Source organism: Macaca thibetana, chromosome X (genome assembly GCF_024542745.1).
Source record: "Macaca thibetana thibetana isolate TM-01 chromosome X, ASM2454274v1, whole genome shotgun sequence".
NCBI lineage: Eukaryota > Metazoa > Chordata > Mammalia > Primates > Cercopithecidae > Macaca > Macaca thibetana.
The window spans coordinates 62545134-62617222 of NC_065598.1; the positions used below are offsets into that span (position 1 = coordinate 62545134).

A 72089-nucleotide genomic window follows, 5' to 3' on the forward strand; every position below is an offset into this window, starting at 1 on the left:
TAGGAACCAGAAAATGTCAAGAGTCAGGAACAATGGGTTGTGGACCCTAACATTCCTGAGAAGTTAGACAGCACCCGTGTGTAGTTATTCAAGATATCTTAAGCCATGTCATTTCTGCATCATGCCAGGTGGTTCCAAGTATCAAGGCAGTAAGACAAGAAAGAAGCATAATTAGTAATCTTGGTCCCTTTGAATGTTTAAAGACATGTAACTCTCTCCTATTCTGAATTACCACCAGTTGAAATACACTAGATGCTTTATTGGAGGCCAGAGAGTTCAATTCCTCACTTTAAAAGGGGAAGGGGGTCTTTTACAATATAATGTAATTCAGAAACAGAGGTGTCACTAGCTCAGTTTAGGCATCAAATCCTTCATGAAGCAACCCCAGATTATCAGTGCCCCCTCTAACTGTGGATATGCCTTTATTATACCCCACTGCAATAATCTGTAAGCATTTCTGTCACATCATTGGACAGGGGATTCCTCAAAATCAAAGATTTTGTCTTAGTTATCTCTGCACTCTAAGGTTAAAGACGGGGCCTTGTATAGGTTAGATACTCAGTAAATTCTTTTGGATTCAAGAAATGTGTAAATAAATGAAGAAAACTCAAGACTCTTGATTCTCTAGTACAAAGTTATTCCATTGTAGGGTTGCCCTTTATTCGAATTTCTAAAACAAAACCCCTTGAGGGTAATCTGCCTTTATGAAAAAGCTCTAAATTATTTACCAGATTTACACATATTTAATGTCTGCTTTGTACTTAGTAGCCTTGTGATTTTAGGCATTACATTAACCTCTGTGTCTCAGTTTCTGAGATTGTAAAATGGGAGCAATAAATTCTACTTTGCCTTCTTTGCAGGATTGTAAGGCCTTGAAACAGTGGTCTTTAAAAGTCCTTCTGTTAGGACTTCGGATTAGAATTTTGGTGGCCACACAACTACATGGAGATCGAGCAACCTGTTCCTGAATGACTCTTGGTTAAATAACGAAATTAAGTCAGAAATCAAGACATGCTTTGAAACTAAAGAGAACAAAGATACAGTGCAACTGGAATCTCTAGAATGCAACTAAAGCAGTGTTAAGAGGGAAATTTAGAGCACTAAATACCCACATAAAAAAGCTAGAAAGGTCTCAAGTTAACAATCTAACCTCAAAACTAAAAGATTTAGAGAACCAAGAGCAAACTCCAAAGCTAGCAGAAGAGAAGAAATAGCTAAGATCAGAGCTAAACTGAAAAAGATAGAGACACAAAAACCCTTCAAAAATCAACTAATTCAGGATCAGTTTTTCTGAAAATAATAATAATAATAAAATAGACTGCTAGCTAGACTAATAAAGAAGAAAAGAGAGAAGAACAAAATAAATATTATCAGAAATGACAAGGAGGATATCACCATCTACTCCACATAAATACAAACAACCACCAGAGAATACTGTAAACACATGTATGCACATAAGCCAGAAAATCTAGAAGAAATAGATAAATTCCTGGACGCATACACCCGTCCAAGACTGAACCAGGAAGAAATTGAATCCCCCAATAGGTCAATAACAAGTTCTGAAATTAAGACAGTAATAAATAGCCTACCAACCAATAAAAGCCCAGGACCAGATGGATTCATGGCCGAATTCTACCAGAGATACAAAGAAGAGATGACAACATTCCTACTGAAACTATTCTAATAAATTGAAAAGAAAAGACTCTTCCCTAACTCATTCTATGAGGCCAGCATTATCGTGATACAAAATTTTACACGTGATACAAAATTTAAAGACTTAAATGTAAACCCCAAGACTACAAAAATCCTAGAAAAAAAAAATCTAGGCAATACCATTTAAGACATAGGCACAGGCAAAGATTTCATGACAAAAACACGAAAAACAATTGCAACAAAAGCAAAAATTTACAAATGGGATTTAATTAAACTAAAAAGTTCTGTGCAGCAAAAGAAATTATCGTCAGAGTGCACAGACAACCTACAGAATTGGATAAATTTTTTGCAGTCTTTTCTTCTGACAAAGGTGCACTATCAAGAGTCTACAAGGAACTTAAATGTACAAGAAGAAACAAACAACCCCACTGAAAAGTGGGCAAAGGACATGAGATTCTTTGCAAAAATTGAGAAGTTTTGCAAAGAACTTCTCATTAGTAGACATACATGCAGCCAACAAACATATGAAAAAAAGCACAACATCACCGAAAATCAGAGAAATGCAAGTCAAAACCACAATGTGATACCATCTCACATCAGTCAGAATGGATATTATTAAAAAGTCAAGAAACAACAGATACTGGCGAGGTTGAAGAGAAAAAGGAACACGTTTACACTATTGGTGGGAATGTAAATTAGTTCAACCACTGTGAAAGACAGTATGGTGATTCCTTAAAAATCCGGAAGCAGAAATACCATTCAACCCTGCAATCCCATTACTGGGTATATACCCAAATGAATATAAATCATTTTATTATAAAGACACATGGATGTGTTTGTTCACTGTAGTACTATTCACAATAGAAAAGAGATGAAATCAACCCAAATGCCCATTAATGATAACCTGGATAAAGAAAATGTGGTATATATACACCACGGAATACTATGCCACCACAAAAATGAATGAAATCATGTCAGTTTCCGGGACATGGATGAAGCTGGAACCCATTATTGTCAGCAAACTAACACAGGATAAGAAAACCAACACACTGCATGTTCTTACTTATAAGTGGAAGCTGAATGATGAGAACATATGGACAAATGGAGGAGAGTAACACACACTGGGGCCCGTTGCGGGGGGTAAGGGAGGAAAATCATCAATAAGAATAGCTGATGGATGCTGGGCTTAATACCTTGATGGTAGAATGATCTATGCAGCAAACCACCCTGGCACTTGTTTACCTATGTAACAAACATGCACACCCTGCACATGTACCCTTGAACTTAAACTAACACTTTGATATGATTTGACTGTGTCCCCACCCAAACCTTAACTTGAATTGTATCACCCAGAATTCCCACTTGTTGTTGGAGGGACCAAAGAGAAGGTAATAGAATCATGGGGGCTGGTGTTTCCTGTGCTATTCTTGTGACAGTGAATAAGTCTCATGAGATCTGATGGATTTATTAAGGATTTCTGCTTTTCCTTCTTCCTCACTTTCTCTTGCCACCAACATGTGAGAAGTGCCTTTTGCCTCCCGTCGTGATTCTGAGGCCTCTCTAGTTATGTGGAAACGTGAGTCCAATTAAACCTCTTTTTCTTCCCATTCCTGGTTACATCTTTATCAGCAGTGTGAAAACGGACTAATACACAGTTGAAGGACAAAAAGCAAAAGCCACCCCACAAAAAAAGAAAGAATTGTGGTTGCACCTGGTTCCCTCTTGCCTCCTATACACCCAGCCCTCAAGACCAAGGAAAGACTTTCTGACTTCCATTCACCAGCACAACTGGAGTATTCAGTACACAAAGAGCCCAATCACTGACATAAAAGAAAAATATAAAGCCACACTTCCAACTCTGGGGAAACTCTTAACCTGGTGAGGCACTGTAATCAGTGCCCCAAAATTTGGGGCTGAGGCAAGAGGACATGGGCACTACCTCCATGACTCATGAGGCACCTAGTAGAGCTGCTGCTGTAAGCAGTCTTTTAGTGGCCCCAATAGGAGGTTAAAAACCCCCAAGTATGTTGGCATAATAAAGCAGGTACCAGTAAAATTCATGAAAGTGCAATATTTTATGTTGTTACAAGCCAACAGATAAACTAATTTTCATTCAATTAGTCGATGTTAAATACTGGACTGCCTGTGAGTCCCCCCAACACTCATCACAATGAAATCACAGAGTGATTGAAGGACAAGTGTGGGTTTTATTATTCTAATGAATAATAAATGAATAATAAATGTTAATGAAGCCACCTTCATTAACAAGTCTTCATAAAAGGCAATAATTAGTGAATACTTACGGAGCAGTAGTGGACAAAACTTTAGATCTAAACCTTTTAACTGCTTACGTGACTTTGATCAAGTCCCTTCTGTGTTTTGGGTCTCAGCTCTTTCACCCTGTGATCCCTGAGGCATCTTCAGGTTTGGGAAATCAATGCTTCCTTCCACTTTGGAAACCGTTAAGGCTCTTTATGAGGCATGATCATGGACAGAGTGATTGGCAGACCTGACTAAATATAGTAAATCCAAGGACTTTTTGCCAGGGAACTTTCATTATTTCAGTGTTTAGTTAGTTTTGGCTTCCAGTTATTATTTTTTTTTTTTTCACCTCATTTGTAGAATTTTTTTTCTCTTTCTTTCTTTTTTTTTTTTTTTTTTTTTTTTTTTTTTTTTTTTTTTTTTTTTTTGCAGTTTGTTGCCTTGTAATAAGCCAGGGCAGGTCCTGCTAGCTTCCAAGGTGCAACTGAGACTAGCAAGCCACATAGAAAGGGGACAGAACCAATAGGCTGTTCTGCAGGGTGGCAAAGAACAGACATTGCTAGCCTGCATTCCTCTCAAATAGTCTGTGAAAACTAAGTCAACACTGAATTCTGACAAAATACAGAATGGTGCTTTGTATTTCTTTACTATTTCAATTGAATGCATTTTGAAAAACATGAGCATCTGCCTTGTACAAGGCATGTGCCAAGGATTCAGGAAATATAGAGAAGGATCAGTACAAGGACATGAGCAAGATCCAGGCCCTGTCTTCCAATAAATAAGACTCTTTTAGTAGCGATATCATGGGGAAAAAAAAACTAAAAAACTAAAAAAGAAAAAAAAAAACTAAAATAAGGCAAGCAAGAAGTGAACGTAGCATGCTGCTAACTGAACTCTCACTGAGGCCTATTTGATTCAGCATGGCTATTCAGGACTGGTTGTAGAAAGTTCATTAGGCATCAGAGAAGAGGAGCCTCCATGTACCTGTTTAACTCGAGGTGTAGAATTATGGTTATTAAAATGAAAACAAATGGTACGTTAAGGTAAGGTAAGTTAAGGTAAGTTAAGGACAGGCCCCTTCTGCCCTGAATATGTTATTATTTTGCATTTAACAAGTCCCCTCTCTGGCACCTTTTTTTTTTTTTTTTGGAATCCAGAATTTTCTCCATGTGTTGTCTACTCTTAATGGTTCTTAATTCCTCTTTATTCTAAAAAGCACAATCTAAGTATTCTAATTAAAGCAAGCATCTTTTATGCTCATACGTGCTACTTTTACACAGTATTTCACATGCATTGCAATGGTTGTCAAACTTTGATGCATATTAGAATTACTTAAGGAGCTTTTAAAAATTCCCAATAGCCAAACTCCTAAAAGACCAACATATATAGATCTTTGGAGGTTGGACTCAGGCATCAGCGTTATTTAAAGCTACCTGTGTGATTTTAATCTGTGGCCGAGTTTGAAAAAACTATTGGCAAGTTGTTATTTACAAGGCTAATTAGCTTCCCATTTATTCCATTTAAAACAAGCATCCTTTATAAACCATGGGTGCCCCATTTGAACTTGTGGGATAAGGCAAGGTTTCTCAAGGATGTTGTCAAAATGCAGATTCTAACTCAGCAAGTCTTGTAGTGGGGCCAGAGGTTGTGCATTTTTAATGAGCTTCCAGGTAACTTGGATGCTGCTGTTCCAGGGACCCACTTAGAATTATAAGGGGCTAGTGGTTATCTGCAATGCTGGTTTCTGGAGGTGGGAGAAAAGAATTATTCAAAACAGTTGTCTGTCAGTGTCAGTTGTCTTTATCTTATTCTCTTCTTTTTGGATCTCAGGTAAAAAAAAAAAAAAAAAAGAAAATTGTTAAATCTCATTCTTCAGTTCATGGCAGAGCAGTCTCCATGATCAACACGTATCTTACACCTCCCTCAGAGATTAGAAAATAATTTCTGAATTCAAAAGTTGAAATGATCAAGGCAGGGAAATGAGTAGCTGACACAGAGGCATGCAAGAATTAGAGAGATGCCAAACAATCGAGTAAATGTACAATGATAGCAGTCTTATATTGTTAAACAGTGCTTCCCTATATATAAAGATATTTGAGCCTCAGAGCCATCTTATGAGGAAAGCAGGGCAGAGATGATTATGCTCATTTTACTGCTGAGCAAATCAAGAATTAGAGATACTTGGTGACTTAGCTTATATAAGGAGAAAGGAACCAAGAGGAAGTCAAAACCCCTGGTCTCCTTGGCAGCAAAGACTAATGCTCTTTTTTTTTTTTTTTTTTTTATTAATGTTAACCCCAATTCGTTTACATGAAACCTTATAAATGATTCCATCTAATCTTAATCAATTTGACCATGAGGTGAAATCTTTACAAACCTTTTATAACCTCGTTTACTAAAGGGAAGATTAGTGTTTTAAGACAACCTCGTTGAGTTTGTGTTTCAATGCTTAATGTATGAAAAGATCATGTAATACCTTTTTGAATTTAATGTCTACACATTTTTGCAAGATTAATTTTTACTATCTTTTCACAACTTACTTAAACTTTTAGTTTTATCTTATTAAATTTAAGATAATCACTTATCCCTGGGAAAAAGTTACATTTCCATACTTTCTTATAATCTTTTACTAAAAAAAAAAAACACATTTTACTGTTTTTATATGCCTTGCATGTAAAACTGTCTAATGATATCAAATACATGTTACATTGTTAACTCTTAGCAACTTTTACTTCTGGTGAAAAACCTGGTTAGTAAGCAATATTAATTATGTACAAGCTTGAAGATTAAAGTCACATGAACTAAAACACATTTGATCTATTTTGGGTGGCTGGCAAGGTAGTGGAATAGGAACAGCTCCAATCTGCATCTCCCAGCGAGATCAACGCAGAAGGCAGGTGGTTTCTGCATTTCCAACTGAGGTACCCAGCTCATCTCATTGGGACTCGTTAGACAGTGGGTGCAGCCCATGGAGGGCAAGACAAAGCAGGGTGGGTCATCACCTTACCCGGGAAGTGCAAGGAGTCCAGGAACTCCCTCCCCTACCCAAGCGAAGCCTTGAGGGATTGCATTGTGAGGGATGTTACATTCCAGCCAAGATACTATGCTTTTCCTACAGTCTTCGCAACCCACGCACCAGGAGATTCCCTCAGGTGCCTACACCATCAAGACCCTGGGTTTCAAGCATAAAAGCTGTTTGAGCAGACACCGAGCTAGCTGCAGGAGTTATTTTCATACCCCAGTGGTATGAACTTCTTGAAGCATATGCAAGTATCAAAAGCCGAATCAATCAAGCAGAAGAAACGATATCAGAGATTGAAGATCAACTTAGTGAAATAAAGCATGAAGTCAAGATTAAAGAAAAAAGAATTAAAAGAAATGAACAAAGTCTCCAAGAAATATGGGACTATGTGAAAAGACCAAACCTATGTTTGACTGGTGTACCTGAAAGTGTTGGGGAGAATGGAACCAAGTTGGAAAACACTCTTCAGGATGTTACCCAGGAAAATTTCATCAATCTAGTGAGACAGACCATCATTCAACTTCAGGAAATACAGAGAACACCACAAAAATACTCCTCAAGAAGGGCAGTCCCAAGACAAATAATCATCAGATTCACCAAGGTTGAAATGAAGGAAAAATTGTTAAAATTGAAAAAACTAGAGAAGCAAGAGCAAACAAATTCAATAGCTAGCAGAAGACAAGAAATAACTAAGATCAGAGCAGAACTGAAGGAGATACAGATATGAAAAACCCTTCAAAAAATCAATGAATCCAGGAGCTGATGTTTTGAAAAGATTAATGAAACAAATAGTCCACTAGCCAGACTAATAAAGAAAAAAATAGAGAAGAATCAAATAGACAAAATAAAAAACAATAAAGGGGATATCACCATTGATCCCACAGAAATACAAACTACCATCAGAGAATACTATAAACACCTCTATGCAAATAAACTAGAAAATCTAGAAGAAATGGATAAATTCCTGGACACATAAACCCTCCCAAGACTAAACCAGGACGAAGTTGAATCCTCGAATAGACTAATAACAAGTTCTGAAATTGAGGCAGTAATTAATAGCCTGCCAACCAAAAAACAAACAAACAAAAAAAAGCCCAGGACCAGATGTATTCACAGCCGAATTCTATCAGAGGTATAAAGAGGAGCTGGTATCATTCCTTCTGAAACTATACCAAACAATACAAAAAGAGGGACTCCTCCCTAGCTAATTTTATGAGGCCAGTATCATCCTGATACCAAAACCCGGCAGAGACATAACAAAAAAAGAATATTTTAGGCCAATAACCCTGATGAAAATATATGTGAAAATCCTCAATAAAATGCTGCAAACCAAATCCAGCAGTACATCAAAAAGCATGTTTACAACGATCAAGTTGGCTTCATTACTGGAATCCAAGGCTGCATCAACATACACAAATCAATAAATGCAACCCATCACATAAACAGAACCAATGACAAAAACCACATAATTATCTCAATAGATGCAGAAAAGGGCTTTGAGAAAATTCAGCACCCCTTCGTGCTAAAAACTCTCAATAAACCAGGTATTGATGAAAGGTACAGCCAATATTATACTGAATGGGCAAAAGGTGGAAGCATTCCCTTTGAAAACTAACACAAGACAAGGATGCCTTCTCTCACCAATCCTGTTCCACATAGGATTGGAAGTTCTGGTCAGGGCAATCAGGCAAGAGAAAAAAGTAAAAAGTGTTCAAATAGGAAGAGAGGAAGTCAAATTGTCTCTGTTTGCAGATGACATGATTATCTGAAAACCCCATAGTCTCAGCCCAAAATCTACTTAAGCTGATAAGTAATGTTGCTGCAAAGTCTCAGGAAAAAAAATCAATGTGCATAAATCCCAAGCATTCCTATACACAAATAATAGACAAAGAGAGAGTCAAATAATGAGTGAACTCCCATTCACAATTGTTAAAAAGAGAATAAAATACCTAGAAATACAACTTACAAGGGATGTGAAGGTCCTTGATCACTGCTCAAGGATATAAGAAAGGACACAAACAAATGGAAAATTATTCCATGCTTATGGATAGAAAGAATCAATATTGTGAAAATGGCCATACTACCGAAATTAAGTTATAAATTCAATGCCATCCCCATCAAGCTACAATTTACTTCTTCACAGAATTAGAAAAAACTACTTTAAATTTCATATGGACCCACAAAAGAGCCTGTATAGTCAAGACAGTCCTGAGCAAAAAGAACAAAGCTGGAGGCATCACGCTACCTGACTTCAAACTATACTACAAGGCTACAGTAACCAAAACAGGATGGTACTGCTACCAAAACAAATATATAGACCAATGGAACAGAACAGAGGCCTCATAAATAATGCCACACATCTACAGCCATCTGATCTTTGATGTACCTGACAAAAGCAAGCAATGGAGAAAAGATTCCCTATTTTCTAAGTGGTGTTGGGAAAACTGGCTAGCCATATGCAGAAAACTGAAACTGGACCCCTTCCTTACATCTCATACAAAAATCAACTCAAGAAGAATTAAAGACTTAAATGTAAGACCTAAAACCATAAAAATTTTAGAAAAAAACCTAGGCAATATCATTCAGGACATAGGCATGGACAAAGACTTTATCACTAAAACACCAAAAGCAATGGCAACAGAGGCCAAAATTGACAAATGGGATCTAATTAAACTAAAGAGATTCTGCACACCAAAAGAAACTATCATCAGAGTGAATAGACAACCTACAGAATGAGAGAAAATTTTTGCAATCTATCCATCTGACAAAGGGCTAATATCCAGAATCTACAAGGAACTTAAACAAATTTACAAGAAAAAAACAAACAACCCCATCAGAAAGTAGGCAAAGGATATGAATAGACACTTCTCAAAAGAAGACATTTATGTGGTCAACAAACATAGCTCATCATCACTGGTCATTAGAGAAATGCAAATCAGCACCACGATGAGATACCATCTCATGTCAGTTAGAATGGTGATCATTAAAAAGTCAGGAAACAGCAGGTGCTGGAGAGGATGTGGAGAAATAAGAATGCTTTTACACTGTTAGTGGGAGTGTGAATTAGTTCAACCATTGTGGAAGACAGTGACACAGTGTGGCAATTCCTCAAGGTTCTAGAAGTAGAAATATTTGACCCGGCAATCCCATTACCGGGTATGTACCAAAAGGATTATAAATCATTCTGCTATAATGGCACACACACACATATGTTTTTTGCAGCACTGTTCACAATAGCAAAGACTTGTAAATGACCCAGATGTTCATGAATGATAGACTGGATAAAGAAAATTGTGCTCATGTATACCATGGAATACTATGCAGCCATAAGAAATGATCAGTTCGTGTCCTTTGCAGGGACATGGATGTAGCTGGAAATGATCATTCTCAGCAAACACAAGAAAAAAAAATTGAACATTGAATGTTCTCACTCATAAGTGAGAGTTGAACAATAAGAAAACATGGACACAGGGAAGGGAACATTACACACTGGGGCATGTCAGAGGGTTGGGGGCTAGGGCATGAATAGCATTAGGAAAAATACCTAATGGAAATGATGGGTTGATGTGTGCGCCAAGTCACCATGGTATGTTTATATCTATGTAACACACCTGCACATTCTGCACATGTGTCCCAGAACTTAAGTATAATAATAAAAAAATGGATTTAAGTGCTAATTTTTCTCGAACCCAGTTAATTTCAGCTCTTTTTATAGACATTACAAATAACACAAACAGACAGAAGATTCAGCACTTGTAAGATTTTTTATTTGCCACTTTCTGAATTGGATTACTGGCTTTAGGGTGGAGCTTTTGCAGAAACAGGGCCAGGACACTATGCATTTTTAGGGCCTAATAAGCAAGCACAGCTGAAGGCAAAGACAGATTCCCAAAATTAAAGATACCATTTTATACTGGATTTTGGATCCCCAACAGGAGGGAAAGCCATTTCTTAAAGTGTATTTCCTACCTAATTATTACACACCAAAGCTCTCTGCTAATGTGAAGTAATTTGATACCCCAAAACTCAAAACGATCAGATAACACAATGGAAAACAGAACAGAGCCTTTGATTTTGAGAGGGAACTATCTGCTTTTAATTTCCTGGGGTTTCATAAGGAAAACAGAGTTTTTTGTTTGTTTGTTTTTGTTTTTCCCAAAACATAGAGTCTGTGGCATCTCCTCTGTCTTGCCATGGAGTCCCATGTTACCAGAGGTTATCTTAGAGCCTCTCATGCATGCATTAATAGAGACAGAACAGAAAACAAGAAAAATAATTCAGTTGACTGAGAAGAAAGAAAAAAAGAAAAAACCTTTTCCAGAAAAACAAGATCAAGAAGAGAAAAACACAAAGACATTTTAAATATGCCTATAAGTTGAATATCCACTTTTAACTAAGCTGAACACTCTTTAAGAAAATTCTGTTAAATCTCTTGTTACTCTATTTTAGCCATGCCAAGCAGTTAAGATTTTCGGCTTTTGAACTTTACAAAAAGTAACCTTACAGTGGAAACCAACAAGCCTTAATTAGGTTATGACTTAACCATGAGTGTATGAGATAGTTTCAAAGGAGGTTAGCGGCAGCTTTTGAAACCGTCATTGCAAAATTGTGACTGAGATAGTGAAGGATATCCAACCCAACCAACTCCATTTTGTTTTCAGACTCCAAGCTATCCTTGCCTATCTCTGGGTATAGGCTGAATCAACTTTGGGAAGATCTTTGTTTACAGTGTATAGTCTAAAACAAAGATGATAATAACCCCATATTAAAATATGCTTCCCTCTTGCCTGGAAACCAGATTGAAAAACTAGCCATAAGTTTAAAAACGATGGCTTGGGAATCATGGAACTGGCGGCTACAAGATTCTGATGCTCCCTTAACCGGTCTCAAGATCAGTGCTTAAGATATTTTGTAAACCCTGCCCTTGATGGATCAAATGACACCACCCAGGTTGACAAACTGGCTTATCTGGTCTTGTAGTCCTTACCCAGGAACTGACTTAGCACAAGAAGAAAGTCACCACTATAAAATGGCAAAGGCTAAAGCAAGATATTGCCACATGGTTACAGGTCATGTTCCCAAGGACATGAAACAAGAAAGAGACCTGTAGCCAAGTTCGTTACTGACCATTTTGTTGTGCTGGCTTGAACTCCATAAGCAGGCTTATGGAGTTCTGGACTTGTATAGGATACCGCTTCTTTTGACAGAACCATACAGAAAGACACACAAAGCACACCAGATTGGCTGCAGCTCATGACCAACCTCACAAATTCTTTTTCATTAATTAAAAGTTTACAGGGAATAAAGAATGATTCTTATTATCCCTTTTACTGTTTTGCACAGGGAGAGAGAAGCCAAAAGCCTGACTGGTAAGAAATTTTGACCCTTTTGCTGGGATGTCAGGCTTCTGGGTTCCCTTCCTCCCAGCTCAACTCCAAGCCAAGCACTTCAAGGTTTGGAAAATTGTCTTTTTCTACATTGGAAGAACATTACAAAAAAGCCATTTTAAATTGTGGAAAAAGGACAAACACCATAGACCTGAGTTAAATTGAGGAAAGCTTCTATATACCTATTAGGGTTGTCAGAAAATTAGCCTAAGTCTCCTTTTATCTTCCTAAGGTTCTGTAATGAGACAGGAACTTGAACCCTCATGGCATCATTGCAATCAGGGATGTCCTGCAGAGGTAAGATGAAGTGGGAAGAGTTGGTAATACAGGAAATGGTGGAACTGGAGGAGGTAGTGGCTGTTGGTATGATTGGAGGGAGACTGGAAGGGTTGGGACATTCAATAGCTGTCTCAGATTGCTCCCCTGGAATTTGCTTTAGCTCTGTGGGCTTGCCTGCCACGGCTGCTAAAAGAACTGAGTTGATAATACAGAACTTGTAGAGGTCTGGGTTTTCTCGCTGTGCAAAGAAAGTCTGCACATAGGGGACCTCAGTCCATTTGCCCTTCCATCTGCAGAAAAGATTGAACTGTTGAATAATATTAAACTCAAGGCTCCACCAGCAGGCCAGGTTTGTCTGTCCCCAAGATGGTAAGAATGTCATACCCTTGTGCAATAGAATATGAGGTGGTTTTTTTTTTCAAAGTCTCAGGGTCAAAGGATTCCCAGTGCTTTAAAATACACTCCAGGTGAGTGCATGCTGAAGATAATCTCTTACTCATCTAGAAAGAGATGTGAGAGAAGGCATCCATTTAGTCTTCTTTCTTTCCATATGTGACCCAGGGTGGAGAGAAAAAAAAAAGGTGATGGTGTCCCGCCGCCCCCCGCCCCCCGCCGAGTATTTTTCCTCCCTGGTTCCTGGGTCCTAGCACCCTGTTAAATGTGCCACCCATGGCTGCAGACATGACCCTTCAAGCCATGGCACCAGAGGAACTACACTTTTGAGGCCTAGTCATGCTTGCCCAAGAAGCCCTAATCTTCTGCCTATTATTTCCTTTTGATCTCCCAAACTTGTGTGACCTGTGTGCCTCCCTACCAAAAAAAAAAAAAAAAAAAAAAAAAAAAAAAAAAGAAAAGAAAAAAAGGATCTTGGGAAATACTATAAAAAGGCAAAGCTCTTTTAATGGAGGAAATGTGCTAAATTGAACACTATTATGGTCCATACTAAATAAAGCATTCGCCCTTAGAAAAACAGTTCTGATTAACTTTCAAACATAAAATCCCCTTTATGTACTGTCTTAATCGGAGACAGAATATGTGCCTTAAAGGGATGTGGGAACCTAGTGGTGATTTTCCTGCCTATGGGACAATATCAAGACTAAAATTTGTCTATGGAAACATTTAGCTCCTAACTGTTGAAGGCAGAGTTCTCTCATTCACAAAGGTAGCATAAAGCCTAGTTTCCAGTAGAAAAGCACAAAAAGGAGAAGTTGTGAAGTTGCAATGTACCACAGAAAACCAGCAATGTGTCTTGTGAAGAGGATTTCTCTTTCCACTAGGTGGCTCTGTTGGCCTAGAAATACCATGTGCTCACCAAAAAAACGGTGGAGAGGGAGAGATGCTTATGGAGTTACCGCCTGTGGCATTTGCCTGCTTTTACTGACACACCTGTTTCCTTGGGCTGTAAAAATTCCTGCACATTACATACATAGACAGAATAGACACAGCCACTGTGGATAAAAAAGAAAGGGAAATTTGGTGACAGGGTAGTTGGAAGAGAGCCTTGAAATTAAAGGACAGATCTGAGGTGGAGATTCACTCCATTCTCACCACTTCAGTGAATGTTGTACCTTGGTTTCCCAGCCAACACACCAAAATGTTATTGCTCTGATGAATAGAAAAACATCAGGATCCTTTGTCTCATGCCAATTAAATGACACGAACATACGTGGACTGGTTTTAAGGAGCAGAGAGTTTAATAAGCAAGAAAAAAGGAAAAAGCTCCCCCATACAGATACAGAGGGAGGGGGGCTCTGAACAGAGAGAAAAAGCCCTCTGCGTGGCAGGAAAGTAGTAGGTTATATTGGGAGGCTGGAGAAGGCAGTGTCTGATTTGCATACGGCTCAGGGGATTAGTTTGACCAAGTGTGTCATTCACATAGCGCATGAAGAAACTGGCCCTCCCATCCTAGCTTTTTAATATGCAAATACAGGTTTCTTTCTTTCTTTCTTTCTTTCTTTCTTTCTTTCTTTCTTTCTTTCTTTTTCTTTCTTTCTTTCTTTCTTTCTTTCTTTCTTTTTTTTCTTTTTTTTTTTTTTTTTTTTTTCTTTCTTTCTTTTCTTTCTTTCTTTCTTTCTTTCTTTCTTTCTTTCTTTCTTTTTCTTTCCTTCCTTCCTTCCTTCCTTCCTTCCTTCCTTCCTTCCTTCCTTCCTTTCTTCCTTCCTTCTTTCCTTTCTTTTTTTTTTGTTATTCTTTAAGTTCTAGGGTACATGTGCACAACGTGCAGGTTTGATACATAGGTATACATGTGCCATGTTGGTTTACTGCACCCATCAACTCATCATTTACATTACATTACAACTCATCCCTCCCCCGCCTCCCACCCTGTGACAGGCCCAGGTGTGTGATGTTCCCCACCCCGTGTCCAAGTGATCTCATTGTTCAGTTCCCACCTATGAATAAAAACATGCGGTGTTTGGTTTTCTGTCCTTGTGATAGTTTGCTGAGAATGATGGTTTCTAGCTTCATCTATGTCCCTGCAAAGGACAGAAACTCATCCTTCATTATGGCTGCATAGTATTCCATGGTGTATATATGCCACATTTTCTTAATCCAGTCTATCATTGATGGACATTTGGGTTGGTACCAAGTCTTTGCTATTGTGAATAGTGCCACAATAAGCATATGTGTGCATGTGTCTTTATAGTAGCATGATTTATAATCCTTTGGGTATATACCCAGTAACAGGATGGCTGGGTCAAATGGCAATTCTCATTCTAGATTCTTGAGGAATTGCCAGACTGTCTTCCACAATGGTTGAACTATTTTACACTCCCACCAACAATGTAAAAGTGTTCCTATTTCTCCACATCCTCTCCATTACCTGTTGTTTCCTGACTTTTTAATGATTGCCGTTCTAACTGGTGTGAGATGGTATCTCATTGTAGTTTTGATTTGCATTTCTCTGATGATCAGTGATGATGAGCATTTTTTCATATGCCTGTTGGCTTCATAAATGTCTTCTTTTGAGAAGTGTCTGTTCATATCCTTTGCCCACTTTTTGATGAGGTTGTTTGTCATTTTCTTGTAAATTTGTTTGAGCTCTTTGTAGGTTCTGGATATTAGCCCTTTGTCAGATGGGTAGATTGCAAACATTTTCTCCCATTCTGTAGGTTTCCTGTTCACTCTGATGGTAGTTTGTTTTGCCATGTAGAACCAACATTTATTAACTCCTTCAAATGTTTTTAATGATCTCTGCTCTGTGGACTAAAGGCACAGCTTGTTTTTCCTATTCTTTCGTCCCTTTTTCTTTTTTTTTTTCAAAAAACTTATCTGGTAGCCATATAATTTCTCCAAACCTAATTCTACCTCAATTCAGAAGGCTTAACTCCCACTCAGAATACCAGGATTCAATTAAATTTTCTGACTAGCCATTTAGTGGTAACCTATCAGCCACCATCTTCCCACAAGTTGGGTCACTCCAAAAAGGCTCCAAGACACTCAGATTTTTTCTTTAATCATTCCTTAACCCATAAGCAAGAAGTTGTAACCAGGGTTCCTGCATGTACACACACACACACACACACACACACACACAAGTGTGTATGGCTGAAGTTTGCTTGCCTCTTTTATGGCTGCTTAGTGACTTCTCATGCCTGGATAATGATGATGACAATAATAATGGTGATAACAAATTTCTGCTTATGCCTTAATAAGTAGTTACTGACATTATTGACATTGAGTGGCTCCTCTCCCGGATCCTCTAGGAGAAGATAGATGCAGCTGCTGACCTCTTCCACAGCCCCTGTGTGATAGGGTTGACTAGGAAGTCAAGCCCTGGAGAAAAGGTTGAATCCTTCTAACAATTATTGAAGTCATCTTTTCTGAAATTAAATGTCTGATTCTCGAGGCAAGAATGAACACAGAGGGAGAGATGAAGAGAGAGAGAGAGAGAGAGAGAAAGAAAGAGAGACAGAGAGAGAGAGAGAGGAACTCGCATTCAGAGAGACCAAAGAGAGCAAGGACCACAGTTAATAGGCCAAGACTACATCTTCACACTTTGGCCTGCCTCTGCCTGTCTGATCCTCCTACATTAACCCCTTTCTACCAGTCCTCTGTACTTCTCCAGACAGAGTTCTGAAGTCTTGTCTTCGGCTACTTGTCAACACATCTGTCATTCCCTAAACAAACCTTAAGCTGTTTTGGGCCCTTAGGAAACCAGTTTAAGGTTAGATACAGAGAACGTGCTCCTTGGATTTCCAGTTGATGTATCTTAGCAGTCTTTCTGTGGAAACTGCTGCAGAGGGATCAAAGAAGATCAGTGATTCCCAGCCCCCATTCAATATCTCTTCTAGGGTATAGGGCTCCAGCATGGCCCCTCGATTTTCTGTAGAGGAGAGCTGCAGAAGGCACATGCACTGGCACTGGCTCCCAATGCTAGTAGCAATGTCTGACTCTGCCCTGCCCAGAGCACCTGCAGGCCTTGGATGGACAGACTCATAGACTGATTGAAGGCAATGGCAATTGAACGATCTTGGGCTGCACAGAGGAGGAGTGGTACTAGGGTAATGCTTGACACTGTCCCCAGGTTCGGAATGGATGCTGCCTGAGCTCTCCAGGCTGAAGAGCATTTGGAGCCAGCCACATTCTCCTACCCAGCACTCTATTGCCCAGCTCAGCATTGCGCACTTGCCCACTCCAAGCCAGTCCAGTTCTTGCTGGTTATCAGCGCTTCTTCCCTCTCCCTAACTCATACACCTTAGAATACTCCCTTTCTGCTAGCCCAGAGCTTCACGGGTGCTCCACTCCTCCTTTGCCCTTCCCCAGGTGTTCCCTGACCCATTAGATTAAGGACCTCACTGTTCTCCAAAGGAGTCAAGCTGGACACTCCAACCACAGAATCGCCCCATGGCACTTTCCTGAATCCCGGCACCACGAGTCATGAAGCTCTGAGTGTGCCCAGTGGCTTTAATGGTCTAATCACCTCCACCACCTCCCAGGTGCAGTTGGCAGCGCTGGCTAGGATAGCCTGCTATCCATGATTGACAAGCTGCCTGACCACACGTGGAACACTGGCGACCTGGCCAACACATCGGGTCGCATAGCTTCGGAGATGGTGTCTCAGTACGAACAGGTGCAATTGTGGTTAATAATAGGGTACACCGTGGTGGTTGTTGCCATTTTAGGCAACTGTGTCTTAAACCATGTGATTATGAAGTACAAAAGGGTGCACACCACCACTGGCCTCTTCATTTGCAGTATCTCTGTGACCAACATGATGCTGGCTTTTCTTAGCTCATGTTTTCTTAGCTCATGGTAAGTAGGCTTACCATGGTGAAGGGGGAGCTAAGAAAAGCTGTATATTAATTGAGGAGGGCGACCTTGGGTGCAGGGTGAGAGCAAAGGTACAACTTTGCATTTGCAAAGGAGAAATCTCTTTGGCTGGAGGGAGCCCCGGAATGGGTTGGGCTGATTTGGAAAGTGTTTGCATAGAGAGGGGAATGGCTGAGAGACAGCACAAAGGGTTTGCAAATTGGGGAAAACAAACTACAGCAGACAAGACTGTGGTTGCTTGCTGAGTTAATCTCCTACCTTGGCAGTTGTTGAGAGAGACTTAGGTTGCCTGCAGCAGGGACATGTTGCAGGTGAGCTTTGGGTGACATGTGTTTCAGAGCTATGTCACAAAGACCCAGCCTCAGTTTCCTCACCTTTCAAATGCATTGCTTGGACTCCGAGATGGCTAATAGCTTTTGTGATTTGATGACCCTTTCTTCAAGCCTGAATGTTTGCATGTGAGAAGATGGAGAGGGCATGAGAGCTGCAGTGTGGAAATGTTTTATTTTTGTTTGTTTGTTTCCACTTCCTGAGACAATAATGCCAGTGGTTTGCCATTATTATAACAAAGAGGGCTTTATTTGTGTTTGGGGCTTGTAAGAGGACTCAGAGGTGATTTCCTGTGCCTCACATTGCCCTTTCTCCCATAGGTGCATTATCTGTGTAATTCCTTGGTGTTTGGGAAAATGACATGTCACTTCAGTCATTTTGTCCAATACTCTTGTGCCTATGTAACTGTGATTACCATGGCTTCTGTTTCCCTAGACAAACATCAGGTATGTGTTTCTCATGGGCCTTCGGGTCTTGTAAAGGGACAAGTTCTTCTCCTAGATACAGATAAGATCAAAAATAACCTAGAGAGTTCTTTGAATTGTTTAAGATATATAAATGTATATGTATAGTTTGAGGGATTGCAAGATAGTGAAATACAGACCTTCACCAAATCAATTTTTTGTTTTGTTTTGTTTTTCATAGAGGTGGAGTTCTTGGTATGTTGCCCAGACTAGTGTCGAACTCCTGGGCTCATGCAATTCTCCTGCTTGTGCTTCCAAAAACGTTGGGATTACAGGTATGAACCATCACACCTGGCCTCAAATAATAAAAATGCTACCATATTTGATATGGTGCTATGGGAGCAGAGATGTGGCAATGAGCAAAATGATAAAAAAGTGCTCTTCTTCTCATTTGGAAAACATTTCTTATTTGCTGCATTCCAGGACCGGCTAAGGGAAGAAAAAGGGAAGGGTTGAGTCAGAGGTGTGTTAATCACTTGAAAAGGAGGGAGCCAGAAAACGAGTGAGGTGGGAGGGACATAAAGGTAGATAAAAGAGGTTGTAACTGAAGCCAGATGGGAGGGTCCATGGAGGTATCTAGGTGATAGGTAATGGGGAGATAGGAGGGGGCATGGAAGGAGGGAGGGAGGAGGGGAGCATGGAGGTATCAAAAGGATAGGGGACGAAGCTAGAAGGAAAAGGGGTATGAAGAAAGCCAAGTGAAAGAAAGAATGAATGGCTGTGTGGAATTCTTACCCACTTATATATGATAAAGGGAAAATGAGTCACACATTTGAACATCCATTCCTCTTTTCCACAGAACTCCTTGCTCAGAGTCAAAAGGTTTAAGGTCAGTCCACTTGCATTTCTTTATTTTTTGCACTGAAATTAATTGTTAATTAATTTATTTTTAATTTCCAACTTCTATTTTAAGTTCAGGGGTACATGTTCAGGATGTGCAGGTTTGTTACATAGGTAAACATGTGCCATGGTGGTTTACTGCACAGATCATCCCCTCACCCTGGTATTAAGCCCAGCATCCATTAGCCGTTCTTCCTGATCCTCTTCTTCCTTCCATCCCCTGCCATCTGACAGGCCTAGTGTGTGTTGTTCCCATTGAGAGATTTCACTCATCATTAACTAATGTTGGTCTTTCATGAAGCAAAATGCCACCTGAATTAGTACATAAGCATACTTCTCACCTACCTACCCAGTATTTGCTGGTTTGTACCATAATGCCAGTTGATGAATGGCTAACAAGTAACCCTAATTTGAATTGTTGAATGGGGCTGGGGTCCTTTTTCTTCCAGGTGATGCTGTATGCCCTGAAATCTTGGATTACTCCAATGCAAGACAATGTTAGCATCATTATCATCTGGATTGTGAGCAACTGTGCTCCTTTGCCACATTCAATTTGCCAGAAGTTTCACCAGGTGGAGATTGGGTAAGAATAACACAGTATAACCAGTGGTGGATTCTAGCAACCTGTGACCTTGGAAGTCCCATGGAATAACTTTTGGAGTAGGGGCTGGAATAGTGCATTTCCAAACGTAGGTACAAAATTAATTTCTTTTACTTGGGATTTATCGTAACAGTTTCCAATAACTCTCATAGCATTTGGCAATCAGAAATAAGTCTTCACATTTGGGGGTCATAATTTCCTTATATATCACATGAGAGATCTGGATTAGGTGAACCCAAAGGCTCCCGGCTTTTTAACTCTAGATTTTAAGCTGAATGCTGACACAGACAGTAAATATGTATCTCCCTTAGGCCAAACTTCCATAAAATAGCTGGCTGTAGGCCTAGGGAAAAGACAAAGGTGATGTTTCTCTTTCTGTCTGTCTTATAACCTAGAAACATAACTGAAGAAACTGTCTGCCTACCCAGTTTCCCATATACTTCAAAATCTTCATGGAAATACCTTGAGCTGAGAATTTTTTTTTTTTTTTTTGCTCTTGTTCATCTTGCCATTAATGGTACTAGTGGTTGTTTATGGTCATGTGGCCAAAAAGCTATGGATCCGTAATGCTGTTGATGGCATCAGCATCCACACCTATATCTGGCAGCATGGGGAGAAGAAGAAGACCCTGAAGATGCTGATGACAATGGTGCTTGTCTACACAATCAGCTGGCTCCCTCTTAACCTCTACCTGGTGCTGCTATGCAGAGAATTCATCTCAAGCCACAATGGCCTCTACTTCTTCCTCCACTGGCTGGCAATTAGCAGCTCCTTCTATAACCCCTACATCCACTTCTGTCTCAGCAATAACTTCTGGATTGAAGTTCAGAAGGTTATCATGGAAATTCAGAAGATGCTGCTAAATAAATCAGCTGCCTGAGAGGGGAGCACTGCTGACCCAGCTCTGTCTCACCCACTCACCATCTTGACTGGGTAGATTCCAAACCCAGAATGCTCAAATTCCCACAATTCAAAGATATTGATGAGCTACCCATCACCCTCTATTCCGAGGGGTGGAAATCTTCTTTCTCTATTCACAAGTACCTAGACTTTAAGATGCCCAGACCGCAATAGATTCTCCATCCTCAAAATCCCTGAGATAGTGTGGGACAAAAATAAATAGGATTCATTCATTTCTCATGGTGTGGAGGGCAGGTGAACAGATGGGTATTTGAAGAGTTGGGGACATGTGAGCCCCCATATTTGTGTCACTCAGTCTTTCATTTCCCTCTCTTCTTTATTTATTTTTTTCCTGTGCAGTTTTCTTCCTTTATTCTCTCCCCCAGCAGTAAGGTGAAGGTATTAGATTTTCAGACTCATCAGAGATCTTTCTCTATCACTCAAAGGAAAGCTTTATTCTTACCTGTGTGGGGAGAGGTCTCCTGAACTCTATCTCTGATTCTGGTCACCATTCCCCTCTCCATCCTTATGTGCCTGTTGACCATGACACTTGACATCTGATATCACAAACATTGTCTCAGGAAGTGTAAGAGACCCTAGAAATTCTGATTTATATTTCATTTAGATGATTAAGATCTAATTTGTCTATCATATTCCCAGGGAAATGCCAGGAGGGAAAAGTATAGTTTCTGAAATTGTATTGGGTTATCTGGAAACTCAATGCTTCTTATAAGTGTAGGTAGTTAGTCATAACTATCCCCTTGTGGCAGAGTGAGAATGAAAAATCTTACACTTGCAGAGGAATTGCACCATGGTTATTTTCCCAAATTGATATACAATAATTTGCTGATAGCTCCCCTTTGAATGCAATGAAAATTGAATTGCCGAAGTTGGCACTACAAAATCCAAAATATTCTCCATGTTTCCTCACTCTACATTTAGCATCATACTTTCTCTTGTGTACATTTGTGCTGTCTAGTTTTGCCTTTCTTTTTCTGGAAAGAGAGGAGACATAATGTGCTCACTGCTGTTTTATTGTTCCCATCTCTTTAGTCTATGAGAATTTCAACTCAGTGGGAGAGAGGTAATATCTCCTCCTCCTGCGACTGCCTTTCATCTGGAGATAATGTTATTAAGGCACTTTGAAGAGTATTGCTCGTTGTGTGTCAAGATAATGCCAGGATAAGAGTAGGATTTCATCCCCTTCTTATCTTCTTCCCCTCCTCTTCTTTATTCCCTTCCTCATTACTCTGGGAATTCCCATTTTTATTTTGATCTTGCCTGTCTTCTTTCTCTCCTCCCACATTTTCTTGTTTCCCTTCCACCTTTTCCTCCTCCCCTCTGTTCCACCCTTCTACTCCTCTTCATCCTTTTCCTTCTCATCTCTTCTTCATTCAAATTCCACCTCAGGCCTCTTCCTATCTTCCATTTGCCCATCTCCTGTGTTCTCCTCCTCCCCTATTCTCTCCATTCCCTCCTACTCCTACCCATCTTCTTTCCCCCCTCCTTTTCACTTCTCTCACCACTCTCCAATTCTCTCTCCTCTCTCTAATTCTCCTCTTCCCTTCTCTCCTCACCTCTTCCTTCCTCTTCCCCCCTTCTCCCTCCTCCCCTTCTCACTTTTCCTCAATCCTCCTGAGCCCTTTCTTCTTTAGCACCAGTCCTTCTCCAATTCTTTCTTCATTCCTCTCCATTATCTATCTTTCATCCTTTATCTCTTTGAATTCTGATGTATGGTTCAAAATATTGCTTTCTTATTGCGTTTTAGCTATTGTCTGTCAATTCCCTTCCATATTTCTCTCTTGTCTTCAGAATTCAGATTTCTTTTACACTTACTGGAAGCCTGGGGATCCAGGAAGCTGAAACCTCTGAATATAAACAAGTCTTTGCACTATTCCATAGGCCTCCATGTAAAATATGTGATGGTCAAAGTGAGTGGTAGCCACTGCTTACATTTCTCTCTTCTGCATCTCTCTTTCTCATTCAACTCTAACTGTCAGAAGTTGGCTGCCCGTTATGCCCTCCTGGGGAATGAGCTGGCTCACTCCAGAAGCAGAGAGGAAACCATCTGGACTTAGTCCACAGCTTCTGTGTCTGTTGGGAAGTATCACTGTGCAGCATCTTCCAAGAATATGACCCAGTTTAATTTGAAGGAATTGTACCCAAGTCAGACATATCTTTTCTCTGGCTATGCATTTTTTTTTCAACCTCTTCTTATTCTATAGCATTTTAGATATTGATTATTTCCCTTTCTGCTTCCTTCTCCCTAATTGCTTCCCTAAAGACACAAAATCACTTCTGAAAATGTAATAGAAATAACAACGACAGACTCCTATCACTACAGGACAACCCTGGAGGTTCTTGGAAGTCCCATGTCCACCTGACTGGCTCTCAACTTTTGCTGCTGCCTTTGCTGTAATTTTTGTAGTCATCACACTACCTATTGGTTTTAGCAATTTTTAGAGTGGGTTATCATCATATTGTTAGGGTGCATGTATGTGTGCCTCAGTTTACATTTCTTTCTCTTCCACTATCTTCTCTTCCTTTTCCTCAACTTAATCATTCTCTTTTTAACAAGGATATAATTCAATGACATTTTAGGTTTCCTCTGGAATGGAATGAGCTAGTTTCCAGGAGCTTGAAGCAGGTTACAGGAAATTTAGCTTTTGGCCAGTCTGATTCTACTTGGTTATAGGGTAAGGTAGGTGTTTTGGAGTCAGAACCCCAAATATCTCTGGTAAATTTCCACACTTGTTACAATATTTAATTCTTTTTGTTGGATAAAAAAGAAATTGGGGACAAAGAGCTACTTGTAGTTTTTGCTTTGTTTCTTTCCATTTTCAATTCCATGAATTAATCCTTTATTTCATCTCCCTTTCTATCCTCAACATCCAAACTTTTTAATATATTATATCTATATATCTATCTATATATAATACTTTTGTCATGCAAGTACAATACTAGATACATGGAGAAGTCCTGAGCTGAATAGATAATCATATCTGCTGTTCTCACCTCTATAATCTTCACATCTACCTATTATTTGCTTTTGTCTTCAGCTGTCTTTGAGATTAGAGGTCTTTTTGAGTGGTGATTTCTACTGGTATATTTTTCCCCTTCTTATGTAAATCCTTCTCATTAACATAATGAAGGACAGAGACATATCTTTTCTCTTCTCCTTTTGTCAAGATGTATACATCCCAGGACAATGAGCTGACTGTATAGGGCTCTGCCTCTGCATAAGAAGAGGGCAGAGTGGAATTACCCCCGGGTACCTGGTGCTTCTTTGAGGAATTACACTTTGCTCTGATATTTTCTTTCTCCTGCTTAGATTTAGGAGAAACTTGGGTGAAAAGGGCTCTCATTGTAATTTAAATGATGATTGTGCTATTGTATTTTTACCTAATGTTCTCTCATTCCCAGGAAAAAGCCCTTCCTACTCCCACTCTTACTCTCTACAAAAGATTAGACTTTTTTTTTTTTTTTCACCCTCAGTAAGGCTGGGGATATGGAATGGTGAATGATTGACAAATGATCCAGCTTCAATGTTGGCTGCTGCCTCAGCTGTGAACTTCACACACACAGAACTTTGCCTATCAGCTTTGGTGATGTATGAGATGTTTGAAGATTTAGGGCTCTGAGTAATCTCAGTGTCATGTGGGGTTTTGTTTAGATTTTTTTTGGCAGCAACTAATCTGAACTCCAAACCCAGCCATGTCTGAGGGTGCTACTACTGTAGTTTCTGGCATGGGAGCTCATTTGGTTGGAACATGGTGCTAATGAACTCTAGGTCCTAGAGTCTAACCCATGTATGACCATTAAGCTCTGTGGATTTGAGAATGGTGCTAAATAACTATGGTCATGCGATTTCAAAACCCCACATGTGTTCATTTACACAGACCACACCACTCACCCTAGGTGGCCTTTTTCTGAATATGATTATCAGCTCCCTGGAAGACTCAGCAAAACTGTTGTGTAAATAACCCTGCAAAACCCATTTCCCTCTGTATAAAAAGCTTAAAGTGTAATTCCTACTGACTTTGTGTTAGTAGTGTCATCTTCTTCTTAGAAGAACATCACTTGTGAAATATATAATTGAACAAAAAGAGTTACAGCAATGGAAGGCAGAAGAAGTTGACAAATACATATAAATACATATACTAGTCTTTGTCCAGTGCCATAAAAAACCTGTATGTTTATCCAAGCTAGGATACTTAGAGAAATTCTTTGATAAGAGTAAGTTCAATATGAAGTTCATCCAATGTTGCACCTCGATGAGGCAGATTGGAGTGGGGGAATTCATCTTATGATATAGATATCTGAGCTGCTGGTAGTCAAACGTATGTGTTGGTTACTTGTGTGTGGCATGTAGATTCACTCATAGGTTTTCTCAGCTGAAGGCCTCTTTCACTGAGAATTCCCTTCCCTTCTGCAGTTAAGGTATCTTTCTATGTTATTACACATAATCACACACATGTATGCACACATATATACAAAAATACACACATATACCAATACACACAGCTATATGCATCACATGTGAACACACATAAACATGCACATATATAAGCATACACAAGCATGCACACACATACAGAAAAATGCACACACAGATTGTACACTATTTTAAAACAAATAAACCAGATCTTTCATAATGCCAATTTCAAATCTAAATTTTGTCTTTAATTCATTATTCTTTCACTCAATTATCTGTTTGAATTAATAAACTGAACTTTTCAATATCTTTGTAATTTCTCTGGAAGATTCAGTGGTTGTTTTGTACTTTGTTGTGGTCACTAACACTATTTTATTAAAAGCTGTTGTATCACTCACATTTCTAGCACCCTAGCATGGCAAATGTCTCATTTACAAATCTATGTAACAATTTCAACTGGATATTTATTGTTCTAAAGAAAACCTGCATATTTTTATGCTTACATACACATAAACAGAAAACCTTAAAGGAGTAGCAACTTTAATACACATGAACATAAAGACATCCATACACAATTACACAAAGATATACAGAGGAATATAAGCATATACGTGGACACAAAAAGTTGCACACATAGATTCAAGAAGCCCTTGATGAAAGAACAAGGACCTTGCTGGCCCATGCTAGGCTACTAAAGGTTAAGTGTCCTTTTAATTAAAAAGATCTCACATGAAGTTGGTAGGCAATTGGGAATTCGTAAGACAGTGGGACTTGTAGACTTGGTCTCTCCTTAGCACATGTGGAGTAGAAGAGAGAACAGAGGTCTAAAATTACCTTGCCCACCCTGTGAGAACATGTTTAAACTTGGATATGTTTGTTTCTCTATAACCTGATCTAATAGGTAGTTGTGTGTCAGGTGAGGTATATGCCACAATATCAGCACGTGCCTACCTGGAACCGCAATTACACATTCAGACCATCCATTTGCTACCCCACCACTGCTGATGGCTGACAACATCTCTAGACAATGGGGTGAAGTCTACTGTTCTCTGGGCCATATGAGGAAGAAAAGATGGACCCAGTCTGGACAACATGAAAGTGGAGGTAAAGTTGTGATTTGATAACTCTTGTTCTAAGATATTTCTGTGTCTAGTTCAAACTCTGTTATCTTGTAATAGTAAAAGTAGAAACAGTAATAGCAATATCCTGCATATGATGATAACTTTGTGATTTCCAAAATAAGATCTTTTAGTATTTTTCAACAAATGTTTCTTCTCAATGTTTTTTTAGTTTTCATATTTAAAAATTAAAGAATGTCGAGGAGCCTGGATAGGACTGTAGATTTTATTTTCAAATATACTGGTGAAAGGGAATATTCTCTGAAAACTGCAAAGCACTGGATCAACTTCTACTGTTCCACAGCTCTGAGGGTCATCTTTTTCATCCCAAAAATGTTTGATGTTGAAGGAAAGAATTACCTTATCTAGATGCCCAAGGTGAGCATTGAGGAAACAGTTTAGTTATTATTATAACTTAGCGTGAGCTTCTTGATGTAATAGATTCAGGTATGAAAGAATTGCTGGTATTTAGATTTACAAAAATAAAATTATGTTAATTGGACTGGTTGAAATGTAGCATCAGAATTTGCAGATCAGGAGTGAATCCTGCTGTTCTTTTGTGATGAGATCCTGCTGGAAATAAAGTTTCTCTCAGTTTGGGTTTTTTTTTATGGGATGATGCTAAAAGGCATCTAGGAGAGAGACACAGATCTAGCTGGCCCATAAGACCTTTTATCTATAGGGTTTCTTACTCTGAACACTGATCTAAAGGTGGTAGAAAACCTTCATTAAGAGTTAGACAACTTGAATACTTTATTTGTAGCTTTATAGAAGAGACTATGTTTGTCAATGCCTTTATACCTTCAACTCAGAACTCCAGTAGAAAATTCTAGTGTAAAAAAATCCCTCAATAAAATAAAATTTAAATGCAAAAATATTAATAAAATCACCAAAAAAGAAATAAAGAAAATAAATGACCCTTAGACTTCATAAGGTAGTTAGTGAAATTTATTTTATAATGCAACACCTGCCTGAGTTGTGCCCCTCCACACACTCTCCCGACTCCTCACCATGCAATGAAGCTGAACTTAATAACTTTAAGTTTTTCAGCTTTTACCACTTCCCTGTCCTTTCTCACAAGCTCTGTGAAATGATGGAAAATATCCTAGGCACGTATGTACAAGTACATCACTTACTAGCTACTTGGTTTAAACCTAGTGGTAATTTGGGCTGTGTGAGACTGAAGACTCCCAGATAATAAGGCTGTGAGATTACCAAATTCTTTTATGCAAGCTGCAGCTGCTGTGTTTAAATGCCTCAGGAAATAAAATTTCCTGTTTAGACATTGGTCAATTGCAATGGGACATCCTAACAAAGGGGAATGAGAGAAGTCTCACTGCGTTACAACAGAAGAATGGACATTGTTTAGGGTTCCCCGAAGAGACGTATGTGTTATTTATTTACTTGTGACTGTTTCTTTAAATATTCTCTACCCTTTCCCTATTTTTCTGTACACTAATTTAATGTTTGATTGTATATTCTGAGTTGAGAAGGAGAGGGACTACAGACAGGGGACAATTTGTGGGGTAGGTGGGGGTATGGGAAGTGAGAGTAGATTAGGACATTTATGTATTCACACACACACACACACACACAAACACACACACACACACGTTTGTTCACAGCACTTCTAAGCTCTTCTCATAGGAATGGGTCTGGTTGGTGGAAGGGAAGCCTGAGAGTATACATTACAGTAGTGGGTATTTATAATTCATAGTGGCTGTCATAAAATAAAGTCAACACTGAAAACTTCTTATGTGTTCAACATGTAGACATTGAGGTGGAAATGGATGGCAGTGGGGGTACAACATAAAAGCAAATCCTATGATGTCTGACTTAGAAAAATTTCCAGGGTGAACAAAGGAAACAAACATTTTATTCCTGAAACCCCTGAGGAATCAAGTCTCTGTCTTCTGTTTTCATAACTAGAAAATATGATAAAATATATAAATGTTGAGGGTACAGCAAAATGAATTTTTACATGTGCATATGTTTGTATAACCACTACTCATACCAACATATATGATTTCCAGGACCTTAGAAAGCTCTTTAATGCCCTCTGTCTGTATTTCCCTAGAGGTGACTGTTATTCTGATTTCTATCACCATAGTTTAATTTTACATGTTCTTTTTTATGTAAATTTTTGCCTAGTCCCAAAGACAACGAGTTTGTCTATTTTGTACTAATACAAGATGCTAATAAGATTTTTTTCATCACTTTGGTTCAAAAGCAGCCAACTGTTAAATGGCTATCAAATACTACCACTGTTCTTTGCCTTTGTCCATGTTAATTAAAGATCAAATTATTTTTATAGGAACTCTCAATGCACCAACAAAAATATGTACAATCTATTTACATGTTATGATAAATGAGTTGAGCTACACACTGTTTAAATGATCTGCAAAATAATAAACATGTGAGGTCCTTTTCAGGTAAATAGAGAATGTCTCAATTACACAGGGTAACGTTGATGAGAATGTGATTAGTTACGATATTGGGAACACGTACGGATTTTTAATTTTTTTCAGACCTAGGTAATTTGTTCTTGAAATAACTTCAGTAACTAGGGATTAAGAGGGAAAGACATGAATGCTGTTGAGTAGATCAGAAAATTATTTATTGTTCCAAAAGCCGTTGAAATATAGACAGTATATATGTGCTCAAACACCTACTTAATTGTTGAGAAGGCCCAGCACAAAATAAATATATTTTATTGCTATCTGATTTTTGAAAAAGTCAAGCCAAAGCTGAATTCTATTTAGGAACAGTTACATTTTTTGGCTAATGATGCTATAATGATATATAAATGCATTAGCCTAGTCAATGGCCAAGACCAAAGCATTCAATTCACAGGAAACCCTTATAGTCCAAGGATCCTGATAGTCCCTCTGTCTTTTCCATGGAACAGAAAAGATGGCCACATAACATTATAGGCTCAGACATATAACCACATCTTCATATCACACAATACTTATAAAATTTACATAGTTGTTCTTATGAATAACAGGATGACAGCTTCTCTGTGGAGATTGACAATCTGTATCTCAAGGTCTAGAAATTCTGGAAAGCTAGGATCCAGTTTGACTTCTTCCAGATACATGGGATACTTGAATAACAAAATTAACTTCTTGCTCATAAGCTAGGTTGGTTGGGGCAGGCAGAGTAAGACAATAAAGACAGACAGCTTTTACCTAAAAGTTTGGCTTTGCCAAGTTTTGAGCCAATCTAGACCAAGGTTATCAGAACACGAGTGAACACAAACACAATGTCCAAAGGTATAAAATTATTTTCTTTTCATAAATATTGTTTTTGTTGTGTTCTGAAATAAGCCCTGGGGATTTATGTTTTGGTCAGGCTTTGATGTCTGTCATATTTGATCTATATAATCAATTGGACACCTCAGCCTCTGATTCCTCTTCCATATTACAGTTCTCACACTGGAACTGTAATTTTGTCCTAGAAAAGGCAAAATTTCATATACAATGGAAAGTATAAGGTATTTGAACCTAGTTAAACCAGGATATATATATATATATATATATATATATATATAATGTCATCAGATCCCAGCAAAATTGTAGTGAAGGTTTCAAGTATAGAAAGCATGGCTATCTATCTATCTATCTATCTATCTATCTATCTATCATCTATATTAATTTTGTAACATTTGTGTGTGTGTGTGTTCATTTCTAGGGAGAGGAAGAGAAAGAAAGAGATATTCATTTACTACAAGGAATTGGATTATATGATTATGGAGGCTATGTCTCATAGTCTGCAATGTGGAGACCCCAGAGAGCTGGCTGTGTAGTTCCAGTCCAAATCAGAAGGCTTGCAAACCAAAAAAGCCAATAATGTAAGTTCCAGTCCAAGAAAATGAGAAAATTAGTGTCCAAGTTCAAAGACAGGCAGAGAGTGAATTCTCCCTTATGCCACCTGCCACTTTTTGTTTTCTTCAGGGCTCCAGCTGATTGGATGAGGCCCATCACATTGGAAAGGTCATTCTACTTAATCTCATTCAGAAACACTGTCACAGAGATAATCAGAATAATGTTGAATCAAATATCTAGACACCCTGTTACCTAATCAAGTTGACATAAAAGTAATCATGACAGTGGTTTTTACAGGAGGATTATTCCAGGACCTGCCTTCCACTATGGAGTCAACAGGGATCAGAAGTTTTTCTCTTTATGCCCCCCATATAGTCAGGGTGTAAGATGTTAATCCAAGCTCTATCAACCAGATGTTTTGTCCTGAGGCTTTAAAACAGACAGAATGAAGCAATCAATTGGTGGGTCATCATTCATAACCGTAAGAATAGTAGCAGCAACAGTAGCTGTCTGATTCAACTTGACTGGACTATAAGAAAACTGCCATGGTGTCTGCTTTTTGATTCTCTGGAGTTTCCTTGGCATCTGCCAATTCCAAAATTTGGTCAATTCTCTGAGGCCCACATCCTACTCTCAGAGCCTTCCAACAATTTCCATTTTACTTAAGTAATCCAAAGGCAGATACTGACAATTGTACATAGGAACTCTAATAAGTATATATTAATTAAACCAATATAAATCAGACTTATACTATTGTGGTAAGTGCCTGAGATAGTGTGATGAAAACAGACACTGTCTTTGCTTTCATGGAACTTACAGATAAGTTACAGAGATATAAGAAAATATTTACACAAATGTTTCCATCATTGTAAGTGCTAGTGGGGGGAAATACAAGTGTGCTTTGGCAGAAGGATAATCATCTCTTTCAATGAATTGAAGATGAAAAGGTAAATAAGGGGGAGGACACAGATAAGTTTTGAATGGGTAGCAGCAGGAATTTTGACTAATCGTCTCAATTTTCTACGTGAAGCTTGAAATAGACATTGTTGGGAACTGAAGAGAGAATCTCTACAAAATGTCTGGAGTTCAAGTAAGAGTGATGACCATTAATTTGCGGTGGTCACAATATGCAAAGTAATGTTTCTATAGAAGTTGTCAGCAGTCTGAGTTTTGGATTTGAGAAGAAAGAATGATTTAAGTTGAGGTTTTACTGGGTAAGTGCAATGGATGGATGAAAGAGAGAGAATATTAGGGTGTTGTCAAGATAGTGGTTGAAGTAGTGAGCCATGGGATCAAAGATAAATGGGGAAATGTTGTAGGAAGGCCCTATAGTTTTAATGAAAGTTGAAGGATCTTGGGGACTGGAGATCTTAATGATATTGAAAAAATTGTATCAATGATAACATATCTGGGTGATTATGAGGTCCAGACAGTGAGCATAACTGTAGAGGACTGAACTAATGTGGAGGTAATGTATCTAATGGAGAAGTGGAATATCAGTTAAAGGAGGGTATGAAAGGAAGATACAGTGCATATATATAGGAGATTACTTCTCAGAGGATGCATATTTCATAGGAATTCCACAGAAATATTCAGTATAGTTAACCAATTCATATAAGAAGAGAAACTTTCAGATGTTGCTGATAATTTGAAAGTATCACCCTTATTTATTTCTTAGTCATACACCATTTCAGGTACCAAAGCATCACTTTAAATGAGCAATTGAAATAGAATACATAGTAAGAGGAAAATACCTTTTTCATTTTGGCAACAACACTTCATACTGATACCAACAACTCTTCTGCCTGTTCTAATCTCCTATTACACAAATTACAGCTCATTCATTGGAGTGCAACCTTCACAAAACTTCTTCCCCAGTGCTTAGTTTTCTGACTTAGCTTATCCAATTACAAGATTTTTGCCTTGGCCCAATATGCTCATTGAGCTGTGTTGATGTTGTGCTGCTTTCTGTTACCGAAAGCTGAGTAAACTGGCTGGTGATTTGGAGCAAAACTATGTGGATCAAGTTCATAGCTCAGAACCCCATGAAGGTTCCCCCAAATCCTTACCATGTTCTTGTGCCAAATGGAATCTTATTAAACAAGGATGAGTTTCTGGAGACTGTCTATTGATCACACCTACAATTTTAACTTCATAGATTTATTTCATTACAGCCTTTTCCCCTGAGAGTAAACACAGATATATTCAAGTGGAAATTTTCTCATCCATATTCTGGATGATGCTGTTACCTTAAATGAATCCAGCAGCACATCAAAAAGCTTATCCACCATGATCAAGTGGACCTCATCCCTGGGATGCAAGGCTGGTTCAACATACGCAAATCGATAAACGTAATACAGCATATAAACAGAACCAAGGACAAAAACTACATGATGCAGAAAAGGCCTTTGACAAAATTCAGCAGCACTTCATGATAAAAACTCTCAGTAAACTAGGTATTGATTGAATGTATCTCAAAATAATAAGAGCTATTTATGACAGACCTACAGCCAATATTATACTGAATGGGCAAAAACTGGAAGCATTCCCTTTGAAAACTGGCACAAGACAGGGAGGCCCTCTCTCACCACTCCTACTCAACATAGTGTTGGAAGTTCTGGCTAGGGAAATCAGGCAAGAGAAAGAAATCAAGGGTATTCAGATAGGAAAAGAAGAAGTCAAATTGTCCCTGTTTGCAGATGACATGATTGTATATTTAGAAAACCCCATCATCTCAGCCCAAAATCTCCTTAAGGTGATAAGCAACTACAACAAAGTCTCAGGATACAAAATGAATGTGCAAAAATCACAAGCATTCTTATACACCAGTAACAGACATACAGAGGGCCAAATCATGAGTGAACTTCCATTCATAATTGCTTCAAAGAGAATAAAATGCCTAGGAATCAAACTTACTAGAGATGTAAATGACCACTTCAAGGAGAACTACAAACCACTGCTCAGTGAAATAAAAGAGGACACAAACAAATGGAAGAACATACCATGCTCATGGATAGGAAGAATCAATATCGTGAAAATAGCCATACTGCCCAAGATAATTTATTGATTCAATGCCATCCCCATCAAGCTACCAATGACTTTCTTCAGAGAATTGGAAAAAACTGCTTTAAAGTTCATATGGAACCAAAAAAGAGCCCGCATCTCCAAGACAATCCTAAGTCAAAAGAACAAAGCTGGAGGCATCACGCTACCTGACTTCACACTATACTACAAGGCTACAGAAACCAAAACAGCATGGTACTGGTACCAAAGCAGAGATAGAGACCAATGGAACAGAACAGAGTGCTCAGAAATAATACCACACATCTACAGCCATCTGATCTTTGACAAACTTGAGAGAAACAAGAAATGGGGAAAGGATTCCCTATTTAATAAATGGTGCTGGGAAAACTGGCTAGCCATAAGTAGAAAGCTGAAACTGGATCCTTTCCTTACTCCTTATACGAAAATTAATTCAAGATGGATTAGAGACTTAAATATTAGACCTAATACCATAAAAACCCTAGAAGAAAACCTAGGTAATACCATTCAGGACATAGGCATGTGCAAGGACTTCATGTCTAAAACACCAAAAGCAATGGCAAGAAAAGCCAAAATTGACACATGGGATCTAATTAAGCTAAAGAGCTTCTGCACAGCAAAAGAAACTACCATCAGAGTGAACAGGCAACCTACAGAATGGGAGAAAATTTTTGCAATCTACTCATCTGACAAAGGGCTAATATCCAGAACCTACAAAGAACTCAAACAAATTTACAAGGAAAAAAAAACAAAAAAAAAACAACCCCATCAAAAAGTGGGCAAAGGATATGAAAAGACGTTTCTCAAAAGAAGACATTCATACAGCCAACAGACACATGAAAAATGTTCATCATCACTGGCCATCAGAGAAATGCAAATCAAAACCACAATGAGATACCATCTCACACCAGTTAGAATGGCAATCATTAAAAAGTCAGGAAGCAACAGGTGCTGGAGAGGATGTGGAGAAATAGGAACACTTTTACACTGTTGGTGGGATTGTAAACTAGTTCAACCATTATGGAAAACAGTATGGCGATTCCTCAAGGATCTAGAACTGACAAACATTTTTTGAAGTGAAGGCTGATTCATAATTCTTCTTTACCCTTCCGTAACTCCTCAGTTTATTCAATATTTCATTTGGTGTCAACTCAAACAAAAGTCATCAGGAAGCGGTGATTGTTATCAGATTATTTTGCATGTCCTGGAAATGTCGTAAAGATTATATGGTTGTTATGAACTTTAAAAAAATAACTTAAAAATACTAGGAAACACAATTTGAATTCTAACCAAAGTATGCTCCAAGATTTTCAAATGTGAGAATACAAGTACAGAAAGTAGAAGTGTACAAAGACAGAAGCAATTAAAATACAAGGGTTAAATAGGAATTATTATTGAATAATACAGGGGAAAGATAGAAGACATTCCAGTATTTGTTAAGGCAATACAAAAGAGACAAGTAGCTTGGAGACTCCTTGGGAGGAAGGATTTGCCAGTTTGGTTTGCCAGTATTTTATTGAGGATTTTTGCATGGATGTTCATCAGGGATATTGGTCGAAAAGTCTCTTTTTTTGTTGTGTCTCTGCCAGGCTTTGGTATCAGGATGATGTTGGCCTCATAAAATGAGTTCGGGAGGATTCCCTCTTTTTGTATTGATTAGAATAGTTTCAGAAGGAATGGTACCAGCTCCTCCTTGTACCTCTGGTAGAATTCAGCTATGAATCCATCTGGTCCTGGACTTTTTTCGGTTGGTAGGCTATTAATTATTGCCTCAATTTCAGAGCCTGCTATTGGTCTATTCAGGGATTCAACTTCTTCCTGGTTTAGTCTTGGGAGAGTGTAAGTAGAAGTACCATATGACCCAGCCATCCCATTACTGGGTGTATACCCAAAGGATTATAAATCATGCTGCTATAAGGACACATGCCCACGTATGTTCATTGCGGCACTATTCACAATAGCAAAGACTTGGAATCAACCCAAATGTCCATCAGTGACAGATTGGATTAAGAAAATGTGGTACTTATACACCATGGAATACTATGCAACCATAAAAAGGATGAGTTTGTGTCCTTTGCAGGGACATGGATGCAGCTGGAAACCATCATTCTCAGCAAACTATCGCAAGAACAGAAAACCAAACACCGCATGTTCTCACTCATAGGTGGGAACTGAACAATGAGATCACTTGGACTCGGGAAGGGGAACATCACACACCAGGGCCTATTATGGGGAGGGGGAAGTGGGGAGGGATTGCATTGGAAGTTATACCTGATGTAAATGACGAGTTGATGGGTGCTGACGAGCTGATGAGTGCAGCATAGCAACATGGCACAGGTATACATATGTAACAAGCCTGCACGTTGTGCACATGTACCCTAGAACTTAAAGTATAATAATAAAAAAAATTAAAAATTAAAAAAAATAATGTTTGTCAGTTACAGAACGCCATCACCATCAGCAACCCAAATTTATAGCGCTGAGTTAAGCATTAAGGTCAATGAGTCCGAACGTTTCTGCTGAACACAGGAATGTTTATCAAGAGGCAAGAAAAGTATTTGTTTGAAGTGTTATTCTTTTATGTGATTATAGAAGTAATATGTTATAGTTGTACAAATTTTGAGAAACAGGAATCACAAGAATAAAGTTAAAATCATCCATAAGCCGATGACACAAAATTATAAAACTTGTAACATTTAGTGTACGGATATCTTTTTAGTATTTTTAAATGGGTGCGATCTGAACATTTTTAAAAATAGTGTTATATTTTTATGCATTTGAATGTGTCGTCATTTAACAAACATTTGCTGATTTCTCACTATTAATGTGTATGTAGAAATTATTTTGTAATCAGTTTTTCTTATTTAATAATATAAAATTTATCCATACTATTAACTTTGTATCTTAACATACTTGAAAATATCTCTTTGAATAGACTCACCATATTAATTATAAAAATTGAAACTAATTTCATATTTGTATTTAAGTTATTTTTAATATTATGATTATATATTAACAGGATGAACATAGCTTGCACATATATTGTTGAGCATATCTATGATTATTTTTGAACAGCTTATTAGTGATAACTGAGTCATCCAGATAATCTTCTCAAATCTCCTCAACAATTATCCAGGGCAAAAGAAAGTCATTCCAGAAACATTTATTGCATTTGTACACAGTGGCAAACAGAGCATAGTACTGGACCAGAAGAAATGTGACTATGGGCCAGGTGTTGTGGCTCACGCCTGTAATCCCAGCAATTTGGGAGGCCAAGGCAGGCTGATCATGAAGTCAGGAGTTCGAGACCAGCCTTACCAACATGGTGAAACCCGTCTTTACTAAAAATACAAAAATTAGTTGGGCTTGGTGGCGCACCTGTAATTTCAGCTACTCAGGAGGCTGAGGCAGGAGAATCTCTGAACTTGGGAATCGGAGTTTGCAGCAAGCCGAAATCATGCCACTGCACTCCATCCAGGGTGACAGAGTGGGATTCCATCTAAAACAAAACAAAACAAAACAAAAAACAAACAATAAAAACAGAATTGTGACTATGATGGAAGACTAAAATATACAAGATATGATTATTGCAATCAAATATCTTAGACTAGAAAAATTGTTAAAATTATTCTTTATTAATATTAATTATAGCCAGTGTTTAATATCTGTCAAATTTATGGCACACTTCAGTTGTGTTTTTCTATGTGTTAATCTTTACAATACTGTTAAATAATTGTTTAGTAACATTAGAACACATCCAACTGCTGGTTCAGGGAGGAAATTTAACTCCTTAGGCAGAAATTGAATAGTCAGCATAGGGCTGGAGGTGGCTGAAGTGAAGGGAAGGAGCAAGAGGTTGTAGATGAAGCAATGAGCTTCCTAAGAAGAAAGCAGAACAAAATAAGAACTTAAAGATAAATTAACCATATATTTTCAAGGAAAAAAGGGTCACAGGCTGAGATGGGGACTGAGCAGAAGTAGACAGAGCTCAGTTCTATGAAGCTAAATGTTCCTTATAGGACATAAAGATGCCTTCTGTTCAGGCAATGTGGTAGAGACCATTGATTCGAGATGGAGCACAAGTATCAAAGACAGAACATAACAGTAATGTCATTTTTACAAGGCTACAGTGCTTTAAATCTTTCCTAACACCAGAGTAAGTGAAATGGTGGGGGAATCAGTTGCACTCTCTTCAGGTTTTACACTTTGACCAATGTTCTAGGGACTCAGCTATTTCAAGAAACTTCTTCGTAGCCTCCACTCAGGTCCTGAGTCTTCCATAAGCCATGAGCTTATGAACACGGGCATCCATGAAAATTTTTCTTAGGTGCAGAATAGATCACACTATTTTCTTATTTCTGATCCTTCAATGGGATCTCCATATACTGCAAAAAAAGGATTCATCTTTTTAAAAGTCCTCTATGAACTGGCTCCTGTCTATTTCTCCAGCTTTTTTTTCACCAATAGTTGCCTTATACTGTAGACTTGAACGGAGTTGCTTCCTCACTCCCTTCTACCTGCAGCCTTTACTGTTAATATCTTCTTTGTTTGAAGCAACTTCTTCCTTCCAGTCATCTTTCTCAGCTGCTTGCCTGGATAAATACTTACCGATCTCTCAGGACTCAATAGGAATTACTTTCAGTATTCCTCCTTGATCTCACTGAAAACTTCTCTGTGTTCCCAGGATACCCTATGCACACCATCATCCCAGTAATTTCAGAGTATGGCATGGTAAATTTTTTATTTATGTTTGTTTACCCATCCCCTCATGCGTGTTTCTGGAAGTGAAAAACAGTCTGCTTCAATATTGTCACACACTCAACAGTTTTGTGTTGAACTGTGCGCTGAATTTCCTAGTGGCAAACTCCACCTCTGCCAAGCCAGAAAGTTCTAGGCCTTCATTTCCTGGATTTCCAGGATTGACTGACGAGAGGAGCAGTTATTGTAACTCTGGGAACCCAGATACCCTACATGGCCCTAATCTTACTGATCAAGTCTTGAATCTGAGATAAAAAATTGTTCCCAGGTTCTATGGTGGCAGACCTGTGGTGCCAATTCTATCCTCCTCAGATAATGATAAGAAGGACTTGGAAATAGTTGACTCTTGAGTTCTGATGAATGAGTGAAGAGAGGAAAAGGGCAAGGAAGGGGTAGGTATAGTGATATGGTAGGGGACATGGAAGTGCTGAGTAGAGAAGGGCGGGTTTCCTGGCAAGGGTTCCACCCTAGGGCCTGTATTCATGGACCAAAGTGAGAACAGGCACTTTTGTTTTCATGCCCAAATGTTGCATTTTCCAAGACCACCATTCTGGAGCACCACGCCTCTGTCCATAAAAACCTGATCAGGTGCAGTGACTCATGCCTGTAATCTCAGCACTTTGGGACACCAAGGCAGGCGGATCACCTGAGGTTGGGAATTTGAGACCAGCCTGACCAACATGGAGAAACTGCGTCTCTACTAAAAAATACAAAATTAGCCTGGCATGGTGGCAGGTGCCTGTAGTCCCAGCTACTTGGGAGACTGAGGCAGGATAACTGCTTGAACCCGGGAGGCGGAGGTTACAGTGAGCTGAGATCAGGCCACTGCACTCCAGCCTGGGCAACAAAAGTGAAACTCCATCCAAAAAAAAAAAAAAATTCCTGAGATCTTAGCGGGCACAGACACAAGTGGTTAAACATTGAGAGGAGCAGAGAAACAGTGGCAGAGAGCAACGAGGAGGCACAGCAGAGGAGTGATGAGGTATCAGAATATTGGTGGACAATAGCCTGACTCAAGGGCATGAACACCTTCCCACTCCATCTCCCCTCTCCGGCTCCCTATGCATCACGCTGAGAGTCACCTGCACTGCTTAATAAAACCTTGCACTCAACGACTTCATGACTAAAACACAAAAAGCATGGCAACAAAAACTAAAATAGACTAATGGGATCTAATTAAATTAAAGAGCTTCTGCATGGCAAAAGAAACTACCATCAGAGTGAACAGGCAACCTACAGAATGGGAGAAAATCTGCAATCTACCCATCTGAAAAAGGGCTAATATCTAGAATCTACAAAGAACTCAAACAAATTTACAAGAAAAAAACAAACAACCCCATCAAAAAGTGGGCAAATGATATGAACAGACACTTCTCAAAAGAAGACATTTATGCAGCCAACAGACACATGAAAAAATGCTCACCATCACTGGTCATCAGAGAAATGCAAATCAAAACCACAATGAGATACCATCTCACACCTGTTAGAATGGCAATCATTAAAAAGTCAGGAAACAACAGATACTGGAGAGGATGTGGAGAAATAGGAAAGCTTTTACACTGTTGGTGGGAGTCTGAACTGGTTCAACCAATGTGGAAGACAGTGTGGCAATTCCTCAAGGATCTAGAACAAGAATTACCATTTGACCCAGCAAACCCATTACTGGGTATACACCCAAAGGATTATAAATCATGCTAGTACAATGACACATGCACACGTATGTTTATTGCAGCACTATTCACAATAGCAAAGACTTGGAACCAACCCAAATGTCCATCAATGATAGACTGGATAAAGAAAATGTGGCACATATACACCATGGAATACTATGCAGCCATAAAAAAAGGATGAGTTCATGTCCTTTGCAGGGACATGGATGAAGGTGGAAATCATCATTCTCAGCAAACTATCGCAAGGACAGAAAAGCAAACACCATATGTTCTCACTCATAGGTGGGAATTGAACAACGAGATCACTTGGACACAGGGCAGGGAACATCACACACCGGGGCCTGTCAGGGGTAGGGGGGCTGGGGGAGGGATGAGTTGCAATGTAATGTAATGTAAATGGTGAGTTGATGGGTGCAGACAACCAATATGGCACATGTATACCTATGTATCAAACTTGCACGCTGTGTACATGTACCTTAGAACTTAAAGTATAATAAGTACAAATAAATAAATTAAATAAATAAACAAAATAAAATAAAACTTTGCATTCATCCTTCTATCTCATGTGTGATTCGATTATTCCAGTACATTGGGCAAGAACCCAGGCTGTCACACTGGCCCCCTGTCCTAAGACAGGTTCTATTAAGCTGGTTATGATCAACACAAGCTGTCTGCAGATGGCAAAGCCAAAAGAGCACACTGTGACACATGCCCAGTTGGGCTTTGGGAATCACCAACACCCACTCCTAAACACTGCTGTGGGGCAGAAGCCCAAAAGCACTCCCCACAGTCTCTGCACCTGCCTGTTTGCATGCTCGCCCTAGGGTTTGAGGGGTAGGGCAGCAGGCAACCAAGGGAGCCACACCCCTGTCGCATGTCTTGCAAGGGGAATAAGGGAACTCTACCATTTAATTACGACCCTGAAGCTTAGGTATGAGAATAATAGCAGCATATTAGAAGGGGATTGTAGGGCTGCAAGTCATACTTATTTTATTGCATATTAGCTTAAAAGTCTACTTTATAAGCTGGATATATAAGTAATTCTGTAAGGAAGTATCTGGATTCTTTGCTAGCTTATGACACACACACACACACACACACACACACACACACATATATATACATCATAAGTTCCAGTTTTCTCCTCTGTAAAATAGTGATTATGATTGTACCAAGTGCTCAACAGAGCCACTTAACATACAAAAAATTGTTAAATACGTGAGATATTTTTATTATTATTTCTTTCATATCACTGCATACAATTCATTAGTAAGTCTTCCTTATCCTCAAAATGTCTCAGACAAAGACCACTTTTCTTGATGTGTACTGCTCCCTCACTAATTCAGGACAGCATCACCTCTTTCCTATACTAGCCTCCTCTTAATTGCTCTTCCTGCATCTACTCTTGCCCTCTCCTCTAATAATATATTCAGTAGTCAGGGTGATCTTCTCAAAACAAATCTATCATATCACTCTCCTTCTCAAAATACACTAAGGTTTCAATTTTACTTAGAACAGCACTGCTTGATAAAAATATGTGAGCCTCAAATACAAGCCACACAAGTAATTTAGAATTTTCTAGTAACCACATTTAAAGATGTGAAAAGAAATAGATGAAATTAATTTTAATATTAAATTTAATAATTTATTGAATCCAATATATACAAAATGTCATTTCAGCATGCTATCAACACTAAAAATAGGAACCAGATATTTTACATTCTGCTTTTCACATTAAGCACATCTCTGTTTTGATTATCCACATGTCAAGTGCTCAATAACTGTATGTGACTGGTGGCAACAATATGGGGCAATGAATATTTAAAATGAATCCATGGCCGGGCTTGGTGGCTTATGGCCTGTAATCCCAGCACTTTGGGAGGCTGAGGTGGGAGGATCACTTGAGGTTAGGAGTTCGAGACCAGCCTAGTCAACATAGCCAAACTCCATCTCTTCTAAAAATACAAAAATTAGCCAGGCATGGTGGCAGACGCCTGTAATCCCAGCTACGTGGGAGGCAGAGGTTGCGTTGAGCTGAGATCACACCACTGCACTCCAGCCTGGACAATACAGCAATACTCCATCGCAAAAAATAAATTAAAAAAATAAAACAAAATGAATCCATGGCCTACATGGCCTAGGAGTACTATTTGGTCTGACTTTTCTTTATTTCTTGAGTTCCATCTCCTCTCTCTCTCTCTTGCTCTCTCTCTCTCTCTGCTGTAACCATACTCACCTTATTTTGTCCCTTAAATATCCCCAAATTGGTTCTTGTGGCTTTTTCACTTGCCTTTCATTCTGTCTGGGGTTTAAGATCTTTCCATGACTCAATCCTTTTATTCTTTAGGCCTCAGCTGAAATTTCACTTCCCCAGAGAGGTCCTTCCTCCCTTGGACAATCTCTGTAAAGTTGCATTTTCTCTTTACTGTCACTCATTTGCATTAATTCACAAGATTTTTTATACCAGTTGTTATAGCCTTATGTTTTACCTACTTGTTTATGAGTTTATTGTCTGTCTCCCTTCACTGGAATATAGGCTCCATGACGATGGTATAGGCACATCCATATCCCTTGGGCCAAATGCAATGCCTAACATAGAATAAATGCTCAAGAAATATTTTTGAATGAATAAAAGATTATGATGAGCTATTGAGTGCAGAGGGACTGCAATGGGCCCCTCTTTGGGACTTCTCTAAGTCAGGGAGGAGCACCTGCTTCTAAGTCCAGTCTAGTGCAGATTTCTTGGAAAGCATGAACTTGTTATCCTGATAACCAATTACCTATTTGCAGGTAACATCCAGGAAGAACTCTGGAGAGTCAGGGAAACAGGCTGGAGCTGTGTGCATATTTAGAATCTGATCATTGGACAACCATGTAGCCCATTGCATATGATACTCATGAAAAGTAATTGTGGACCTGACAGATCCAATTTACTGTCATATAATAGTAACAGTAAATATTTTTTAGTGATTAATATATTCCAAGAACTGTACTAAGTATATCACATATATTAACACTTTATACCACCTCCATGTGGAACGAAAAGTTTGGTAAGTATCAGGGCTAGGATTCGAACCCTAAGAAGTATGGTTGGAGTATCTATACTTTTAAACATTTTGTTATGCTGCTTTCCTATGCCAAGGAGACAGTGCTATAATAAGTGTAAGATGCCATATGGGCTGACACTTCAGAGTCAATGAGTAGAAATCATTCTGGGACTCAGACTGTTGTATATCTCATAAGAATAAAAACTCTTTGGAGAAAAGGACTTTAAAGTTCATATGGAAACAAAAAGGAGCCCGCATCACCAAGAAAATCCCAAGCCAAAAAAAAAAAAACAACAAAAAAAAACAAAAACAACAACAAAAAAAGACCAAAGCTGGAGGGATCACACTACCTGACTTCAAACTATACTAGAAGGCTACAGTAACCAAAACAGCATGGTACTGATACCAGAACAGATATATAGACCAATGGAACAGAACAGAGAACTCAGAAATAACACCACACATCTACAACCATCTGGTCTTCAACAAACCTGACAAAAACAATCAATGGGAAAAGGATTCCCTATTTAATAAATGGTGCTGGGAAAACTGGCTAGCCATATGTAGAAAGCTGAAACTGGAACCTTTCCTTACACCTCATGCAAAAATTAACTCAAGATGGATTAAACAGTTAAATGTAACACCTAACATCATAAAAGCCCTAGAAGAAAACCAAGGCAATACCATTCAGGACATAGGCATGGTCAAAGACTTCATGACCAAAACAGCAAAAGTAATGGCAACAAAAGCCAAAATAGACAATAGGATCTAATTAAACCAAAGAACTTCTGCACAGCAAGAGAAAATAGCATCAGAGTGAACAAGCAACCTAAAGAATGGGAGAAAATCTTTGCAATCTACCCACCTGACAAAGGGCTAATATCCAGGATCTACAAAAACTTAAACGAATTTACAAGAAAAAAACAAATGACCCCATCAAAAAGTGGGCAAAGGATATGAACAAACATTTCTCAAAAGAAGACATTTATGCAGCCAACAAACATATGAAAAAATGCTCATCATCACTAGTCGTCAGACAAATGCAAATCAAAACTACAATGAGATACCATTTCACGCCTGTTAGAATAGTGATCATTAAGAAGTCAGGAAACAACAGATACTGGAGAGGATGTGGAGAAGTAGGAATGCTTTTACAATGTTGGTGAGAGTGTAAATTAGTTCAACCATTGTGGAAGACAATATGGCGATTCCTCAAGGATCTAGAACTAGAAATACCATTTGACCCAGCAATCCCATTACTGGGTATATACCCAAAGGATTATAAATGATTCTACTGTAAACATACATGCACACGTATGTTTACTGCAGGACTATTCACAATAGCAAAGACTTGGAACTAACCCAAAAGCCTATCAGTGATAGACTGGATAAAAAAAAATGTGGCACATATACTCCATGGAATACAGCCACAAAAAAGGATGAGTTCATGTCTTTTGCAGGGACATGGATGAAGCTGGAAACCATCATTCTCAGCAAACCATCACAAGGACAGAAAACCAACATCACATGTTCTCACTCATAGGTGAGAATTGAACAAGGAGAAAACATGGACACAGGGCAGGGAACGTCACACACCAGGGCCTGTCACAGGATGGGGGGCTGGGAGAGGGATAGCATTAGAAGAAATACCTAATATAAATGATGAGTTGATGGGTGCAGCAAACCAACGTGGCACATGTATACCTATGTAACAAACCCGCACATTGTGCACATGTACCCTAGAACTTAAAGTATAATAATAATACTAAAAATGAATGAAATCTCTACAAGGGCAGGGATTTTTTTCTGTTTTATTCACAGATATATTTCTAAAACATAGAATAATCTCTGGCACATAGTAGGTGCTAAATAAATATTTGATTTGACTTGATGAAAATAGGAAGTTAGCATTACAAATATTTAGTATGTAGTATTACAAATATTTAATGGAAATAGGAAGGTAATATTAAAAGTATGATCTCTGGAATCAGGCAGACTTATGTTAAAGTCTCTGCTTATTGCTAGCAAGTAACTTAACCTTGGAAAACCACCTAATCTCTCTTAAGTTTTAGTTTTTCTTATCTCTAAAATGACACAGTAATAGAATCCACTTTCTGGGGTTGTTTTCATTAAATTAAAAATGCATTTAACGAACATGAATCAGTGTGTATACATATAATAAGTATTTAATACATGTTAGCTATTGGGGGTATTATTATCTTTCTCCAAGACCTTCAACTCATTTATGGCATACCTGAAGTGACTTTGGCTAGATAGCCAATAATAAATATATTTATAGAAGACAAATATGCGGGAAATCTGAGTAACATTTAAGATAGGGAACACTATCCTGCCCCTACATTCTCCTGGCTTCCCAGGCTTAGTGAAGTGGTACTGTCTTCTAGGTAGGAACCAATTTCAAGTACAGTATTCTTCTGCTCTTGATTTGATAGAGATTCTTCTTAAAAGTATATCTGACTAATACTGAAACTTATGCATTGCTGATAGGAATATAAAATGATCACCCTCTGTGGAAAACAGTATTGAAATTTAAAAAAAAATTAAATGTAGAATTGCCATATTATTTTGTAATTTTACTTCTCAGTATACACCCAAAGAAGTAAAAGCAGGCGCTTAAACAGATACTAGTGCACCCATGTATATAGCAGCATTATTTGCAATAGCTAAAAGGTGGAATGAACCTAAATGCCCATCAACGAATTAACAGATAAAGAAAATATGGTATATGCATATGATGGACTATTATTCAGACATAAAAAGAAAGTCAGGCATTTGCTACAACACAGATAAATCTTGAAGACATTATGCTAAATGAAATTAGCTAGTCACAAAAGAGCAAATAACATGTGATTTCACTTGTATGAGGCACCTAGAGTAGTCAAATTCGTAGATAGAGAACGTAAAATGGTGGTTGCCAGGGGCTGAGGGTAGGGCGAAGGAGGAGCTGGTGTTTAATCGGCACAGAGTTTCAGTTGGAGAAGGTGAAAAAATTCTGAAGATGGATGCTGGTGATGGTTGCATAGCAATAGGAATGTACTTATTGACGCTAAATTTTACACTTAAAATGGTTAAAATCGTAGATTTGGTGTTATGTATATTTTGCAACAACGAAAAGTATACCTTTCTAGTACATTTCCCATGATGCCTGAAAATCAGTCAACTACAAAAGGATTCCTTGAACACAGACAGTAAAGCATAATTCTTTAAACACATGGATTATGAAACAAGTCTGAGTTCAAGCCCAGTTCTTTCATTTCCTAGTTGGATGGATTTTGGTCAAGTTGCTTACCTTTTTTTTTTTTTTTTTTTTTTTTTTTTTTTGCTTCATTTTTATTATTCACTGGGGTAAATAATAGTGCTTGCCTCACAGAGTTTGTGATGATTAATATTATGTGTCGACCTGGCTGGGACATGGTACCCAGTTTTGGTCAAATACCAGTTTAGATGTTGTGAAATATTTTTTAGATGGGATTAATATTTAAATCACTAGACTTTTAGTAAAGCAGATTACTCTCCATAGTGTGGATGGGCCTCAATCAATCAGTTGAGGGTTTTAAAAAAAGAAAACCTGAAGATTCTTGAGGAAGAAAGAATTCTGCTCCTAGATTGCCTTTATACTCAAGACTGAAACATAAATTCTTTTCAGGGTCTCCAGCCTGCCTGTCCTGCAGAATTTTGACTTGCAGACTCCTACAATTGTATAAGCCAATTCCTTAAAATAAATATCTCTCTTACTCCCCCAACCCATCTCTATCTCTCTCCTTCTTTTTGTCTGGAAAACTTTTATTAATACAGGGTTATTTTGAGGATTAAATGACTTAATATATCTAAAATACTTAGAATAGTTTCTTTTATACAGTAATATATAAGTATCTGCTATTATTATTTGTTACTGCTTAGTCTTCTGCTAGAAATACGTTGCACTCTTTCTTCACCAGGTGAGCTCACCTTTCAAAATTCAAGTCTTGTATTCGTATCATTCATCTCTCAACTCTTTATTGAGTGTGCACTATATGCCACACTCTGTATTAGGTGGGAAAATATGCACATGAACACTACCCCTGGACCCAATACTTATAATCTCGCAGGGAGACAGACATGCTAACACAATCAATAAGGTAATTTTTCTAGTGATGGTGTCACAATCAGGAAGGGCTAAGTTATCTTGTAGTAAACAAACAGCCTCCAAAATTTTGGTAGCTGAGCACAAAGTTTATTTCTTGCTCATGCTTTGGGTACAATGCAAATTGGCAAAGGGCTGAGCTCATTGCAGTCACTTGAGAAGCCAGGCTGATGAAGACTCCATCTCAACACATATTTTCACAATCACTCTGGCTGGAAAAATAGCTGTGGAAAAATTTCACATTCATTTTGAAAGCTTTCTTTCACATAATTTGGACAAAGCAAATAAGAAACCAAACTAAGAGAGCAGAGAAATGCAATCTTATAACTTTCCAGATGGAAAAAAAAGCTATAAATATTTGATGACTAACACTAGTAATGACTAACATGGGAATGTAACAGAAGGTGCTCAAGGAAGCCATTTTTGCAATTCTTCCTCAACTTGCCTGCTATCCAGAGTGTTCCCAACTCTGTTCCCATGCTCCTCCTGCTTCTGTCTGTCACAATAGTTGTTACCTAATACTTTCATTGCCTTTGGCCTTGTTGATTTTGCTCACTGGTTTAAGAGTCTTTCTGGAAATAAATTGGTAGAAAAGTTATTTCACCGAAATCAATCTGAGTACAGTGTGGGCAGTTCTTGCCATTTTACTTAGAAGACTTCTCTTATTAAGAAGTCCCTGTATGACCTGAGAGTCTATTAGCTTAACTCCCTGTGACCTGGGTTGAAATCTTACTGTGTACAGGGTGACTATAGTCAATATTAATTTAATTAGCATTTTAAAATAACAAAAATAGTATAATTGGATTGCTTGTAACACAAAGGATAAATGTTTGAGGGGATGGATACCCCATTCTCCATAATGTGATTATTATGCATTGCATGCATGTATCAAAACATCTCATGCACCACATAAATATATATACCTACTATGCATCCACAAAAAATAAAAATCAAAATAAGTATTTCTCTGTGACCTCTGGCAAATTTCTTAGTATCTCTAAGACTTGGTTTCCTCAGCTTTAATATGGAAAAAATACCACCTGTTTCATAGTGTCATTATGACCATTTGGATGTACAATAAAACACAATACAATGTATAGTCCACAATGGGATTTTTAAGCCAATATTAGCCTAACTAGGTTATAAGAAATTTGGTGAAGATATTCCAAATAATGGGAGTTAAAAATATAAGTTAATGCCGGAAACTGTTTCGAAATATAAAAGCAAGGTAAGTATTAGAAGATTCTCATCTCTTTGGGGGAAATGAGATGAAGTAGGTACAGGTAGAAATACAACGGCATTATTCATTCAAACAATGCCAATAACTCTGTGCCTCAGTTTCCATCTGTGAAACGAGGAAACAAACTGTTCTTCCATTCAACAAACGTTTATTGAGCACCTCCTATTTGCCAGACACTGTTCTTGGCTCTGTGAAAACAGCAGGAGACAAGATAGGCATAGTCTCTTTTCTTATGGAACTTCCATTCTAGTTTTCACTCTATACATTTGTTTGAGTGACAAGGTACATCATTCTACTTCTCATGGCTTTTTCTTGGGGGGGGGGGGGAAGTTTAAAGAATAAAATTCAAGTGGTTTGACCTTTATTAAGATTTTGACTGCTCAACTGTCCAGGCACATGTGATCCACCTCTTGTTTGAATATGTATAACTGACTTAGTGGGAATTTTGGATGCATTTTTACACTGAGAAATGTACTTGGCTACCTGGGAGTTTATTGCTTTCAAAAATCATCAAGGCTGAAAGGTTTTTTTTTTTTCCATCATGTATTTCTTTGTAGGATAAAGAGAGTTGGGACTACATTGCAGCTGGACTATGCTTTGGGACAGAAAATGGCTGAGTAAATGCCACTGGAGTCTCCAGCTATTTCAAGTGGCAATATTCTGTGCTTTGGTATGAAGCATTTGAGATACAGATTATGGGAAGAGGCACTGTATCATGGAGAAGGAACTTCTCTCCCAATGTCACAGGTGTAGAGAATGGATAAACAGTAAGTTTGGTCACAGACTAGCCAAGGCACTGCAAGAAAGATTTAGCAGGTCAGGCAGACATCAGAAAGAGAAATCTAAAATGTTGAGCAAAATAAAAGAAAACCTTCTCCTTTCCCACCTTACCCATCTATCCATTGTAGGATTTGGTAAAGGTGAGGGATGGGGAAATTTTTGCAGAAAGGTGAAAACCTTAATTACGACTGGAAGAGTTGAGAAATTCTGATCTCTCATTTTGAAATTACAAGCTGAAAACATTATTATCTCCCTTTAAATTAAAAAGTTAAAATTAATTTAATATGACTTCTTCTTTTTATTTTTGCTAGACTTAGCTTCATCATGAAAATGTCAAGGCTAACAGCTTCTTTCTGTATAGGCAAAGGATGTTGAGATGGGTGGGGACACAAGGAGTAGATGTGGTCTGACTCATGGTGCATGCCAGGTTGGGAAGAAATATGAATAAAGATATTATAGGCAGGTATTGGCTTTCAACTTTAAGATGGTGGCATGGAAATTAGACCTTACTAATATGGTTCTAACATAATGCATTTCACGCTTTACAGATTGATTTAATTGGTGATTTTAAGTATAGTATAAAAATTATCACTGATAGGATTTTTTTTTCACTGTTTTTGATATTTTGTGTTAGCAGGGCTGACTCAACCTGTCACCCAATCTCCATAGTGATAATATTGTTCTTGTCATCTAGATAAGCTATAAACTTAGATAAAGAGGCATGGATTCTCTTCTCACCTATGGAAATGAATTTAAACATATACCAAGTTTACTGAGAAATGTGGGCCAGGACAAGTTTTAATTAAAAACAAATTAGTAGTTTCCCATATTCTATTCTACAGTATAATATCATCTAAATATTTTAGTAAGTCATGAAAAGTCCTACACAAATTGGTTGCACACTAATTTTTTGATTTCTTCTTTCCGTGGCTCCCCATGTTCTCTAGACTCGAGTCACATTGAGGTATCTGATATTCCAGGAATAGGCCATGTGAGCCCATGTCTCCATGTCTTTTCTTATTCTAATTTATCTATCTGGAGTGTCACGCCATTCCATTCTCCTGGTCAATTCTTCTCACCATTCAAACTCCAGTTCCTGTGACATTTCCTCTAAGAAGTTTTCTCTGTGTGTCCATTCCCTGGCCCCAATCAGTCAGAAGTAACCACTCCTCTCTCTGGGATGCCACAGTTCTTTTAGCCCTGTCATCTTTTCACTTTGAGTTCAAATCAGTAGGAAATCCAGAAATGCTTAAAGATTTTATTTCCCTTTGATAGCAATGTACCTGTCAACTCTACATCACTCATAAACTCATAGAATTACTAAGTGGGTTGGGTTTCTTGCTGTGTTTGCAATTGCCCATGCATACTCCTGAAGGTGATTTTGTGGTGTGTGTGTGCGTGTGTGTGTGTGTGTGTGTATGTGTTTTCAGTGTTCTCACAGAGGGATAGGTAATACATGAGACCATCTGAAAGAAAAATAGTATAGGACACTGACCAAGAGAACTTGAACTTTGGCCAGCCCTGTTACCTTGGGCCAATCACTTTGTTTCTCTGAGCTTAATTCACCTTATATGTAAATGAAATTAATATTTATTTTTAAAGGAGAGTGATAAAATATTTTACTTTTATTATCTCATTTACTCTTTTTCATGATTCTGTGAGGTAGATAGTAATTTTATAGATAGTAAGCTTAAATACTGAATATATCAGGCAATAAATAGATTTGTCTCATAGAAGAGCAGAACTCAAAAGCAGGTGTGTCAGAAGTCCAGGGGCATGTTCTTATATAGTACATGTTTAACATTGTAACTCTCAGTCATTTAATTAGGTTATGGGTTAGTTTTATATATACAGAAAAATATGATAAATCGATTGACAATGAGAGAGTGTGTTTGTTAATAGCGTTAGTTATTCTTATTAGTTATTCTAAGAAAACTTAGGAAGTGCCTAAGTAATACAATAATATTTGTAGGAAGAAATACATTTCTAAGTCACAAAATTCATATTTATAAAATTTATAACATACTGATATTTCTGTTATAATTTAATATTTTGAAATAATAAAAAAATTATGTAGCACAACTGTCTAAAATGGACAACCACAAATAAAAAGTCCATGTCACCAACAACAGTAATATATATTGCTTTTTTCCTAGGGTTGCTGTGGAATAAAATAATACATGTCACAAAGCCTAGTCAATAGTAGGTGCTGAAGACCATAATACAGGGCTATGTGCTATATAAATAATGTGACTCACTGGCTGTCTGCCTAATTGGAAGCATAGAAGCCAGAATAAAAGCTCTTTTTCTTATCTTTGTTACTCATGTTTACTCTCATTAGTGTACCAAAGAAGTGCAACAGAAGCAGTGCCCAGAGAATGTAACAATAACCAGATACAAATTCACAATAACCGGACTCTGTGCCTGCAAATTACTAACTTTATGAACTTGAGAAAGTTATTTTGACTGCTTGGAGCTCCAATTTATCTATCTCTAAAATGAATACCTACATTTCAGGCTTATTGGAGAGTATAGGGCTATAAAAATCTGCAGATAATTCAGTATCTAATACATATTAAGTCTAAAATATTTCTCAAATGAATGAATGAATGAATGAATAGATGAATGAATACAAAATGTCTAGTAAAGTATTTGACCCATAGTAACAGTTTAATAACTGTTAATCATTACCTTCAACGCTGACTGTGAGCATTAAATAAAATCATCCTGGTAATCTGCCTGGTACATTTTAGGTAATCAGTGGTGCTTATTTGGGATATATGAAAAAATGTGACAAAAATCACATATGAAAAAGACAAACTTTTTAGATAGAACAAAAATGTGTTAAACAAATCCCAAAATTATTTAACAAACTATGCATTACCATATAAAGCAAATTAAAACAAAACAAAAAACAAACAAACAAACAAACAAAAAACAGCAGCCAAAGAACAAAACAGTGTTTAATGGGAGGAGGGAAACCTATCAGGATTCCAGCTGAGCATCTTAGCTTGCACTTTCTCTGCTTTATGGAGCTCCAGCCCTTTTCAGTGCCATTAGTCCTATTTATTCCAGATGATTTTCACTTGTTAAAGGCAAAGTGATAATTACAGCATTACTCAATCTTGGTTATTTTTCAGGAATAAAAATGTATCACTGGGTTTTATTAACCCTCATTTTGATTTATGTCTTCTGATTTCCCAGAGTAGATAACCTACATGCCCATATTGCTGCCTTCCCTGTTTTCAGCTGCCTTTCTATTTGCTGGATGTCTATGATGTCATGAATCTTCTCTCCACTCCTTAACTCCCTAAAAGGCCCATTGTTACAGTGTGCATGATGGCACATCATTTCATACTTCACAGTCAAACTTCTCAAGGGAGTCAACCAATTTTATAGTAAAGCTGAACATCAGAAATATAAAAATCACATCATATACAAAAATAAATCTGTTAGCAAGAGCCACCTTTTCTCTGTTGGTTGAGCTCAGTTTTATAAATAATTTTGTTACTTGAGGGACGTGTGAGTAGTGATTACTGTAGCTGACTAAATACTCTAATATTGAAAGTCATGCAACAGAAAGCAAGGTGTTAGCATGCACTTTGGCAACAGTCTGCTCAACATCAGCTCTATCTCCTTTGTGACTTTGAGTAAGCTGCTTACCATCTTCAAACTGTAGTTTTCCTCTTCATCTATGAAATGGGGAAGCAGTTTTGCCAAGTGTTTGAGAACAGACTTTGGTATTGGACAGAATTAGGTTTGAGTCCCCTTTCTCTCTGAGGCTTAATAGTTGTGTAAAATTAAGTTATATCACTTTTTCAAGCAGTGAGGATTAAATACATACATAATGCTTATCAGAGAGCTTGGTGTGTGTATTAAGCACTCCATAAATGGCAGCTCTTCTTGTTACTACCTTCCTTAATAGCTTTTTCCTTAAAGGTGGTAAGTACAAAACTTCTTGGCACCTTGCGAGTCCTCAATCTGTCTATAGAGTTTAATTTCACCTTTCTGTGACTCCCTTAACTAACAGAAAGTTGGACTGGCAATTCCTGAGCAACCATTTGTCGATTAAATTATGAATTGTTAGAGTGGAAAGAGGGGTCAAGGACTTACATTGCTGTTGGTTGCAAGACTTAATTTTAGTTTTGACTGATAGTCTTCTGCTGCCTAGGACATTTGCTGAAAAGACTGCACAAGAAAACTTATTGAAGACGATACCCATGCTACTCTAGACAGACCATGCAGTCTTGACTTTGTCTGAAATATGCGGAAGCAGCAAAGAACTCAAGGCACAGATGGTCTTCTGTGAACAGCAACATTTCAAAACAGTGTACAGATTGAAAAGTACTACAAAGCAAAGCTGGAGATCTGTTTCCCAGGGAAATAAAAATGTTTTTAGTAATTGCCAAAACATTCTTGTTAGTGTTTCTCACTACGCCAAGAGATGACACACACACAATTTTGGTCCTAAGCTTGGGCCATTATTTGTTAAGTCAGTGTACCTTATGTTTGACCACAACTGATGATGCTTTAATTTAAATATACCATATTGAAAGGGATAGGAAGAGAAGGACTTAGACTGAAGCCTTCTTTTTTGCTTCCCAACCTCTTGCTTTCACAATGAGGTGGGAGTAGGGAAGTAACATGATTAAAAATAAAATGGAAGGGTGAATATTCAGATGTCTCAAAAGAATCTTGCCCAGAAGGAGGGAGGTAAATTGTATTAAGAAAGCAAGACTCTCTTTCTCCTGCATGTAAGATGCATTCAGATTTTATTTCATCTCTCAGGTACCTTTTTAGGCAAGCAAATGTATAGCTTGAAGAACAGGAGAAAGTTATCAGTTTGTTTAAGGATGACTAAATGTATATAAGTAATAAAATAGAAATGTTGATACAAAGAAAGGAGCTAGCTCTACAACTTGCTAAGCTGTGTGAGTGTGTAAAACTGATTTCTGGGCCTCACTTTACTTAGCTGTCAAATATGAACAATAATGAAAGACACACACACACACACACACGCACACTTACATACACATCCATCTGGCCACAGTCTCATGTTAATAATATGAGGATTTTACGAACTTATAAATGGGGAACTATAGTAGAAGTCAAATGTGAGTGAAAGTTTTACTAGATAATCATTTACATATTTATAACATTAGCCTGTTTCCAAAGAATTTTATTGTTGATCAAGAGTTCACAGTAAAATGAATTCTTTCAGGCCAGTCAGAATATGAGTATGTGGACTGGCAGGACAGGAGATGAGAGATTTGGCTATTATTGGTGAGTCTCGAGACATGGAAGGTTTCCAGAGTGATTTCCTCACACCCGTTTTTCTCCCATTTCCCCATGCTTCTCACAGTGAGACAGTTTAACCAGTCTACTGTTTCTACAGTGAGGCAGAGAAATATGAGAGGCAGAGTAACACAGAGGAGAGAGAAAGAGAGAGGGCTGCACTGGGCAAGATAGTCAGAGAAGTTCAGAGAAGAGAGGAAACACAGGCCCAGGAACTGGGGAGAAGTCCTAAGATTCATCTTGGATAGTGTAATAATCTGTCTGTCACATTGAATTAAATGTAGTACACTCCCCAATGCCTGTCCAATGCTAAAGCCGTATTATACCAGTGACCATGACTGCTAGTTACATTTCCAAGTTCAGTTTTCTCATGGGTCAAATCAGCAGTTGCACCTACCATATAGTATAGACATAATACATGACATTCTTTCTCACCCCTTAGCCTGCTGCTATCTAATGGTGCCCCAGGACTTTCTTCCTCATTAAAGCTAGTAATAGTAGTTTGCATTTTTATCCTTTACTTCTCCTTCACAAAGCCTAGCAAGGATGAACCACCGCATGTCCTCCTAAGCATGGTAACATAGCTATCTTTTTGTACAATTTATTATTGAATCATAGGCCAAAACTTGGTTTTTCATTTGTAAAGCTCTTTCCTATATATTATCTTAATATTCACCACATTTCTCTCAAATAGAGCAAGTATCAAATTAGCTGTCTTTTATTAAGTATTTGCTGAGCTTCAAGCACTATGGTAGGCTCTTTAAACACATTATTGCATATATCCTTGAAATGATTTCATAAGATGTATTTTTTCTATATCCCATTTTACATTTGATCTTAGCCCAAAAGGCAGAGACATGAATACATCCCATTTTATAGATGAGGTCACAAAATTGGTAAATGTCAGAGCTGGAATTTGCACCCAAATGTGTCTGATTCCAAAGTCCATATTCTTAAACATTCCACTATTCTCAAATATTGGTAGCTCCATTTAAAGGAAGCTGCTCTTTGAACGGAACTGATGTCTGGAGTCAGACAGTCGTAAGTTCAGTAAGATGTCATAAAAATATTACTGGACTTTTATGCCATTGATGAAAGGAATGATGGTTAATTCACTTGGATGTCTCTTTCTGTCCCTAATGAATGGCCTTGCATGCAGTAGGTACTTCATGCTTCTTTTGTGAGGGCATGCATAAGAAATGACTCAGCTATAGAAAAAGATTTTTGTAATAGTCCACTCCGAATTGTGTGAGGAAGGGACTCAACACAGAATGAGGATCTGGCCTGGGCTTGTGTGGGCCCAGAGGAATGGAGCAGATAAGAATAGAGCATATATATGTATATCAAAACCTATAATCCGGGAAAGTTCAAGAGATGAACAACAAGAAGGCTGAGATCCAAAAGTTGGAAAAGCTGGGGCAAATGGGTCATTCACAGGGAGATAATGAGGTAAGTAGCAAGAGTTAGAACATGGATGGGGCCAAGGTAGTGAGAGAATCCAAGAGGCAAGAACCAGGGGCACAGAGGGAAGGTTTGAGAACAGGCATAGAAATGGACTTGCTACTGCACTAGGACACTTTATTAGATGCTCTGACAATATCAATGCATTGGCTTCATGTAAAGGACTGAGAGAGTATAAATATTTATATATTTTAGAAAAAAAATTCTGATAGATAATTTGAATCAGTGAATCAACACTATAGGACAGAAAACTAGTAAAATATACTCAAATAACTACTTCACTTCCTCAGGTGAACTCATAAAATGTCTGCTGGTAGACAACTTTGTCCCCAGGTAGACTTAAGATTCCTAAATTAGCGTTCACCAAGGTACACAGTACTAGAAATATAAAATTATGCTTTTTGAGACACTTTTGAAAGCTGTTGAATAATTACATTTATCAATCCTAAAAGGGTTTGTTTTTTGGGAGCCAGCAACATGAGCACATAGAAAAAATTGCTAACCTGTTCTTATTCTGCTTTAATCTAATATATAAGACAGTTTGAATGGTCTTGATCAGAGACTTGACTGAATTCAGAGAGGTGTATTTGTTTTCCCTTTGGATGTCTGAGTAGAGTATACAGAGGCAGAGTTCAGCTGGTGGTACAAAAGGTTTTTACAATGATTAGAGAGATTCAAGGAAGAAATTGTTTGCTTTGTGAGAGGAATTGGGCTCCCTGACTCCGGAAAGTGTTCAAATAGATGCTGGAAAGTTATGTGCTCTGATATTCTCATATGAAGCAAGAAAATATGCCTAAATTTAATCTTGAAATCTTCTTTCTTTCAATCCTGAAATTCTATGAGTTCTAAAAATCATAAGAGGATGGCAGGAAGAAAATTTGTTCTATAATATTACACTCTAATTTTTAAAAAGAGCTCTATGCAGCTCTTTAATGTTGATGTATATTTTAAGAAATTGCATTTATTCATTAAAATATTTCACCTTTTGAAATAATGCTGGGTCCAAGATTAAGTAAACATTTGGTCCTCTGATTAGAGAAATTTGGGAATACACCTAAGTGGATGACTTAAATGCACTGTCCTATTCTTTGTTACAGTAGTTCAAAATCTGGCACAATGGAAAGGGAAGAGAACTGGGTTACGACCCAAATAATGGTCTGGGATTTGGAACCAACTCACTGTGAGACCTTGGAGAAATCCTTTCTTCTCTTATGACTTCTGGTTTCCCCACCTAGAAAACGAAGGGATTGGATTCTATTCAATTCAAAAACATTTCACCCAGCAACACCCAATATTCTACTGTTGTTGCATGAAATGTTATCTTGCTGTTTTCAGTATTATTTCACTTTAGACAGTTTGACTTCATTGTCTTTCATCGATTTCAAGATCTTATTCAATATATAACATTTTACTTTGTTAAGATAAAAAATTAGAATAAAAAGTTTTAATTATACTTACTCATAATTATCTACTTAGCTATCCTTATTGATTTGTTTGTGTGTATTGGAATTTCTGTCTGAAATTATTTGCTTTTGACCTAAAGAACTTTGTTTTTCTTATAAGGTAAGTTTGCAAACAACTTTTCTGTGTCTGGTAGTCTTCATCTTTCATTTATGGATTATACCTTTCCAAGATGCAAGATTCTTCGTTGAGAGTTTTTTTTCCAAAACATTAAATATGTCATCTTGCTACTATCTGGTCTCCATGGTTTCTGATGAGAACACGTTTGTATTTGTTATTATTTAGGTTCCCTTGTATGTAACTACTCATTTTTATCTTGATGCTTTGAAGACATTGACTTTGTCTTTTATCATTTTTACTAATTTGTCTGGATGTAGATCTACTTACCTTTCTTCTACTTTGACTTCATGGAGTTTCTCGGATGGTTTTCATCGCATTTGGGACTTTTCAGCCATCATTTCTTCATATGTATTTTTTTCTTCTCAATTTCTCTCTCCTCTTATTCTGATACTTCAATTATACTTACATTGAATCACTTAATTGTGTCCTACATTTATCTGATACTTTGCTTATTTTTACTCTTAATTTGTTATTTTTATTCTTCAGATTGCATACATTTTATTCGTTTCTGTTTAAGTTCAATGATTCTTTCCTCTGGCAGCCCAAACTGACTCTAATGAATTTTTTAAATCTGTTATTGTATTTCGGACTGCAAAATTTCATTTTTTGCAAGTTTAATTTTTAATCTGATAGTTTGGTATATAAATTTAGGAAATTTAAGAATATTGGTGATTTTATTAAATACAAATAAACATTTTTTCAATTTTTAAAATTGTGGTAAAATTTACACAACATAAAATTTACCATTTTAACTGTTTTTAAGTATACAGTTCAGAAGAATTAAGTAATTTATATTTCCTTTTTAAATAATTTATATCTCTTCATTAATATTTTTGCTTATATGAAACATCGTTATATTTTCTTGTGCTTCTTTAATCACGGTTTTATTTAGCTCTTTGAGACTATTTGTAAGAGATGCTTTGAAGTTGCCCTTGCAAGATAACTTCTGGGGCCTCAAAGGCAGTTATAACACCCTGCTTTATTCTGTGCATGATCCACTTGTTTTGTTTCTTTGCTTGTTTTATATTTTTTATTTTTTAAATCATGCTGCTATAAAGACACATGCACACGAATGTTTATTGCGGCACTATTCACAATAGCAAAGATTTGGAATCAACCCAAATGTCCATCAGTGACAGATTGGATTAAGAAAATGTGGCACATATACACCATGGAATACTATGCAGCCATAAAAAAGGATGAGTTTGTGTCCTTTGTAGGGACATGGATGCAGCTGGAAACCATCATTCTTAGCAAACTATCACAAGAACAGAAAACCAAACACCGCATGTTCTCACTCATAGATGGGAACTGAATAATGAGATAACTCGGACTCAGGAAGGGGAACATCACACACCGGGGCCTATCACGGGGAGGGGGGAGGGGGGAGCGATTGCATTGGGAGTTATACCTGATGTAAATGACAAGTTGATGGGTGCTGACGAGTTGATGGGTGCAGCACACCAACATGGCACAAGTATACATATGTAACAAACCTGCACGTTATGCACATCTACCCTAGAACTTAAAGTATAATAATAATAAATAAATTTAAAAAAATAAAAAAATAAAAAACAGGAATTTTATACAAGATTTTGTAACAACTCTGCAAATTAATTCACTATCCCCCCAGGGTCATTTTTGCTGTTGTTTGCATTTGTATGTTGTTAGTGACTTGGGTATTGTGCAGGGGAGGAAGGCCCTGTTATTCTCAATTCCCATATTCTTGCCCTACAAGGAAGCTGAAATTAGGGAAATTAGGGTTCAGTATTGTTGTTCTACTATACTTGGGGAAGAGCATCTGCTTAATGAGTGGTAGTGGGATGGTAGATGGAATATTAGTCCTCTCAATCAGAAAAAATACAATGCAAAGAGCAAAAATAGACTTTCCATTTCCTCCTGAATACTGTATAGTATGCTGAACAGTTGAAGCAAAAATCATAACATTGATGTGGTTCTCAAATTATGCAGAGAAAATATGTAAAACAACTTAACGTTGTCAAGTAAAGGGCTTAAAGAAAGATAAGGTTCTTTAACTTCACTTGTAGTGATGAAATGTTTACCCCTGTAGACTATAAAAATCATGTATCTATATTGTAATACCTACAGCAGCCACTAGAAAAATGTATACACTGACAAACACTCAAAAATAGAAAAATCATAATGAAATATGGCCAAAAAAAAAAAAGAAACACAGAAATAAAGAACAGAAAGAACAAACAGAAAACAAAATAATGAAATGATAAGCTTAAACTTTGACATACCAATAATTTTATTAAATGAAAATAGTCTAAAGGCACCAAATAAAAAAGAGAAAAGCAGCTTAGAGAACAGAACCCAAACATATTGTGTCTACAAGAAACTCCCTTAAAACATGGTGACATAAGTTGAAATAAAAGGATGCAAAAAGATATGTCATGCCAATATTAATCAAAAGACAGAGGGAATGGCTACACTAACACAAAACAACATAGATTTCAGAGAAAAGAAAATTATCAGTAACACAGAGAGATATTACATAGTGATAAATGAGTCACTCCTCCAACAAGATCTAGCAATCTGAAATGTGGATGTACTAAACAATAATCCTGCAAAATAGGTGAAACAAAATTGGTAGAATTGAAAGAAATATCAGGTAAATCCACCATTACGGTTGCAATCTTCAACACCTCTCTCTAGAACTAGACAGAAAATAAGTAATGATATGAAAGAACACGAGGACTCCATCAGCTAACAGGTTCTTAATTAATATTTATAGAACACTTAACAGCAGAAGAATACATATTATTTTCATGCACCTAGAGAGCATGCACCAAGGTATATCATATTCTGGCCAGTAAAACAACCCTCAACAAATTAAAATAATTGGAATCATACAGAGTGGGTTCTCTGGCCAAAATGAAATAACACTAGAATAATTGACAGACATATAACAGGAAAATAACAAACATTTGGGAACTTAAAATCACACTTCTAAATAACTGTATTAATCAGGGTTATCCAGAGAGACAGAGCTAATAAGATGGATATATATACAAAGGGGAGTTTGTTAAGTATTAACTTACACAATCACAAGGTCTCACAATAGGCCATCTGTAAGCTGAGGAGCAAGAAAAGACAGTCCGAGTCCCAAATTGAAGAACTTGAAGTCCGATGTTATAGGGGAGGAAGCATGCAGCTCAGGAGAAAGATGTAGGCTGGGAGGCTAGGCCAGTCTAATGTTTTCACATTTTTCTGTCTGCTTTATATTCTAGCCATGCTGGCAGCTGACTAGATGGTGCCCACCCAGATTAAGGATGGGTCTGCCTTTCCCAGCCAACTGACTCAAATGCTAATCTCATTTGGCAACACCCTAACAGGCACACTCAGGATCAATATTTTGCATCCTTCAATTCAATCAAGTAGACACTTGGTATTAACCATCACAAGTCCATCCCTTATCAACTTGAACCCATACACATCTCCTGAGATCATACATAATCTTCAAATAAAGACAAAAATAAGGTCACAATTATGCCTAACACAATACAACTATCCTTCATACAACCAAAAACATACCAAACCTAAACCCATATACTATTACATAAAGTTAACAATACTTAAATGCTGATACGAAGTCAATAAATCTTATGTCACATGATAAAGAAAAAAATGAAGTTTTTTTAGTACAAGTGTATAAATGCACAAACATGTTTTTAACAAAAGAAGGAGAAAATACTCATGAAAATTATAGTCCTCATTTCTGCAGCTGGTCACGTGGTTGTAGCTGGTACTGATTACTACCTTCCTCTATTAGCCATTCTGTATTCCCATTGCCTTCAGCAAGCACCTCAGCAGGTCATTTTGTTTGTTTGTTTGTTTGTTTTTGTTTTGTTTTGTTTTTCCTGGTGGAGTGACCTAAACCTTCATTCCTGAAGGGTCTGGGCCATTTGAAGTCCTGCCTAGATTGGGCTGTTGTAGTTTCCCATTGACCTTAATCACAGGGCATGGTAATACTGAGAGATGCCCTAACAGATCACCTCTATTCCATGTATACCCTTACCTCCATTGTGGAGTAGTAGACTGATTTATTCTTGATAGTCCAGGTGGCAATCTTAACTTCTGGTTTAATGGAATTGTTGTGTCTCCTGGTGGCAGCATTCCTCCCTCTGGAACTAAGACCTCTAGGTGAGCAGAATGTAATGTCGAGGGAATAGGAAGCAAAAATTTTGCTAGTGGATCATTAGGGGTGATGGTGAGTGGTGCCACTTCTGCTTCAACACCTTGATTTCTGGACCTGTGAATCCTGGCTATGGGAGAAATAGTACCATATATTGGAAGCTGATTCAGAGCATACACAGCCTTTTGCAGAACTTTGCCTCAGTCATGCAAAGTATTGTCACCCAGTTGGCATTGTAATTTTGACTTCAAAACGCCATTCCACCATTCTATCAATCCAGCTGCTTGAGGATGATGGGGAACATGGTAAGACCAGGAAATTCTATGAGCATAAGCCCACTGCCACGCTTATTTAGCCACAAAGCGAGTGCCTTGATAGGAGGCAATGCTATGTGGAATACCATGATGGTGGACAATGGATTCTGTGAGTACGCAGATGGTAGTCTTGGTGAGAGCATTGCGTGCAGGATAGGAAAACCCATATACAGAGTAGGTGTTCCAGTGAGGACAAACCTCTGCCTTTTCCATGATGGAAGATGTCCAATATAATCAACCTGCAACCAGATAGCTGGCTGATCACCCCGAGTAATTGTGCCATATCGAGGGCTCAGTGTTGGTCCCTGCTGCTGGCAAATTGGGCACTCAGCAGTGATTGTAGCCAGGTCAACCTTGGTGAGTGAAAGTCCATGTTGATGATCCCATGCGTAACCTCCACCCCTGCCACTGTGGCCACTTTGTTCATGGGCCCATTGAGTGATGACAGGGGTGGCTGGGGAAAGAGGCTAAGTGGTGTCCACAGAATGAGTCATATAATCCACTTGATTACTAAACTCCTTCTTTGATGAGGTCACCCGTTGGTGAGCACTCACATGGGATACAAATACCTTCATAGTTTGTAACCACTCAGAGAGGTCCATCCACACACCTCTTCCCCAAATTTCTGTCATCGATTTTTCAATCATGCTTCTTCCAAATCCCTGACCATCCAGCCAAACCATAAGGTACAACTCATGAATCAGTATATAATTGTGCATGTGGCCTTTTCTCATTTCATGCAAAGGGCACAACCAGGTGCACTGCTCAAAGTTCTGCCCACTAGAAAAGTTTCCCTTCTCCATTGTCCTTCAGGGATTTCCTAGAAATGGGCCGTAGTGCTGCAGCTGTCCACTTTTGAGTGTTGCCTGCATATCGTGCAGAACCATCTGTGAAACAGGCCCTAGTCTTCTCTTCCTCTGTTAAGTGGTCATAGGTAACTCCACATAAGGCCATCAGTGTATTCTGGGGGAGAGAAAGCAGGGTGGCAGGAATGGAGACCATGGGTATTTGAGCCACTTCCACATGTAACTTTCTTTTGCCCTCAGGACCTGCTCGATCTTGATTATGCATATACCCTTACCATTTGATGATGGAATGCTGCTGTTCATGACCCACTCTATGGCTAGACGGATCAAAAAACACCCAGTTCATGATGGGCAGTTAGGGTCACATGTTCTCTTGATGACCCATAGTCAAACATTCAGTTTCCACCAAAGCCCAGTAACAGGCCAAGGGCTGTCCCTCATAAGGAAAGTAGTTATCTGCAGAAGATGACAGGACCTTAATCCAAAATCCTAAAAGCCTCCACCGTGATTCACCTATGGGGGCCTGCAAAAGGCTCCAAACAGAATCCCTATCTGTCACTGACACCTAAAGCACCATTAGATCTGCTGAGTCGTATGGCCCAAGTTGCAGAGAAGCTTGCACAGCAGCCCGTACCTGTTGCAGAGCTTTCTCATGTTATGGACCCCACTCAAAATTGGCAGCTTTTTGAGTCACTTGTTAAAAAGGTCAGAGTAACACATCCAGAAAAAGAATATGTTACCTCCAAAATCCAAATAGGCCCATTAGGCATTGTGCCTCTTTCTTGGTTGTAGGAGGGGCCAAATGCAGCAACATATCCTTCACCTTAGAAGGAATATCTACACATGCCCCACACCACTGAATCCCTAGAAACTTTACTGAGGTTGAAGGTCCCTGAATTTTAATTAGATTTATTTCCCTTCCTTTGTCATGCAAGTGTCTCACCAATTAGTTTAGTGTGTTTCCTACTTCTTGCTCACTAGATCCAATCAGTTTAAGGTCATCAGTGTAATGGATCAGTGTGACATCTTGTGAAAGAAAAAGAAATCAAGGTCTCTCTGAATAAGATGATGACATAAAGCCATAGAGTTGAAATGACCCTGAGGTAGGACAGTAAATGTATATTGCTGGCTTTGTCAGCTGGAGGTAAGTCACTTCTGGTGGGCATTATAGATAGGAATGAAGTAAATGGCTTTTGCCAAGTCAATGTCTTCCTACCAGGTACCAGATGATGTGTTAGTTTGCTCAAGTAATGAAACCACATCTGGTACAGCAGCTGCAACTGGAGTCACCACTTGGTTAAGCTTATGACAATCCACTGTCTCCAAGATCCATCTGTCTTCTGCACAGGCCAAATGGGACAGTTAAACAAAGATATGGTGGGAAACACCACCGCTGTGTCTTTCCTTGATGGTGGCACTAATCTCTTCAATCTCTCCTGGGATGCAATATTGTTCTTGATTTACCATTTTTCCAGGTAAAGGCATCTCTTATGGCTTCCATTTTGCCTTTCCCACGATGATGACCCTCACCCTACCAGTCAGGGAGCCAATATGGGGGTTCTGCTAGCTGCTAAGTATGTCTATGCCAATTATGCATTTTCGCACTGGGAATATGCATTTTGGCACTGGGAATATGATGAGTCTGGGGACCCACTGGAGCCACTGCAAGTCAGACCTGAGCTAAAACTCCATTAATTCCCTGACCTACATAAACCCCTGCTTTAACTGGATGACCACAATGATGTTTTGGGTCCCCTGGAATCAACGTCAGCTCAGAGCCAGTGTCCAGTAGTCCCCCAAATACCTGATCATTTGCCTTTCCAGAATGCACAGTTGCTCTGGTAAAAAGCTTGAGGTCTCCTTGGGGAAGGATGAGAGAAAGTTTAAAAACATAAATTGTCATTAGTGTAGTAGGGTCCTTCCTCAAGGGTACTCGGCCTTCCCTTCATTCAAGGAATTCTGGAACTGTAAACTGTATCAAGTCTGGAAATTTACTGAGGGGCTGTGATTCTGTTTTTATAATTCAAATTAGTCTTTTGTTCATTCAACCTAGAAATATTCTGCTTATGTAAATTAAGTAGGAATTCAGTAGGCTTCCTATCAATTTCACTTCTAGGAACACTGTAATTAATTAGCCAATGCCAGAGCTCTACACATGTTAGACTATTCTGATTGCCAATTTGCCTCTGCTGTCCATTATGGTAGCTGTGCTCACCCTTGCTTTGAGAGTTGAGTGCTGCCACTTGGCCCCTGGCACCTTGGGAACCAATTATTTTTATTTTATGTACATTTTGTAGTTGTGCGACTGTGGTTCTCACTGTTGGATCTGACACACAGAGAAGAGCAATTAAAGGGCCCTTCAAAGATGCAAGTGCTGCCTTCACAGATCTATTTCACAAGACATTGGTCAAGGGTATGTCTTCTGGACCCTCTCAGCTGGGATGACTAGATCTAGAGTGACTATTCCACTCCAGCATCCCACTCTCCCTAAGCCTTTAGATTGTTTCCTCTACATTAAACCAAGGGAGATCAGGCATTTCCAGCTCAGTCACAGTGGCCCATCTCTTAATCCATATTTTAGCCAGCCAAGTACATAGGGTTTTAGAACATTTTTTAACTTCTAGAGCTGCAATATTAAATGCAGAGGGCCTACTTAGGGGGCCCAAATCAATGCATTCAGTCTGATCCAACTCTATGTTCCTTCCACCATTATCCAAAACCATTAATATATTTTCCCATGCCTGTTCTCCAGATTTCTGCTTATATAAATTAGATAATTCAAGCAGTTTTTTTCGAGTGTCAAACACATCCTTGTGAATTACACTCTGAACCTCTCCTCTAGGGACCAGCCAGAACTTTAATCTAGTTATAGGTCTAGAAGCAAACAGGGATGTTGTAGGTGGCTCCTGAGGAGAATCAACATTATTTTGCCTCTCAACTGCTTCAGGGGAGACCATCACTGTTGCCTCAGGCAGCACCGGGTTTATCTTCTCAGACAAAGGTAGAAAGGCTGATGACAGCATGGATTGGGGAGGGAATGTTGGCACTACTGGGGATGGGGAAGCTGTTTTTTTTGAAAAAAGGGTTTTTCAGTGTTTATAACCTCAGTTTCCCCAGCTTCATCAGAGTTCTCCCACATGTCCCCATTTCAAATTGCAGAATCCCGTTCTTTTCCAATTAATGTGCTCACTTTAAAAGTAGACACCTGGTGAGGTTGTGCATGCACCTTTTGTTGCAGGTCAGCCACTTGCATAATAAGAGATTGTGTCTGCTTTTCCATAATTTCAGCTCTTTCGTTACAGAAGATAAGACTCTTATTCAGAGCAATCTTAGCCGATTTGAGGCTCAGTATCTGCTTGTCAAGCTGGGGGTTAGAATTCCTGAATTCATCATTTTCTTTCATCACTTTGTCCACTGAACTTAGGAGCAACCAACCAGCTCCATTATGTCCCTTGGTTCTCCACATATGGTCAAAGGTATTATGTAAAAAGTCAGGGACTCCTTGCCTCTCATAAAGGGTGAATTGGAAGTGTTAAATATATTTACTTTGCATAACTTTAAACAGTTCATGCCAAGGACTATCAGTGTTCATACTATTAGGAGTAGAGTCCTTAGCATTTTGAATCTAATTATATTAAGCAACCAACTCTATGTGTATACATACACACACACACACACACACACACACACACAGAGCAATATATATATACACACAACTATATATCTATATCTATATGTATACACACACACACACACACACAAACACATACACACACACATATAAAGGGAAGTTTAATAAGTATTAACTCACACAATCTCAAGATCCCATAGTAGGCTGTCTGCAAGCTGAGGAGCAAGGAAAGGCAGTCCAAGTTTCAAAACTGAAGAACTTAGAGTTCGATGTTTGAGGGCAGGAAGGGTCCAGCACGGGAGAAAGATGTAGTCTGGTAGCCTAGGCCAGTCTACTCTTTTCATGTTTTTCTACTTACTTTATATTCTAGCTATGCTGGAAGCTGATTAGATGGTGCTCACCCGGGTTAAGGGTGGGTTTGCCTTCTCCAGCCCACTTACTCAAATTTTAATCTACTTTGGCATCACCCTCATAGACACTCCCAGGATTAATACTTTGCATCCTTCCATCCAATCAAGTTAACACTCCATATTAGCCATCACAATATCCCATGGATTAAAGAAGAAAGCTTTACTGAATTTAAAAAGTACATTTAACTGAGTGAAATCGAAAATACAATTAATAAAATTTGTTGAACACAGCTAAAGAGTACTGAAAGAAAAATGCATAGCAATAAATGTTAGCAGTAAGTAAAAGAGAAGTCTCAAATTAATAATGTAGGCTTTCACCTGAAGAGACTACAAAGAGAACAACAATATAAACCCAAAGCAAGCAAAGAAATAATAAACACATAATGACATAAATCAATAAAATTAAAAAAGTAATACAATGGAGAAAATTCATAAAAGAAAAATACTAGTTCTTTAAAAATATTAATAAAATTGTCAAGATTATTGGAAGAATTACAAAGAAAAATAGAGAAAAAAATGCAAACTGCCAATATCAGGAATAATCCCGATTTCAGAGACTATCCCTACAGTCTCTGCAACCATCAAAAGGGTAATTAAGAAATACTAAAAAGAACTCTAAACACATATATATAACAACTGAGATGAAATGAACAAACTACAACAGCCCAAGTAGTATGAAATAGATAATTTGAATTTTCATGTAACTTTTAAAGAAATTGAGGTTGTAAGTTAAATGCAATCTGCAGGCCCAGATGACTTTACTGGAGGTTTCTACTAAAGTTTAAGTAAGAATTAACATCAATTCTCCACAAATTTCTAGAAGATAGAAGGGAAAGAAACACTTTCCAAAAAGTATCATTTTATGAGGCCAATATAACCTGGATCCCAAAACTGGATATATGGTACAAATATCAGAGCAACCTTTTTTTATTCTTATGACTATATTTGCCAAAATTACTAAAAAACTTAGCAAATAGAATTCATGAGTGTATAAAAATAATTATACACTGTGACTAAATAAGCATTATTCCAGGTATGCAAGGCTGATTCAATATTGTAAAATCAATGAATGCAGTCCACCATATTAACAGGTTAAAAAAACATAACTATATCAACTTACACAGAAAGAAATTTGAAAAAAAAAAACACTTATTTATAACAAAAATTCTGGAAAAGCAGTAGAAAGGAATTTTGTGAACTTGATAAAGAATATCTTAAAACCAGAAACCAAAACTGTAGTTAACATTATACCTTATAATGAAAGACTGAACATTTTCCACCGAAGATCAGAAATACTGCAAGAAATGTCTGTTTTCACTACTTCTATTCAACGTAGTGATGGAAGTTCCAACCTCCCCAATAAGTGATGTACAAGAAATTACAAGTGTAAAGATTAGAAAGGAAAAAATAAAAACGTCCCTCTATGCAGATGATATAGTCGTTTGTGTAGAAAATCCCAAGAAGAATTTAAATAAGAGGATCCTGATAAAGACGGCTGAATAGGACAAGTTCTGATCTGTAGCTCCCAGTGAGATCAATGCAGAAGGTGGGTGATTTCTGTATTTTCAACTGAAGTGCCCAGTTCATCTCATTGGGACTGGTTGGACAGTGGATGCAGCCCACAGAGGATGAGCTGAAGCAGGGAGGTGTGTCACCTCACCCGGGAAGTGCAAGGGGTCCAGGAATATTCTTCCCTATCCAAGGGAAGACCTGAGGGACTGAGCCTGAGTAACCGCGGATGCTGGCCCAGATACTGCGGGCCAGTCTTGGCAACCCGCAGACCAGGAGATGCCCTCTGGTGCCTACCCTACCAGGGCCTTGGGTTTCAAACACAAAACTGGGTGTCCATTTGGGCAGACACTGAACTAGCTGCAGAAATTTTTTTGTTTTTTGTTTTTTGCTTTTTTTCCTTACCCCAGTGGTGCCTGGAACACCAGTGAGACAGAACTGTTCACTCCCCTGGAAAGGGGTGCTGAAGCCAGGGAGCCAAGTTGTCTGGCTCAGCTGGTCCCATACCCACGGAGCCAAGCAAAGTGTGATCTTAAAATTCGCTGCCAGAACAGCAGCAGTCTGAGGTCAACCTGGGACACTCGAGCTTGGTGAGGGGAAGGGTGCCCACCATTGCTGAGGCTTGAGTAAGCAGTTTTATGATCACAGTGTAAACAAAGCCACCAGAAAGTTTGAATTGAGTGGAGCCCACTGAAGTTCAGCAAGGCTGCTGTGGCCAGACAGCCAGATTACTCCTCTCTGGCTGGGCATCTTTGAAAGAAAGACAGCAGCTCCATTCAGGGACTTATAGATAAAACCCCCATCTATCTGAGACAGAGGACCTGGGGGAAGGAGCAGCTGTGGGAGCAGCTTCAGCAGACCTAAACATCGCTGCCTGACAGCACTGAAGAAAGCAACTGACCTCCCAGCACAGCATTTGAGCTCTTCTATAGGTCAGAATGTCTCCTCAAGTGGGTCCTTGACCTCCCTGTATCCTAATTGGGCAACACCTTCCAATAGGGGCCGAAAGACATTTCATACAGGAGAGCTCTTGCCTGAATCTTGCAGGTGCCCCTCAGAGATGAATCTTCCAGAGGAAAGAACAGGCAGCAATCTTTTCTGTTCTGCAGCCTCTCCTGGTGATACCCAGGCAAACAGGGTCAGGAGTGGACCTCCAGTAAACTCCAGCAGACCTGCAGCACAAGGGGCCTTACTGTTAGAAGAGAAACTGACAAACAGAAAGAATTAGCACGTCCACTCAAATATCCCATTCGAAGGTCATCAACATCAAAGACCAAAGGTAGATAAATCCACAAAGATGGGGAGAAACCAGCACAAACAGGCTGAAAAATGCAAAAATACAGAACGCCTCTTCTCCTCCAAAGGATCACAAATCCTCACCAGCAAGGGAACAAAACTGGATGTACAATGAATTTCACTAATTGACAGAAGTAGGCTTCAGAAGGTGGGTCATAACAAACTCCTTCGAGCTAAAAGAGCATGTTCTAACCCAATGCAAGGAAGCTAAGGACCTTGAAAAAAGGTTGGATGAATTGCTAACTGGAATAACCAGTTTAAAAAAGAAGACAAATGACCTAATGGAGCTGAAAAACACAGAATGAGAACTTTGTGACGCATCCACAAGTATCTGTAGCTGAATAGATTAAGCAGAAGAAAGGATATCAGTGATTGAATATCAACTTAATGAAATAAAGTGAGAAGACAAGATTAGAGAAAAAAGAATAAAAAGGCATGAACAAAGACTCCAAGAAATATGGGAGTATGTGGTTGGGCATGGTGACTCACACCTGTAATCCCAGCACTTTGGGAGGCTGAGGTGGGAGGACCACAAGGACAAGAGATCGAGACCATCCTGGCCAACGAAACCCTGTCTCTAATAAGAATACAAAAATTAGCTGGGCATGGCGGCGCATGCCTGTAGTCTCAGATACTTGGGAGGCTGAGGCAGGAGAATTGCTTGAACCTGGGAGACAGAGGTTGCAGTCAGGTGAGATTGTGCCACTGCATGCCAGCCTGGTGCCAGAGCGAGACTCCGTCTCAAAAAAGAAAAAAAAAAAAAAAAGAAAGAAATATGGTAGTATGTGAAAAGGCCAAATCTAAATTTGACTGCTTTACCTGAAAGTGATGGGGAGAATGGAACCAAGTTGGAAAACACTCTTCAGGATATTATCCAGGAGAACTTCCCCAACTTACCAAGACAGACCAACATTCAAATTCAGGAAATACAGAGAATACCACAAAGATATTCTTTGAGAAGAGCAACCCCAAGACACATCATTGTCAGATTCACCAAGTTTGAAATGAAGGAAAAATTGTTAAGGGCAGCCAGAGAGAAAGGTCGGGTTACCCACAAAAGGAAGCCCATCAGACTATCAGCAGATCTCTCTGCAGTAATCCTACAAGCCAGAAGAGAGTGGGGGCGAATTTTCAACATTTTTTTTTTTTTTTTTTGTCATTTACATCAGGTATTTTTATTATTACTATACTTTAAATTCTAGGGTACATGTGCATAACGTGCAGGTTTGTTACATATGTATATTTGTGCCATGTTGGTGTGCTGCACCCATCAACTCATCAGCACCCATCAACTCGTCATTTACATCAGGTATAACTCCCAATGCAATCCCTCCCCCCTCCCCCCTCCCCATGATAGGCCCCGGTGTGTGATGTTCCCCTTCCCGAGTCTGAGTGATCTCATTGTTCAGTTCCCACCTATGAGTGAGAACATGCGGTGTTTGGTTTTCTGTTCTTGTGATAGTTTGCTAAGAATGATGGTTTCCAGCTGCATCCATGTCCCTACAAAGGACACAAACTCATCCTTTTTGATGGCTGCATAGTATTCCATGGTGTATATGTGCCACATTTTCTTAATCCAATCTGTCACTGATGGACATTTGGGTTGATTCCAAGTCTTTGCTATTGTGAATAGTGCTGCAATAAACATACGTGTGCATGTGTCATTATAGCAGCATAATTTATAATCCTTTGGGTATATACCCAGTAATGGGATGGCTGGGTCATGTGGTACATCTAGTTATAGATCCTTGAGGAATCGCCATACTGTTTTCCATAATGGTTGAACTAGTTTACAATCCCACCAACAGTGTAAAAGTGTTCCTATTTCTCCACATCCTCTCCAGCACCTGTTGTTTCCTGACTTTTTAATGATTGCCATTCTAACTGGTGTGAGATGGTATCTCATTGTGGTTTTGATTTGCATTTCTCTGATGGCCAGTGATGATGAGCATTTTTTCATGTGTCTGTTGGCTGTATGAATATCTTACTTTGAGAAATGTCTGTTCATATCCTTTGCCCACTTTTTGATGGGGTTGTTTGTTTTTTTCTTGTAAATTTGTTTGTGTTCTTTGTAGGTTCTGGATATTAGCCCTTTGTCAGATGAGTAGATTGCAAAAATTTTCTCCCATTCTGTAGGTTGCCTGTTCACTCTGATGGTAGTTTCTTTTGCTGTGCAGAAGCTCTTTAGTTTAATGAGATCCCATTTGTCAATTTTGGCTTTTGCTGCCGTTGCTTTTGGTGTTTTAGACATGAAGTCTTTGCCCATGCCTATGTCCTGAATGGTACTACCTAGGTTTTCCTCTAGGGTTTTTATGGTATTAGGTCTAACATTTAAGTCTCTAATCCATCTTGAATTAATTTTCATATAAGGAGTAAGGAAAGGATCCATTTTCAGCTTTCTACTTATGGCTAGCCAATGTTCCCAGCACCATTTATTAAATAGGGAATCCTTTCCCCATTTCTTGTTTCTCTCGGGTTTGTCAAAGATCAGATGGCTGTAGATGTGTGGTATTATTTCTGAGGACTCTGTTCTGTTCCATTGGTCCATATCTCTGTT

At 38.4% G+C, this 72089-nt stretch overlaps 1 pseudogene; it reads left to right on the forward strand.

Annotated features, from left to right (window-relative positions):
- Positions 1-17057: 17057 nt before the first annotated feature.
- Positions 17058-21164, forward strand: LOC126945795 (G-protein coupled receptor 83-like; annotated as a pseudogene).
- The last annotated feature ends 50925 nt before the right edge of the window (positions 21165-72089 follow it).